We start from the raw sequence: 72,089 nt of genomic DNA on the forward strand, positions 1-72,089 counted from the left end.
TTTTAATCATGAAATAACTTATATCTCAATTGCATTCAAGTGTGTTATATAATTCTAAAAGTTAGAAATTATTAAGTCGGATATAAGAATATTTTTAACAGGAATTTATATATGTTTATCAGTAATAAAAAAATTAAATACCCAATTGATGATGTCAATAGTAACTGTTTTCTATTTAACAATTTTATTCCAGAAATAAGATTATTATAATCAGGATTTAGTTTGTTTTCATCATATATTAGATAATTTAATTAAGTTCTTGGTTTATTTTAACATTCTTAATTTCAGGAATTAGCCGGTTCAAGTCAGAAATAAGATTAGTATGATCAGGAATTATATATTATTAGTCAGGAATTAGGTAAAACATTATTTTTCATTAGAAATTATATTACTTTTAACAGGAATACCATTATTTTTGTCAGGAATGTGTTATTTTTTATCCGGAATTAATATTTTATAGTCAGGAAATTAGGTATTAGTTTCAGGAATAATGTTGTTTTATTCAGAAATTATTTAATTTTTATCAGGAATTAGAATATTGAGTGTCTTTTATGTTGGATATGTTATTATATTTAACTCATTCATTTTTTAAACTCAATTTTTTTTTATCAGCCTGTGAAAAAGAAAATGATGAAATTTGGTCGTGACTTGAAGATTGTATCAGAGAACCAAATTCATTTTGCTACTAACTTAAAGGATGAGGCAATAAAAAGTTCACAAGAATCTCAATCTCAAGGAGAAGATGATATATATATTCCAATCCACAGTTCTTAGCTAAAATTGATGAAATAGTGTTAGCTGCTATGAAGAGCAAAGAGTTAGCCACTGAATTGGATAATTTTGATCTTAAACTTAAGTCTGATGAAATTGTAAGTTTTATTACCTTTATCTTTAATTTTTATATGAAATTTAACTTAATTTTTATTTTTTATATTAATGTTTATTTCATACAGGTGAATAATGTTATTGCTGATCTTGATTTGTCAAAAGTCTTTAGTCAAGATATACCTACAAGTGATAAATTAGAAGATAGAAATGAAGAAAAATAATCTGAAGAAGAAGAAGAATTTGATGTACCTGAAACTGGTGTCCCTGAACATATACCAGAAAAAAATGAAGATGAAGCTGATGTTTCACTTGGTTCAGAAGCTGCTCCTGTTCACCAAGGACCTGTTGCTGATGTTTCACTTGGTGCAGAAGTTGCTGCCGTTGACAATGTAACTGATGTTCCAGTTTCAGATGTTGAAACTACTGCTGTAAATTTTGAACCTGTCACAACACCAGGTGAAAATATGGTTAGTTCAGTTAATAAGGAGGGTGTTTTTGGTTCTTCAACATCACCTCCTAGGACACCAAGGAAAGCTAGGGGACTCAATGAAGTTTATTCTGCGGGTTTGAATAATAATCAGGCTAGGATTGTGCAAGAAGGTAGGAGTTTTTCAATGGGAGATCTGTCTATGCCAAACTTTAATTTAATTACCCCTACTCCTCCTCCTCAACCATCAAAGGAGCAATTTGCAGAAGTTACCGAAAAAGAAGTTCCGGTAACTGTTGAAGAAGAAACAAAAAATGACAAAGATGATGACAGCACATCTAAGGTTTAATATTTGTATTTTATTTGAATAATTTATTAAAAATACTAGTAATTATTTTATTAAAATTGAATATTTTATATAAATAAATTTATTTATTTTTTATTTCTGTTATACATATGTTTTCAGGTTTTTACTAAATCTGATGATGTTGGTCAGAGCAAAGTTACAGAAGAACATCAATCACCTATTCATGTTGTGAATCAGGTAATTTTTTTTGTTATTTTTTCACGAGTTAAATTATTCTGGTAAGGAATTAGATTTATTTTGTCATATATTAAATAAGTTTTGTCAGTAATTAGAATATTTTTGTCATGATTTAAAATATTGTTGGGTATTTAATTAGATTTACTGTATCAGGAATAATTATATTTTATTCAGTTATTAGATGATTTGTGCAAGAAATGATAAAATTTTGTTCATATGTAAATTTTAACGCTAGTTGTTCATCAGGAATAAATTTGTCATTGTCAGTTATTAGAATATTTTAGTCAGGAATAATTAATTTTTGATCAGAAATTTACTTCTTTTTTTCAAAATAATACATTCTTAATCAGGAAAAAGATTTATTCAATCAGCTATTATATTAATTTTGTCAGTAATAAGAATATTCCTATCAGGAATTAGAAATTTTAGTTCAATAAAGTTGTCATTGTCAGTTATTAGAATATTTTAGTCAGGAATAATAATTTTTTAATCAGAAATTTACTTCTTTTTTCAAAATAATACATTCTTAATCAGGAAAAAGATTTATTTAATCAGCTATTAGATTAATTTTGTCAGTAATAAAAATATAGGTTATTTTTGTTTGTATTTAAGTTATTTGTTTTTGATTTTAATACATATTATTTTTTCTGTAGGAAGCTCAGCCTAGAGATACAACTGAAGTTTTAGATTTGTTGAGAAATAAATATGTTGAAACGGAAATGGTTGCTAATGAATCTGTTCCAACTGAAATTGTAAAATCTCCTAGTGCTCCTCTTTCTACCCTTATTGTAATAGACAAAACTCCGACTCCTACTGCTGCTGAATCATCTCAAGAAGAGTTTATGGAAATAGGACCTCAGCCTCGTAAAACTCAAATTCAGTTAATTGATGTGGACAAAGTTTCTACTGATAAAAATGTCCCTCCTGAAATTGAATTTATTGCTGCTGATGCATATGCTGAAAAAAAGGCTGAGAGATCACAATATCTAAGAGATAAACAGCTGTTGGAATTGCAGGCTAATTTGGAAGCATCTAGTTTGGATTCAGATTGGGTAGATCCCCCTATTGATAAGATTCCGATTCAAAATTGAGAAATGATTGTCTCTAGGAGTTTGCAGGAAAATAAGCCTTTGTATCTGAAAAATTTAACTGAGCATGAAAGATATATGTGTGACTTCCTCTTTTTTAGAAAATATGATGAGGAGCTTGAGTTAGATCCTACAGGAGAAGATGAGGGAGTTAAGGCGCGTAACAGGAGACTGTATGTGGAAGATACAGGTGATGTTATCTGTCAGTTTAAAACTGAAGATATTTCGGAAAGCGATATTATTTTGGTGAAAGAGGAGTTTTGTTCGGTGCGCCCCTCTGTGTGGATTAATAGTGCTACATGATACTTGGGCTTCTGCTTTGAATCTTGAAGAGAGCAAAATAACTGACAGAGGAATATTTCAGTACAAAAGAATTGTTTTTTTTACTGGAGTTGCTGTAAGTATTTTTTTTTATTTTTACTTATAATGTTTATAATTTATATGTATATAACATAATATATGTTTCAATTTTTTTGTTTTGTAGGATTCTGTACAGAGATATTTAATAAAGAGAGATAATTACAAAAACGATGTCAAGAAAATAAAAGAACAAGAAAAAAAATTTGAATTCTTTGGAAAATAATCCAGAAGAATATGCAACTTTTAAGGAGAAGTTGAAAAAATTTGAGCTCAATATGGAATTGAAAAAACATGATGCTAAAGATGTTAATGCTGCTATTCAAAAATGGGTTGATCGTTTTCCAAATTTAAACATAGCAGAGGCAGAGTTGGTAAGTTATTAAATTTATTTTGTTGCTTTTACTCGGGTAATATATTTTTAAATTCAAATACTAGCTTTTATAATCAGGTATTCATCTAATTTTTTCATGTATAAAGATATTTAATGTAGTAATTAGACAATCTTAGATTTTACACTGTTGGATTAACATTACAATATTTAATCATAAATTTGATTATTATAATCAAGAATAAGATTTTATTAGTCAGGAATTACTATGCTTAGTCAGATATATATTAGATGATTTATATTATGTATTGTTGTATTTTGTCTGATTTAACAATTTAAGTGTTTAATATTATTATTCTATTCAGGAATTAAGGTATATTGATTAGGAATTAAATTTTAATCTTATATTAATAATTTATACTGTAAGAGTTCAACTTTTGGATTTAACATTGTCAAGTTTAAGATAATATATTATTATTATATTTAGTCAAAAATTATATTATTATAATCAGTAATTAGATATTTTTAGTCAGGAATTATCAAAGATTTCAATATTTTGTCAGGAATTTTATTATTATAATCAGTAATTAGATATTATTTGTCAGGAATTATCAAGTATTAGATTATTTATGTCATTTCATTCAGTCAGACATTGTAATATAAAACTCTTTTTTTTTTTTTTTGTTTTATTGTTGCAGTTAATCTTTCCCATTTGGTACAAAAATCACTACACTCTGATGGTTTTCAATTTTATTCCTGATATAACTCCACGTATAGATTGGATAAATAATAGGACTGACATTGATCGATTTGACTTGGATTTAATTGATAAGTATTTGGTAAGTTTGTTGTCTAGTAACTATTTCATTTTGTTTCTTAAATATTACACTTTTAGATGTTTATATATAAAAATATATATATATATATATTTACATATCAGAGCTGTTCATCGTTTTTTGCAAAGTAAAGGACATCCTTTAGCAGATAAGGTTCCTACGTTGACATGGAATACTCCAGTTTTTAGTTGGAAGACTAGCACTGAAAATTATGATTGTGGGCTTTTTGCATTAATGTGTATGCAAAAATACAATGGATTTGATGGAGGACTAATTGATTTAAAAAGCGTAAGTGTTTTTCTGTCTTTATTTTTTATTTTATTTAAAATAATTTTTTTAGTGTTTTTATTTCTTTATTTTTGTATAAATTTGCAGAAACAAAATCGAAAGTTGTATAGATGCAGAATAGCATATAATTTGGTTAATAGAGAAGACAATTTTTTGCGCAAGCAATTATGGAATTCTTGCATTGAATTTTCTATTAACAAACACAAAATTTTAAAAGCTCAGCCTGCAAGGAAGAAGCTTGAGGCTCATTATAAAAAGGATGTAGAAGCTATACAAAAAGAAAAAGATAGGAGATACAAGTTGGAGCAGAAGAAACTACAGGAAATGGAAAAACAGAAGAATATAGACCAAAGTTAGATAATTTTATTTTGTATATATATTACCTTTTTGTAGTTAAATATTAGGTTTGTTTTGGTTGATAAACTTTGTTTATACAGTTATTTATATATGTATATATTTTGCTTTTCCTTAATATTTATCAAGTAGGTGTACATGCGTGTTTTTGAATAAGTTAGCTTATTTTTATCAAGAAAAACAAAACTCAGTTAGGAGATAATATTCAAGGAATGAGAGAATATTATCAGGGAATAAATCATATTAGTCAGTAATATCATTACTATGTTCAGAAATTATATTTAAGAAATGAGTGATGTTTATCAGGAAATAAAACATGTTAGTCCGGAATAGAATTTTTTTCTTCAGAAATTTGATTAATTCTGTCAGGGATAATAAAAATTATCAAAACTTAATTTTGATTATAAATCTAAAATCTCGTTTTAATAGTGATATATGACTTGATAGGTGTGCATATAATCTTCATCAAGAGAAACATCAAAGAATTTGACGTATATTCTCCTATGCTGGTCTCAAATTCCAACTTAAAATCCTTGAATAAGTTCAGAGTATAAATTGATATAGGCAGGAATAAGATTCTGTTAGTCAGGAATTAACTTTAGGTAATCAGGAATTAAATTGAGTTAGTCAGTAATTAACTTGAGTTAGTCAGTAATAAGATTTTTTAAGTCAGGAATGAAATTGTTTTAGTCAGGAATAAACATAGGTTAGTCAGGAATAAACTTGAGTACGTCAGCAATAAGATTTTTTATGTCAGAAATAAAATTATATTAGTCAGGAATAACATTGTCCTAATCAGAAAATAAAATAATTTTTTTCAGGAGTAAGAAAAAAATATCAAACCTTAAAATACCTAAATATAGTATTTTTTACAATTATTTTGAATAAAAAAAAATATTTGAAGATTGGCCTCATGATAGAAGAAGTCAGCAGTAGTGAAATATTAAATGAGTTGTGGATTTGGAGTTATTGTTCCATACTCATTTGGATCTCTTGTTGTTGTTCTTCTTCTTTCAAAATGTCCTCTAATTCTTTTGTTCTTCTTTGGCCTTCCTTTTGTTTTTGGTCGTTTAGGATCTTTTACTGTATTTCTTCTCTCTTCTTCTTCATCAAGTTCACGAATTTTTTCTTCATTTGTTTGGAACACTTTCCTTACAGATTTGTACATTTGTTCCAAAGCATCATCACATATTTTTGATGCTTCTTCATTCCCTTGACATATTGTCACAAGGTTGTAAAAATTCTTTGTTATTGATTGCCTCCAAGGAATGTTTATTAATGAATGATCTGTAGTTGAATCCTCTAACCAAAAAAAAAAAAAAAAATAGATTACTACATTTTTGTCAGTAATAAAATTTTTTTACTCAGGAATAAAACATGCAGCTCAGGAATAATGTTATAATTTTCTGCTAAAACAATATTATAATATCAGATATAAAATTATTTATGTCATGAAAAATGTAAGAAAAGTCAGCAATAAGCTATGCCATGATATTTTTTTTCTGTTTGAGCCATAAGTTTTCTGACAAAATTGATTTTATTCCTGACAGAAGAAATATCAAATTTTTCAAGAAGAAAAATTATTTTATCGAAAATTGATATAAATCTGAAAAAATAATTTATTGCATTTCTTAAAAAAGTCATACAAAAGTGAATAAAGTCATGAAAAAGTACTATAAATCTGAAAAGTAATTTATTGCATCATTGAAAAGTCATTCTAATCTAGAAAAAGTAATTTATTGCATCATTAAAAAGTCATTTAAATTTGACTGAGGTTATAATTTTTTCTGTTAAATTACAGATTAATTATTGTTGTTCATACATAACTCTTCTCTATTTAAAGCGTGTTCTAAATCAAGTTTTTTCTATTAAAAGAGTTATATTAATATATACATTGTTTCTATAAAAGGTGCAGTTTTGTAACAATTAGTTATATTTTTCTTCATCTAATCAAGAGTTATAAGATAGTCAGTTATTAGATATATAATCAATCAATCAATCAATCAATCAAAGCCTTAATCCCAAAAGTGGGGTCGGCTAACATGAACCAAATTTGATTATTCCGTGTAGTCATCCACATAAATCTTTCTCCTCCATCCCTTACGATCCAAAACTTCATCCTCACGTAAATCCATGCACTTCATATCCTTCCTCACTCCTTCCAACCAAGTCATCTTTGGTCTCCCTCTTCCTCGTTTAATCCCTCCATGGTCCCACTCTTCCACTCTTCGCACCGGTGCACCCTCGGGTCTCCGTCTTACATGTCCAAACCAACGCAGACGATTTTCCCTTAATTTATCTACAATGCCCGCCACACCTACTTTCTTGCGAATAACCTCATTTCTGATTATTAGATATATAATGGCAGTAATTAATAAATTTTTGTCAGGTATTAAAGAGTCAAAGTTAGATATTATATAACTCACGTCAGTTATTAATCTATTTTTGTCAGGCATAACAATTTATTAGTCAGGAATTAAAGTGGTTTAGTAAGATATTAGATAAAATAAATGAAGTATTGTAGTAGTTTCTTCAGGGAAAACATTTTTTAATACAGAAATTAGTACATTTTGTTCATATATTAGATAACTTATAAACAAATCATTTCAATTATATATTTATTTTCTTTAACAATTATAGCACAATTTGATTTATTTTTATCAGTTTTTAGAAAATATTTATCAGGAATTACATTATATTCATTAGGAATTAGCAAAGTTATAGTCATTACGTACTTAGACAACATAAATCAAATAATTTCATTATATAATCAGATATTAGATATATAATGGCAGTAATAAATAAATTTTTGTCAGGCATAACAATTTATTAGTCAAGAAATAGAGTTGTTTAATCAGATATTAGATAAACTAAATCAAGTATTGTAGAATTTTCTTCAGGGAAAACATTTTTAATACAGAACTTAGCACATTTTGTTCATATATTAGACAACTTATATCAAGCAAAAATTTACTAGTGTTTGACTTTACTTAAATTTGCTTTCAGTACTTTGTGGTTTGGATAAAGATATTTAAAATAAAGATATTTAACATGAAGATATTTACCAACTCTTTTGGATAAAGATGACAAAAATGTAAAAATAAGAATTATTCGTAGAAAATTATTCTAAAAGTAAAATATTTTTTTAATCTCTTATATTTGTCTATAAAACCAAGAATTGGTCATACATTTTGCATGTTTGTGTTCCTGTATATTCTCTCTCCTAAAACATACTCTTTTTCTTTTTTCCTCAATTATAGAAAACAATTCTCAGTCTTCTACTTCATCAAACGATCCAGAAGAAAATGTTTTTGATAACTTTGAAAATAGATTAAATGATCTACTTGAGAGAAGAGACAGAGTGAAGAATGGGTTGATGAAGATGTATGAAAAGTTTGAGAAGAACAAAATCGAAGAACTGAGTAAGAGAAAGAGGGTTGAAGAAAAATTCCAGGAAGAACAAAAAAAAAAGAAAGAAGACGATCAACAAAAGAAGAAACAAGAAGAAGAAAAAGAAGATCAAATGAAAAAACAAGTTTAAAATCTCAAGAAGATGATTAAGATTCTAGGGTTTTGGTTTTTTGTTTTTTTTTGTTTTTTGATATATTATATTTTTCGAAATAGTATATGAAATCAAGTATATTTCAGTAATGTACTTTGATTTTATTTTGGTTTCTTATGTATTGCCTTTATTTTTTTTCAGTAAAATACTTGTTGGACAAAAATTAGTATATTTAAATTTTCATATAATAGGTTATTTTTTTCAATAATTATAATATTATTACGTGGGCACATAAAAAGCCAGGAAATGATGTATTGATTGATTTAAAATTAAATTACTTTGGAAAATGCACTGTAAAAACTGATATAAATAAAGTATTTTAAAGTCATACTCCCAAAAAAACATCATATTCCCAAAAAAATCTATATACCCTTTCATATTTCTCTTCTGTTTGTTAAAAAAACCATTCATTTCTAGTTTTTCAACAAATGATGTTTAACAATTTTGTTCAATTTTATTCAGATATTAGATTTGTAACGTAGTATTTCAAATGGATCCAATAGACGACCCTCATTACATGGCTGCTCTAGAGGATGCTCCACATGCATTATCTGTTCCTGAAATCTTATGCATTTATATTTTTCCTAAATGCACCCCTCGTGCGCAAGCGATGTGTAATTGTGTTTGTAGGCATTGGAATGAATTATGGTACTTAAATGCTTGGTTTCCTCATGTAGTTAGATATAGGCAGGCCAGTGAAAGGTGGTGGCTTGCAACTGATATTATGAGGCATAATGGATATGGCTTTCATAATTCAATGGTTCAAGATTGGGCTGAATTTCTGGATGGATTGCGATGGCTATTTAGGGATGAGGAAGATATGTGGAGTAAGAAAATAAAGAGAGAGGAAGCTATTCAACCTGGAGGGCCGTAGAAGAAGATTAGGCTAGCCTAAATGTCCTGTAAATATGTTTTTCTTTAATTAAAAAGCAATGTTTTGTATAGAATTGTTATGATCATATATAGTTAAAGTGACGGTGTTTATTTGCTTTTGTAAGGCATTGTCATAAGTATGACAAAATATTGTGAAGAAATATATACTAATTTGGACTTATGTTTTAGTTTTTGTTAATTTTCTTTTATGTACATAATGTTTGTGAATGAAAAAATACTTCTGAATAATTGCACTATATTACCTCAATAAGGAATATAATTCTTTCGTTCAGAAATTAGATTAATTTCATCAGGAACAGTTTTATTTTTGTCTAGAATTATAATAATTTATGCAGGTATTAACATGCTTTTTTAATCATGAAAAATATTTTTTCTTTCAGGATTATTTATATTTTACTCAGTTATTATATTATTTATGGCAGGAATCAAATCATATTTCTTAGAAATTATTTTTGTTGTATTTGTTAAAGGAATTGTAAAATTTAATTCAGTTTTCATATTTTATAGTCAGATATTAGATAATTTTTGACATATAATTCTATAATTTAATCAATATTTCAATATATTCAGATTTTAATCAGTGTTTTGGAATTAATATTTTTAACTCAGAAATAAGCTTAACTTAGACATAAATTAGGTTTTATTAGTCAGTTGTTACATTTTTGGATTGGTTGATTTATGTCAGGCATAATAATATTTTACTCAAGAATAATAATATTTTAGTCAGGAATTAAAGAGTAACAGTCAGATATTATATATTAAACGTTAGTTATTCTTCTATTTTTGTCAGGCATAATAATATACTAGTCAGCATTTAAAGTATTATAGTCAGATAATAGATTAATAGTTTCATATAATAGGAATTAAGGTGATTTAAGTTATTCCATTGTATTAAAAATTAGAAATAATATTATTTCTTTCACGATTATTATATTTTTACTCAGGTATTATATTATTTAGGGCAGGAAATAAATCATATCTCTCAGAAAATTATTTTTGTTGTGTTTTTCTAAAGAATGATAAAATTTTATTCAGCTATTATTATATTAAAGTCAGATATATAAAATGATTCTAGACAGATATTACTATATTTTAGACAGGAATTAAATATTTTCAGACTTTAATTAGTGTTATTTGATTTATGTAAGTTATTAATCTCTTTTTGTGAGGAATAATAATATTTTAGTCAGTTTTTAGATTATTTTGATCAGAAATTACATGAAACTCATAAGGAATAACATGATATTCAAATACTTTCTTCTTATAGTCAGATATTAGATAAGTAATTGCAGTAATTAATATATTTTTGTCAGGTATTATAGAGTCAAAGTCAGGTATTATATATATCATGTCAGTTATTAATCAATTTTTGTCAGGCATAACAATTTGTTATTCAGGAATTAAAGTGTTTTAATTACATGTTAAATATATAATGTCAATTATAAAATTTATTTCCTTCATCAGTTTTAATATTATTTTCATCAGATATTACATGATATTTATTAGGTATTAGTAAAGTTATAGTCATTACTTAGACAGAAATCAAATAATTTCATTTTACAGTCAGATATTATATAAATCATGGCAGTAATTGACATATTTATGTCAGGTATTAAAGAGTTAAAGTCAGATATTAAATAACTCCATTAGTTTTTTATTTATTTTTGTGAGGCATAACAGTTTATTAGTCAGGTATTAAAATGTATAAATTAGATCTAAAGTTTTAGTTATCTATTCGTATATTATGGTCAGATATAAAATAATTCTTGTCAGATATAACAATATTTTAGTCAGGATTTAAATATTTCAGAGTTTAATTATTGTTTATTATTTGATATTTTTAACTCAGAAATACATATAACTTAGACAGGAATTAGAAAATATCAGTCAGATATAATGTGTTTTATCTTAGTCATTGATTGATTTAAGTCAGGCTTAATACTTTTTCTAGGTAAAACATTATATAGTTAGTTTATAATTATCAAGAATTAAATAAAAAATTGAAGATTATTTTATTTGATACAAAACATATCCCAATATAAAATACAAATACAAATATTAAGCTGAAATTGCTTACCTCTGGTATGGCGTTGCTCATTGCAAGATCTTGATAAGTGAAGATTGATTTTGGTTCAATTCCACACATTGACTTTTTGAAGATTGAAAGCAGCCAAACAAATGTATCAGTCTTTTCATCAGTTATGAATGCACATCCAAACATTGTTGTTTTCCAATGATTGTTTATACCAACAAATGGAGCACATATCAACCCATATTTGTTTGTTCTGTATGTTGTATCGAAGATTAAAACATCACCATAAGCTCTGAAATCTTCAAGCATTTGGGAGTCACTCCAAAAATAGCTCACAACATTATTTTCTTCTCCAAATTTCAATCTATAAAAGAATGAGGGATCTTGATCTGCTCTTTCTTGAAGGGTATCTAATACATTTTGCATGTCTCCACCTTCAACCATACTCATTTTCACCCTTGATACATAATTAAGGTGATCTCTCTTAGTATGACCTACACATTTTTCTCCTCCAGCTTCATTGCTTATATAATTATAAGCATCCATTGGTTTAATACCACTCTCAATCATGCTCTCAATTAGTTCACCCATTGGAGCTGATATTTGCCTTTCTGATCTTAGATGATGTCGTTGAACTGCTATAACCAATTCATGATTATGCTCCAACTCATGTGTAACAACTTCGAAATTTCCTTCTTTGTTTTTCTTGAAACGAATATGGGCTTTACATCCAGTTCTTGTCTCATTTACCTCCCTATCTTTTCTCTTTTTTGCATCAGTTTTACCCAATATGGGAATTTCCACAGAATTTTGTTCACCTGCTATCTTCATTTTACCCTTTGTATGTCCTTCCTTAGAACATCTAAAATAAAACTCATACATTTTATCATTGGAATTTCTTCTCTTTGTTGATTTTCTGACACTGAAACCAACAAATCTTGAATGAGCTTTGTATAACACATATCCCTCATTGTAGTTTGATACTGTATAACTTGCTAGACATTTACTTATGTTTTCATCCTTGTCATATTTGTAATAATTCTGCAACAAAAGTATACATATGAAACATATCATAATTTATTTTTGTCAGTAATTACAATATTATAGACAGTAAATAAATATTTTTTAAATTTATAATACTTATGAATTACCATGTCTTAGTCAGGAAATAGATTATTTAAATCAGGAATTACTAACTACTAGTTAGGAAATAAATCATCTCAGTCTTGTTTAGGATTATATTAATCAGGAAACAGGTAATATTGGTCAGTAATAAAGTTATATCATTCAGAAATAATAATATTTGTATCTGATTATATGTTGTTCATTATTCATTATCATTTCAGTCTTGTTTAGGATTATATTAATCAGGAAACATGAATTAGATTATTTTTGTCATTTATTAGATTTGTTTTGTCAGGAATTAAATTATGTATGTCAGGTATTAAAATGTTTTGATTAGGAATTAATTTGAGTATATCAGAAATTATATTGTATATTTCAGGAATAAAATTGTTTCAATCAGAAATTAAATTGAAACAATTTTATTAATTTAATTTCAGTGACAAAAAATAGTCAAAATATTACTCAAAAAATAGTCAAAATATTACTCAAAAAATAGTCAAAAAATTGTTTGAATTAGAAATTAGATTATAATAGTCAGGAATAAAATTATCTCAGTTAGGAAAATAGATAATAAATTACTCAGGACATAAATGATATAGTCAGGTTTAAGATAAAAATAGTCTGTTAGATTATTGCATACAAGAATTAAAATTTAAAAAGTCATGACCTTCCCTCTTTTAAAACATAAACACTCAAAAAACACGTAAAATCATTTACCAGACATAAAATTAATTGAATAAAATGAAATGAATTTACTAGAACAGAGGTTAATTATAAATGAAAAACACATATTTGAAAAGGCATGACCTTCCCTCTTCCAAAACACTGCACCAATTCACGTTCTAAACATTACATATAAGAAATTACAGTGTACAATAAACTATATTCAGAAAAAAAAAAAAAAAAAAAAATTATTGCATACAAGAATTAGAATTTGAAAAGTCATGACCTTCCCTCTTCCAAAACATAAACACTCAAAACACTCAAAAAACACGTAAAATCATTTACCAGACATAAAATTAATTGAATAAAATTAAATCTATTTATTAGAACAGAGGTTAATTATAAATGAAAAACACATATTTGAACAGGCATGACCATCCCTCTTCCAAAACACTGCACCAATTCACGTTCTAAACACTATATATAAGAAACCACAGTGTACAAGAAACTATATTCAGAAGAAAAAAAATTCATATAAAACTATAAATTGCTTCAGTTTGAATTTTAATTAATTTTATAAGAATATAACTACTGCTACTACAAAAGGTATATTTTTTTCATATTATGATTATACATTTGTTAGTATATTTTATTTTGTTTTGTTATGATTTATGTGTTTATTTTTTTTTTTGTTTAGATGGCTAATCATATTGCACACCCAATGATGCCTTAGAAGATGCACATCCAGCACTAGCTATTGAAGAAATATTATGCATGCATATTTTCCCTAAGTGCACCTTCAAAGCCCAGGCGATGATTTATTGTACATATAAATATTATAATGAATTATGGTATTACAAATTTTGGATTCCAGAAATAGTAAGAAGAAATCATAATTCAAATGAATGGTGGGTTGCATATGACATTATGAGGCATAATGGTTATGGTTTTCACAATGGGATGGTGCAAGACTGGCTGAATTTCTTGATGGATTACGTTTAATTTTTGCGGAAGAAGAAGCCAACAAGAGAAAGAGAAAAAGAGAAGAGGCAAGCCAACCAGATAGAGAGGAAAAAAGAATTAAAATAGAGGATGTTATTAGTAGCTTATGTTCAATGTTTTGCACTTTATTATATTTGAATTGAAAAACATAACATTTCAGTAATATGTAATTTTTTTTTAAATGTAAATGATTTTATTTTATTTTTTGTTTTGTATGACGTTATTAAATTATTAAATATTTTTTGAAATTTATAATACTCAGGAATTAGCATATCTTAGTCAGGAATTAGATATTTTAGATCAGGTATTACAATATATTAGTCAGGAATAAAATTAACTCATTCAGGTTTAAGATAATATTAGTCAGGAAAAAGATAATAATAGTCAGGAATTTTATTATAAATATTATATATAGTAATTAAATGTTTTTAACTTTATAATACTCAGAAATTAGCATATCTTAGTCAGGAATTAGATATTTTAGATCAGGTATTACAATATATTAGTCAGGAATAAAATTAACTCATTCAGGTTTAAGATAATATTAGTCAAGAAACAGATAAAAATAGTCAGGAATTTTATTATCAATATTATATACAGTAATTAAATGTTTTTAAATTTATAATACTCAGGAATTAGCATATGTTAGTCAGGAATCAGATAATGTTGGTCAGAAAAAAGATAATGATAGTCAGTTTTAAGATAATAATATTCAGATATATCATAGCATACAGAAATTTTTTTTTTTTTTTTATCAAATCAGAAAAAATTTTCTTGTCAGAAATTACAATATATTAGTCAGGAAATATATTATCTTAGTCAGAAAATAGATAATGATAATTAGAAATTATAGGAATTGGAAAGAAAAGAAATAATATTAAACAGGAAATAGAAAATGATAATCAGGTTTAAGTTAATAATAGTCAGTTTTAAAATAATTATAGTTAGGTTTACATTATTTTCACTAATTTCCATATAATTTTTTTTTAGGAAATAGGTCTCCATAGGAATAAAATTAATTCAGTCAGGTTTCATATAATATTAGTCAGGAATTATATTGTCTGCAATTACATCAATAAATTACAGAGCATTTAATAATTTTACTAAACATTTAATTATCAGTATACCTATTATACTTGCAGCATCTTCATCTCTTTCTTCATCATCTCTTTCTTCATTGATATTGTCTCCTAAAATTACATTATCTGCTTTATTCATCATTAATGTTAGTATATTTGGATTTCATTCTAAAATTATAAAAAAAAACTGGATTCAAATTAAAATTAATTTTCTGCGACATGTAATATATACAATTCGTTAAAATATAAATTAATCCTGCTTTCAAATTCGATTGGAATATAAATTAAGCCTGATTTCAAATTCGATTTGAATAAAAATTAAGCCTGATTTTCAAATAAGTCGAAATTAACTACGATCTGAAATTCGATTGGCGTTGATTGCATATAATAAGTCAAAATTAACTCGAATTTAAATACGATCTAATATTAAATCGAAATTTACTACGATCTGAAATTCAATTTGGCTTGCATGCGAATTATAAGTAGAAATTCATATTTCAAATTCACTATGTTATAATCTGAAATCATGAACTATGTAATTTGAAATTCTTAAATATGATTCGAAATTACATACAATTAAAATTATGAACTAAATTGTACCTTTTTCAGCAGTAATTGAGCTAGAAATTGATTCTATAGGTGAATCAGAATCTCCTTCAATCATCATTCTATTGTTTGATTTCTCCATTTTTTTATGAAATTTGAAGATTTGAATTCTCTGAAATTTGAGGAAATGAAGTGTTTGAAATTCGACGAAATGAAAGCGTTCGAAATTTTCAGTAAATGACGGCGCACGAAATTTTATGAAAATGATGAAAACGAAATATTCAGACACTTTATAAAATGGCGCGCGGGCTTTGGTCGGGTTGATCAGGCCCGCGCCTTTTTAAATAAGGAGCCCGGACTCACGTGAGTCCAGTCTCACGCAAAACGCTTTGTAAAACATTTTATAAGGCTAATAAGGGGCTAGTGGACTACTATTCCTATAGTCATATGGTTTTGGGATTACCTACCGTATTTTAACAGATGAACTATCAATCAGATCAAAATATCAACGGAAATCTTATTATTATATGGTTTTGGGATGGAATCTCCTTTTGACTTGTGAAGTGAACTCTCTTTCTTTTGTTTCGAGTGTGGCCCGGACTTGTATTTAAATCATGAACTCTCGATCGGATCAAAATATCTCAATCATTGGAACATAATTTATAACACATACACTTCATCAAATAATGTGTTGTTAGACCTTTTATTAGTATAGTAATGAACTATATTATTGATTTGATCAAAACTCTACAAGTTGCTTGAATTACTTATACTAAGTAGTACTTTATTTAACAATATATAGCTAATTTTTCGATGTTGTATATCAAACAATGCAACTTACTTTGACAACTAACTTAATTAACAGCTAACCATACTAATTGCGAGAATGCCGAGAATAATACTTTATAGTATACCTTTCAATCTTTCATTACTATAGTAATGAACACTATCGGTCGGATCAAAATACTTCAATCATTGAAGTTATAATTTATAACACCACTTCATCAAACAGTGTGTTGTTAGAAATTTTATTAGTATAGCATTGAACTATATATTGATCGGATCAAAATTCTACAAGTTACTTGAAAGTTGTTTTTGAAAATGTAACTTTCAAGTTAAATAATGTACTACCTCCGATATTTTTTAGTTGCAACTTTGAAATATTTTATTTCTCATAAATAAAACCCAAAAGTTGCAAGTAAAATAAATCGGAGGGAGTATATATTTTTCTCGGGACAATCTTTGTTATTTCACCGTATATATGATATTGTATGCAAAAACTACCAAGTATGTAGATTTTACAAAAGTATATTATGACATTCAATATATCTCGAAATAACTAAGCAAAATTTGGTAGAGTTAATGATGGGGATATGAAACTTACCTTGTGACTTTGAGGTCATGTATGAGTTCAAGCCCCACCAACTACTCTTGATTGGGAGTAGGGGAATTCTTTTACCTCCCCCTCTACTCTCAAGTATTGACCTGCAGAGCTGAGCCGGATTAACTTGTGAGAGTTGCTAGGTAAGTAGGATCCATTATCTTACTTTCAATAAAAAAGGGGGGGGGGGGGGGGGTTAAGTTATGCCCCCAAACTTCTTCAGTTTCCAAGCTGTGCCCATGCTTTTCAAACGTCTAAGTTGTGTCCTCAACCTCACTAATTTTTATTAACAATAACCTTTGACATTAATAATAACCTTTTTTTGTTATTTTATTTTCTGATTTTTAAAATTTTTTTAAAGTGTCAAACCAATTAGTTAGGGACAAGCTAAGTGTCAAATTAATTAATAACGCCACGAAACCATTGTTGATAAAATAACTGAAATTTCGTTAACGGATATGGTTGTCAAAAGGCATTGTTGATAAAATATCGTGAGGTGGAGGACATAACTTATAACTTTGAAAAAATATACTACCTCCGTTAACAGTTATTTGCAACATTTACTAAAAACGGGTGCTAACTATTATTTGCAACATTCCCAAATCTTTCCATTTTTAGAAACTTTTTTTAAATAAAATTACAAAAACACCCTTACTTAAAATTTTATAACATCAATTACATACTTAAACCTTAATTGATTAAAAACTAATCTAATCTAATTAAGCTTATTTTATCTTTCAATAATCATCAATCCATATTCATCTGTTCATCATCTTCCCCATTATCTTTCTCTCTCCTCCTCCATCATCTTCTTCCTCTTCCTCCTCTCCATAATCTAATATCTCCATCTTTATCCTCTTCAACATTAACGTTCTCTCTCCTCCTTCAACCACTTTTCATGAATGGAATAAGAAACACACTCAATTAAGATCTGGGATAATGGTCTTGGTTTTGCGAGTTCGATCGGGATCTGAATTTGTGGGTTGTGGGTTAGTTCTTCTAGGTCTTGGTCGAGGGTGTCGCTGATTTTGGTGGTTTGTGGGGGTGATTTTTTTGGTTGGTTCGCTGAGTTCGTGGGGTTGGTTTTGGTGGTAGTCGAAGAGTTTCGGTGGTTCTTCGTTTATTTTGGTGGTTCGTGGGGGTGGTTTTAATTTGGTGGTTTGTCAAAGGGAAGTAGTCAGGGTGGTTTTTGGTGAGTCGTTAAAGGGTTTCGGTGGGGGTATAGTAGTTTTGATGGGTCGTCGGTGGTTTTATTGGGTTTGTGGTCGGATTCCGGTGGTTTCGGTGGTGGTTTTGGGTTTCGGTGGCTTTGGTGGTTCAGGTGGTTGGTGGTTCTGGCTTTTTGGTTAATTGTGTTTTCTTTTCTCTTTTTTTTTTTTTTGGGTAGTAGTAGGATTAATACTTAAGGCCTTAAGCACATACCCTTGTTTTTCAATAATCATACTTATAAACTTTTGTCTAGGAGTCCGCGCATGTCCCTTTCGTTGCAAATAACTGTTAATGGAGGTAGTATATATAACTTAGAAATTCAATAACTTGGAGAGCATAGCTTAGAGCCTTAGAAAAAAGTGTCTCAAAATACTTTGACAACTAATTTTTAACTTGCGCGTTATACATTAATAGCGCAAAATCTAGAAATAACAAAAGTAAACATCAAATGGACTAGTATGATTAATAATAGAAAACAATACAACTTATACAAGTAAATGATAACTTCATGCAATGCAAGTTAAGTTTTTCTCCAGCTCGATCTGCTTAGCTGTTACTAATCCAACTTTATTGGTGACCTTAGCTTTTTTTTTTTAAATTTTTTTTAAAAAAAAATTTATTTATAGAAAAGGGCATTCTATTTATTTATTTTGTTGCCATCTTTTTTCTTTTACTAGTATTATTTCCTTTTCCTAATCTTTTTGTTTTTCTCCTTTTAATATTACTCCTATTATTTATTAGCTAGCTAAGTCGATTATAGCAAATAATATCCAACTGTAATCGTTATCCAACAACTTTGGATCTGTCTAGGGCAAAAAGTGTTCAACTTGAAGAGTTTTGTCTATAATATTATTGCAAGTAGTACTTATGATAGGGTTTTTTGTACTGGCAAAGGTATCTAATTATTTTTACAAATTAAAGTTATTATAGTTTGATGCTTTCTCAAGTAGCCGCATTTTTTTATTAGAAAGTTTATAGCCTCTTTATTTTTAGCTCACATGGAATAAACATAAAATTTTGATTGTTTGTAGATGCTTAAGATAATTTAATTTGATTTAATTATGCAACTAATTATGGAAATGGCAACGCAAAATGGTATGTTTAGCTGTTTTATGTGATAATTAATGCATACATTATGATCTTGGATTCCACTTTAAGCATTATTATGTTCTAACAAATCCAATCATATGGAGTTTTGGTTTATATTAGGCATGCAACCTCTATTTGGAATAACTTCCTTTTTATTTGGAATTCACAAATTATATACATACATGGATGTGATGAAAAGACACTTGTTCAAATTTATAAATAATGTATAGATAGAATAGTACTTTTGCTAAGTAATTATTGAGCCCACGAACAAACCCACATGTGACTGAAAGTGTTGTCTCACATTGAAAGAGTATAAAAATGAAGATGAATACTAGGATGTTTATCCCACATTGAAGAAAAGAGAAATTTATTTCCACTTTATAAGGCTAACGGGCCACTCCCTTCATTGTCATATGATTTTGAGGTAGAACCTCCTTTGACTTGTTTAATGGACACTTGTAATAGGTGTGGCCCAGGCCCATTTGAACGGAAACTTTAGCCATTTAAGCATTTATTTATTTTGGAATAATATTTTATTATATTTGGGCAACTTTACAATGGAGGTACACACGATTTTGTAACAACTTTGTTAATAAGAAAACCTTGGAAATTAAACTTTGTCAAGCTTATCCAGAAATTAAAGGTTGTTTCTACATCAAAAAAGTAAGGAATATCTACTTCGTAAAGGAAAAACAGTTTTTTTTTTTTTTTTAGAAAGTCTAATACAAAACAACCTTATAAAATTAAAGTTTTTCTCGATTAATTAGGATATTATTTATTTTAAAAGGCTTTATGCATAATTTAATCCAAAAATTGCTTAGGTCCAAGACCAATTTTTAAAACTTTTTGGTAACTGAAGACCGAAAACATATTTCTGTAGAGATCAAAATTATAATTCGTTCTGGTCCAATTCATTTTTTTCAATTTGGACCGGCTTTTGAACAAGAGTGCCCAAATTCTTTGCCTCTCAAAGTCTCAATAGAGAATCCACAAGACACACACAAAAAAAAAAAAAAAAAAAAAAAAAAAAAAAAAAAAAAAAAAAAAATTAAAATTGTATTTGAGGTAGTAAGCTTCTCGAAAAAAAATTAGTTCATGGTTAATGTGTCTCTTTTTTGTAAGTCATGATAATAGTGAAATGATGAATATGGCAACGATAATGAACTCAGATCAAATTAATTAAGTTAACCTACGTACAACCTTTCCTTTTCATTTTCTTCTCGCTTTTAGGATATGTATAACATTTTTTCCTATTAAAAAATGTTAAAGTTTCTTTTTAGTTACTTAAGGTAAATATTTAGTAAAGGGGATGGAGGTAATAACACTACCTCTTTTATGTATTAGTCGGAACTTTGAAATATTTTATATTTCACAAATAATACCCCAACAAAGTTGCAACTAATATAAAACGAATAGAAGGTAGTATTTAATTTGACACCCCTATTACATGTAAAAATGTCTCTTAACTATAATCTTTTTGTTTATTTAGAAAAAAAAAATTACACACATGGAATAGGCCAGGACTTCAACGATAAGAGAAGGTGATATATACAATTAGGAATATAAATCCTTCAAAATAGAACACAACAATACAAGAATATTTATATATTCTCTTAATTTCTTTTTTCAATATAATTTCATCTCTATAACTCCAAGAATCTAGTTGTAATATTTATATGTGAAATTCATCTACAAGAATTAAAATTGACTTGATAAGAGTACAAATAGTCTAAACTTCAAAGCACTACCAGGCCATAAGAATCCGTGTTTTTACGAACCTAAAAAGGAATAAATCGGTACATAGAGGAAATTGAATTTAATATGTCAATAAATACTTGGTTGTTAAATTTGAGAATTTGAATTAACTTTGTTTATAAAAATATTGCGAGATGGGACTCCTTAAAAATTAAGATTTATTCCTGCATTTTATATTGCAAATTGCTTTTACAATGTACATACTTTTAGTCTAAACTTCAAAGCACTACCAGGCCATAAGAATCCACGTTTTTACCAACCAAAAAAACAATAAATCGGTACATAGAGGAAATTGAAGTTAATATGTCAATAAATACTTGGTTATTAAATTTGAGAATTTGAATTAACTTTGTTGATAAAATATTGCCAGATGGGATTTCTTAAAAATTGAAATTTATTCCTGTATTTTATATTGCAAATTGCCTTTTACAATCTACATACTTTTAAAAAGCCAATCAAGAATATAACACTAAATATCTTTTCTTTAGTAAAATGAACTGAACACTTCCTTTTTTTTTTTTTTTTCATTGGCACAAGTGTGATACATATATACCATTTAAAAATAATAATAATAAAAAAAATACCTTATGCCAATCTTACTTATCTTATACCATAGTGCAAGTAAAAAAAAAAAGTTAGATTGCCTTTTCTTTTTTTATTAGATCAAAGATGCAAAGTTGCAAACATGGTATAATAGCTAAGTTGAGATCTACAACATATTTATTTTTTTCCCAAAAAAAAAAAAAAAAAAAAAGGGGTGGAACAATAACTCACATGCCACATGTACATGTGTTAGGGGCACGAGATTAATGCAAAGACATAAATTGCTTAGATGTTTGTTCCCTAAAATGAAAGACATCATCTCACTATTTATGTTGTCTTTTAGTCACACTACTCACTGCTCCATCATGTTTTCTGCTGCTACACCGTCACCTGATTACTGATAATTAGCAGATTAACAATGAACCTCAAACTAAAATACAATAAACTTTTTCTTTAATTAGTGATTAAATCACTAATCAACAGCCTAATTGATTTATATTCCCATCATATGTCTGACAACCTTAGTCTCTCATCGTTTTGCTAGAATCAACTTAATTCAGGCCACCACCTGATGACTACATTACGTTAGCATAACCAAAAATTCTACGTATGTATTATTGACATACATCATCTAGTATGCTTGCTGCCATTATTGCATGGTTTGTGCACCTCACAAGCATAAAGTTCAAGTTCAAATAGCATAAAGTCTTAAAATAAATGAAATGATGAACTCTAATTAAATATAAAATTTATATTAAAAATAACAAAATATGAGTCCGAAAAGATACAAAGAACATAATAATAAAATTTGAAAAATACGTTTAATTTCTATATTCAAATCCAAACAATACATACTACGTATTTAAAAATAACCTATTGAAGAAATTAAAATATAGTTTAATCCCAAAAAATATACTCTTACGTTGTTATTTTGGCCGGATACATGATGAGTTACTATTCCCCTACTAATTTGCATGCTTGGTGGCCATTGATCTTAGGGTATTAGATTTGTGAATATTATTGGGATCGGGATGAAAAGTTGACAATCAATAATATAGTTAGGGTCTAGGAAATCAATTTGTTATAGAACCATCTCAATTATAAGCTTAAGCTTGTGGTTTAACTTTATGATCGATTTATATAATCTATCACGCATCTTCACATGAGAGCCTTTTCGCTTAATGTGTGGATGCGGCATGAGCCCTATCATACCCAACGTTAAATATCAATCCACTTAAAGGTGGAAAGAATTGAACCCATGATGACCTTTGTGTCATGTAGACTCTTGATACTATGTCATAGGGCCAATTCAAACAAAAGATTAAGGTTATAGTTGAAACCGACGCAAGCAAGATTGATAGGGTCAAATTAAATTTCTAATAAAAATATCATGAATACTACGTTACTTATTCTTATCGTATGTCAAACGAGTGAAGACATTAGTTGAATGAATCTCACGTACCTTTTCCTCATTGCATCCGGCCTTTTAATCTAGCTAGCTTCATGATCACAATGCAATCCCTAAAAAATAATTAGGGGTCGTTTGGTTGGGGGTAATAATCAAAGGGAAAGGGAATGAACATGCCCCATTCCCTTTGTTGTTGTTTGTTTGTTACTATCAATCATTCCCTTTACCCTCTTTCATTATTGACTTTACCCATTTTTCCTCTAAAGTGATTCCCCACTCCCCCCTAGACTTTTCCATTCCCTTTCCCTAGCCACCATACCCACCCTAGCTAGCAACCTTCTACAGCAGAACCACCACCCAGCCACCACGCCGCCCCTCCGTCGGCAAGCGCTGCACCTCCCACACCCTTCGCCGGAACACGGCGCACCTCCCCCACCCACCCCTTCCCCCCGGAAACATCTCCCCTCCTCGAAAAAACGTCCCCCCACCCTCAAATAACCCTAACAAACCCTCCCCCTCCCCTTAAAACCGTCGGCCGCCCCTCCCCCCACCCTCGAAACCCTAGCCGCTAGGGTTTCGAGGGTGGGGGGAGGGGCGACCGACGGTTTTAAGGGGAGGGGAAGGTTTTTAAGGGTTATACGTTGGTGGGGGGGTAAGTTTTCCGGGTAAATGAAGGTTAGAGAACGGAGGGTGAGGGGCAGCGAGGTCGGAGGAAGGAGGGTGAGGGGCGGCGAGGTCGGAGGAAGGAGGTTGAGGGGCGGCAAGGTGGTGGTTGAACTGTAGGGTGGCTGGGAATTGAAGAAAAAGAGTGTTGCTATGGTGGATGTGGTGGTGCTATGGTGGAGGTGATTCCCTTGTATTTTTTATAAAACAAACAATATGCTAAATGAAAAGGGATTCATTCCATTCCGATTCCACTGTGCGAACCAAACGGCCCCTTAATGTCTTGTATCAAGGCTTGGAAAAGAATTGATTAAGCTTGGAATTTCTTGCTAACATAAAGACAATTTTAACCTTAATAATGGAAGAAGAAGAGGCCGGAGAGATGGCATCTAAGTAAAATTTAAATTTATTCACAAATGTTTCCCATTATAAGCCAAACAATGGTATGATAATAATTCAGTGAATTTTCCAATCATCAATTCATATCTTATCACTTTTCACTTTTTTCAGTCCCATCGTGTCACTTAACTATTGTTTCATACGATTATAGCCGCATTGCAGTACGTCACTACATTTATAAAGGTGGTAATTGGACACGGATGCCATATTAGGGTAGTGATTCATGATTCAACTTTGACCATCCCTTACTATTATTAGTCATGGCCATTTTAAGAAGAGGAGGACGGTGATGGTTTTAGCAAAGTAACAAAATGACAAATTTTTATATACATACCAGTGCAATTAATATATCTTTGGGTGTATATATTTAGAGTGGATCTAGGTGCACCTAGCCACCTAGGTGTATAATAAAGACCTTAAATAATAACGCGATGGTGCAATGGTGGTATTGGATAGTCGGAGATAGTGAAATTTCGCTTGATTGGGCACATAATTAATCAGCACGCCTTAATAATGATGAAATTAAAAAGGAAAGAAAGAGAGAGAGAGTGAAAGGATAATTGACCAAAGTTTACATGTTTCACTTTAAATATTACATTTGTTAACATATACTTTGATGACTTACTGAGATCAAGTGTGATTAATTGATATTGTCATAAGTCAAATAGAGTAGAACAACTTAAGGGTCTGTTTTATTCAGCTTAATTTCAGTTTAGTTTAGTTTAGTTTCTAATTTCCTTCTCTCATAATGAACAATTCATTTCAGCTCTATTCAGTTCAGTTGTTTACCGTAAATCAAAACATGCCCAAAAATAAGAATCAAAGCAACTACAAGTCATTTAATTAATACGTGCATAAATCCTTAAAAACTTTCCATTTTGCATGTATGCATATCAAAAAGAAAATCCTTAAGATCTTGTGAAGCATATCTTACTTTTATATCAAGAAACCAAAGATAGTGAGCTAGTACAAACATGTGGAATCTCCTACATTAATTAACAGCCATTCGTTAGTAGATAATCAGCAAATACAAGATCATATCTTCTGTTGTAACAGACTAACAGAAGCTCAAGTTTCAAGTTCATGTAACCAAGGAGGATTCGTATCAATCACAATTAATGTGACTTTCCCAAATTGAATTAGTTGGTTTTATTTTAATTAATTAAATTCTTAAGAAGTGCATTTAAATGAATGATTAGGATAATTAGGTGTATATTGATAATTGAATGCCATTATCAAAGTATTAGACGCGTTCTTAGTAAAGTTCTCCGATTAGATAGCCGCAATGCTAGGGATTCCATATCATTTAAAGAGTATTAACAAATATCTATCCACTAACATTTGCTTCTTTGAAACCTTAATTTTTGTTTGGTCTACAAATACTTTTCTTATGATATTTTAAGGTGTATTTAGAAATAGGTACACCCACAAGGTCACACTTGTCATGGCTTATGCACAAGTTCAAAATCTAAATGGACCAAACTGAAAGACCGAAAGTTTTTATTTTTGTAGATAGCGGATCAATCCGATCGAAAATTATAATTTGTACTGGTCTGATTTGGTTTGGATCGGACTTCTTGTTTCAATTTTTTTATGTGATTATACTTCCTTCAATGGTATATTATTTAGTTGCGTATCCTGTTTATCATATATATTCATCTATTATTTTGACCACACTTTTTTTTCTTACTAGTGAGTAAACAATACAAGTAATTGTTATTATGAAAATACTATTGAATTATTCTTAACTGTTAATTGTTAAATATCAATATCTGTGATGATTTCTAGTAATACTAATGATCAAAATGATATGTTGGTAAACTTGATCGATCATAATGGGTAAGGTAATATGGGGCAAATTAATGAAATATTATGGATAAGAGAAATACCATACTAATTAAATAGCTTTTAATCTTCCATCGAGTCATCAACATTTCCAATTATAGTAGTATAATGTTACATTGACATTGTAATTTAAGATTGCAATATATATATGTAAACCAAGAAATTTGATTGAATTTAATTACTACTTCAAATAAAAGGTAAGGTCTACATGATCAAGCCACCAATATATAAATTGAGAAATTGATTTTCCAATTATTTTTCTGATAACACAAAATGCAAAAACAAGAAATTGAATCATATAAGCAACAAAAAATGGAAAATGTTAGACAACAATTAAACATTAGACAAATTCATTAAATTGTGCAATCCCACTAGACAAAGTAAGGCCTTGATAAACCACATGCCAACCATACCATAATAAAAGGAGTGGGACTTAAAACATTAAAGTTGACCTAATATTAATTGCTCTTACACTATAAAGTACACAATCGTGTGATTAAGGCCAAACTAATTTACGCGGCATAAAACCACAAAAAGAAAATTGTAACCAACAAATTACCTGTAATTTGAAAACCTGGCTAGGCGGAGTACCCAACGCGGCAATCATGCCACGTGGACGTGGTATCTAGAACTTTAAAAGCAGGACCACTTCCCAACCAATGGATTCGATGCTTTTTGCCAGCGTGTCACTTCTCACGTGCTTTACTCCTTAATACCCGAATAATTACAACCCTATTCCGTTTTCCCGTTTACTTAATTTAATTAATCATCAAATTGTACACTGGCTTAGATTTCTCATGTTTAGTTATACATGTTAATTACATCAATTTTTATTCTCATGGTAATGCTATTTTACTCTAAATTATTACGGAGTACTTTTATTTGAATGATTATTGGATTGTCCTATGACTCAACTATGAGAATAAAGACAAACATGGAACTGGTAACCATTCTCACCGAATTAAGGGCTATTTACTTCAGCTTAATTTCAGTTCAACTCTAATTAGTTTAATTCAGTTTATGCTCCTAATTTCCTACTCTTATAAAATATTCATTTCAACTCAGTTCAGATCAGTTCAACTTTATTCAATAAATATGAACAGACCCTAAGACACATGTAATCAGTTGTAATTTTTTTTTTATATAACCTATAATGTCATTGTTTCCACCTGAAAAACTTTAACATGCTAAATATAATGTCTAAAGGTTCATAATATTATTCACAATTTTATTTTATTTTATTTTTACTTAACATGATTTAAATTCGCTTGAATTTTAATGAGCTCGCATTGTTTTAATTAAAAATTAAACTTACATAAACATTATTTACAGAATATTATTCAGTCAAATTTAATTAATTTATCATAATTAATTAGCATAGCATATTTTTTTTGTATATTACTTCAAGGTACAACGATTGAATTTACAAAAAGTAAAAACTATGCTATACTCATGGGGCAATCCAATAAATTTTGGTGGTGAATCTGGTGTCTGGCCACTCTCTGGCCGGTGAGTTTATACTATCTAGTGGATTGAGTAAGTTTATTTACACCATGTTGTTCACTAATTTACATGGACCATAATCATCATAATATATGGTTTACTGAAATTAGTTAGCAATTATTACACTCTAAAACACGGTTTTACCAAGTTGCCATTTTTTGTCAAACTCCACCATAAACTAATAAATTACCAAGCAAACACAACACCAAACAAAATAAATTTACTTCAATGCAGTTCGACCATAACTCTTGACTTTATATGATATATCAACTGATAAATTATATGAATTGACATTAATTGGGTCTAGAATTTATTCGATTTTGCTTGATTATTTGTGGAAAAAAATGCAGTAATATATACTTTGCAGTACTTGTAATTTACAATTCAATAGAGTCAATACTAAATTTGATTTTACCAAGCAAGGCTAAGCTAGCTTAGCTTAACTCCCTTGGTAATAAGACCATATATATATATATGAGTTTTAAGGTTGTTTAGGATTACTCATTACCATTATAAAAAAAAATGATAAACATAGCCTTTCAGGGTTATGTATTAATGTATAAGAAACTAAAAAATGAAATACGAGTATTAAAGATAAATTAACATTAATTATATTAATTTACGTGTGATTTGTCATGAATTATCAACTTAATTCCATTTTAAGAAGTATATTTGATACTTATATATAGCTCTTAAAGGCTATATATACCATTACCTTTAAAAAAAATACAAGGATACCAAATTTAGTTTAACATATAAGCTAGATCAGTTTGAAAGAGTCTATTTTAGAGATTTACAACCCTTATTAAATGAATTGAAATATACTTTGTATATACTTTATACAAAGTATGATAAAGTCTCCGTATTACATTTTAAGATTTGACAAGATTCAATTTTATTTTATTTTCTAAATGCTCAAATAAAAATAGAAAATCACAACTTAATTATTTTAAAAAAAATTATAATAATATAAAGTTACAATCACAAAATTCATCAAATCAAAAAAGAATGATTTTTGAGCTAATTGTAAGTTAAATTTTCTCTCTCCACATTAAACTTGGAGTACCCACATGCCTTTCACAGGCTGTACTAGTTCCTTCTCTCTCTACCCGTTCGTGCGCGCCTACTTTTCTTATAATTAAATTCTCCCTCTCTTTCTTAACCACCCTTTATAATCCCTTCATTTTTCCAACTCTATTCCATAAACTTTTCCACTTCATTTTTTCTACAAATACTTCTCCATTTTCTCTACACTACTCTATCAATAACAACAACACAAATCTAAACTTAAAACCACCTCTCTTGCAAATTTAAAAGACAATGGGGAGATACAGGCGTACAGTTTCGTTCCCGAACCCGCCCACACCACACGTCCGGCCGTGTGCTAATAAGGGCCTCCACGTCCGCTCAGCCTCCTTGCCTTGTGTCCGATCCCATCCTTTGATCCCGCAGCTCCAGGACGAGGTTACCGAGCTGCGGGCTTGGGAACGGGCCCGATCCGGGCCTGGATCGGGCTCGGTTGTTAACGGGCTGGCGCGTTTAAAGGGTGTCCTAGACTCCCTTGACGATGTGCTTCAGCTGCCCTTGACGCAGGACTCCTTATCTACAAAGACTGACGTTGTTGAGAGGCTTCTAGAAGACTTTCTCCGTTTCGTCGACGTTTACGGAAGGTTTCGGGCCTCCATGTTGGGCCTCAAGCAGGAGGTTTCCGCTGCCCAAGTAGCTCTTCGTAGGAAGGATGACTCCAAGCTTGGGCAATACATCAAGGCTCAAAAGAAAATCGCTGGCGAAGTCAGCAAGCTCATCACTACCATCGGATCAGTTCCGGTGCAGCAACCGACACCTGTAAACCCCGCCGTCATTGCGGTGGTGTCGGACTACGACGACGAGCTTAGGCACGTGATCAGGGACGTGCATCGGTTAACGGCCTCCGTTACCGAGGCAGTTTTCGGGTCGGTGTCGGGCTTGCCGGGCCGAAGGCCCGTGTGGGCGAGTTTCGGGCTCGGCCGGAAGGCAAGGAAGGATGAGCAAGGGATGATTGAGGAGTTTCAAAAGGTGACAGGAGGAGTGGAGGATTTGTTAGAGTTGAGAAAAAACATAAAGAAAAAAAATAGTAATAACAATAATGAAGAAGAAGTAATGAGAATGGGAGTTTTGAAGGGAATGCAAGAATTGGAGGATTGTATTGGAGAAATGGAAAGAGAAAGTGAAAGAGTGTTTAGGAGTTTGATTAGTACAAGAGTATCTCTCCTAAACATTCTAACTCATGCATAGAAGAAGAAAAAGATGATATATCTTTTACTACATTTCCTTGGAATTGATATTTGACAAAAAATATTTACTAATTTCTTTGATTTCCCCCTTATTTTTGGTGATTGTAAGAAAGTAAAAAAATAAAAAAAGGATGGAAAAAAAAAAAAAAAAAATCAAAGAGTTAGAAAAGAATTGATGAGGCCATACTTTAATTTATTTTTTTTAACTATTTTTTTTTTCACTTGTAAATCAAAGTCATTCTTTATATACACACTAGATTTACTATACACTTGGTATATTATTTGATTATCTTTTATGTTTTTCGTTAATTATAAAGCATTATCAACAATTTTGTAGCATTGTCGGCAATTGGTAATGGATAATTGTAGAGTTGATAAATAAGATATCCCATTAACAAATTGATGGCCTTTTATTCCATTTATGATCTTTGTAAAAAAAATTTGAACTCAATAATTTGTGTCAAAATGCCAAGTAAAAATGAAGAGCAACTTCTAATGGTAGTCTTCAATTTATGCGTTCAAATTTGTGTTAAACGCAAACTTGTCCTTATCTAGTACTAGATCTAAGATCAAACAGTCTTCCAAAAAATTACAAATCAAGGGCTACAGATTACGAAGTACGGAGTATTAAACTGTCATTAACTAAGCTAGTTTTTAGATTTGTTCGTTTTGAGAAGGAATTGCATGTCATTCTAAATCATACTTCTTCCTCTAACATTGTTAATCTGGCTTAACTTTAAACAAATATTACGTATAAATTATCAAGATAAGAGCTAGTTCAACAACGTATTACAATGTGAAAAATACAACGTATTTATCCTTGTGGGTTGGAGGTGGTGATAGATTTTCGTGGGTAGCTTAGGGTTAGGTTTTCGAGTAAGGGAGGTTACTTTTGGTGGGTGATGAAGAGTTTTCTAGCAAGGTTTGAGTTTTGGTTTGGTGGTTGTTGATTTGTGGTGGGATGGGGTGGGGTTGGGTTATTACTTATTAGGTGGGTAAAGAGGGTTTTCGGGGTTCCGGTTGGGTTGGGTTGGGTTGGGTTTTGGGTGGGTAGGGTGAATTTTAGGGTGGTTTGTTGGTAAAAGGTGGTAGTTATGTGGGTGGGTTGGTGCAAGTAGTTCAGGTGGAGAGGTTGGACGGTGGGTAGTTTTATTGGCTAGGGTTGTTTTGCCCGATGGTCAAGGTGGTGCTTGTGATGGTCAAAGTGGCTATGGGATAGAGTAGAGCTGAGAAAGGGAATAATGTGAAACCTAGGGGGGGTGAGGAATGAGTGTAGAGGACTTTGGGTATGAAGGGGGTAAAGAAAATGATTGAATAGTGTGTTTGGATAGAGAAAGTAGTGGAAGGAAATGAAGGGGAGGGAGAGGAAAGGGTGGGAAGAATGATGGATTTTCCTTCTATATCTCTCTCTGTTGTTGTAGAGATCAATTTCTTACAATTTAAATATTTAATCCCTCCATTTCCCTTCTTCCCTATTTGTGATCCAAATGAAAGATACTTCATTCCTTCATTTTCCTTTCCTTCCTTCCTTCCTCCCCCTTCATTTTCTATCTTCATTCCAAACAAAATGTTAGTAAGTCTGCTCAATTGATTCCCTTACCCTTTCTTAAAGACCCTGAAACAAACACCCCTCCTTATTGAAACAAACCCCAAAAAAAAAAAAAGGGGGGGGGGGGGAATACATCAAATCTCTTTTAGACTAATGAGTATATGCTTATATTTTAATATAGGAGAAAACAACTAAAGTACTACATTGAGTTGTACTTGCTCTTACACGTAGATCCAATAGAAAGAAAGCAATTAATAATAGCTTGAAATTTGCACTCTTGGTGGCCTTAATTTTATTTTATTATTGTTTTATGTATCAAAATGATCAAATAATGTAAGTTATATATATCTAGTCCTAATTATTTAAGCTATGTACATTTTTTTAAGTATTTCGAATTCTAATTTAGAATTTAATCAAATAATTTTGCCAAAGGTCTAATATTAATTGATTTTTTTTGAGAAAATTAATTAACTTTCATTAGGTCAAACTTCAATAACTCTTTTATTTTTCCTACTCAACTTCAATAATTCTAATAAAGACACCAAATTAACCTTTAATATATAATTTCTCCAAATTAAAGTGTATAGCATATACGCCAATATTAAAATGATAGTGGTGAACGACATGAAAAGATAAAGCAAGGATGGCAAATAATGTTTTTGTCTACAATTGGGAAAAATAATGAGGGTTTCAGTTACAAAATTAATCAATAATTCAAAGATATTGTTGTCTCCTAGTGATCCTAATAGCCTGTACAATAAACCGTATTCAGAGGTTGCCTCTAATAATACATCTTCATCATTTGATTATCATCCCAACATGTATTAGGTAGTTTTTTTTCTTCCAACATGCATCATGCATGCCTTATTACTATACATAATATTAGAATTATTGTGCTTAATTACACATGAAATTAAGAACTTGAATGTTTGGTCTCATTTTTGTACACGGATGGGAGTAACCAAGCTAAGTGGTGTTCCTATGGGGCTTGCTCAAATAAATAAATGGTTAATATACACTTGCTCTTTATCGGTTCAATCGGATATGGTTAATATATACTTCCTCCATTTTCCTAAGTGCTATTTACTTTCTGTTTTCATCTATTTTTCTAAGTTATACCCACTTTTACTTTATTTCTATTATGATAATTCTTAAACTCCGAATTCTTTTTTTATTTTTTTTATACCATATACAACTTCACTTTATGAGCCCTAATTATATTTATGAGCCCTAATCTATCTTTCTCTTATTTAAATAAATTGGGTAAGGGCATGTTCTCATACGTTTATTTTCAATTCAGTTCAGTTTAATTCAGTCCGTTTTAGTTCAGTTCATCTCAGCTCGGTTCAGCTCAGTTCAGTTCAGTTCAGCTCAGCTCCTAATTTCCTTCTCTTATAAAATGTTCATTTCAGTTCAGTTCAGTTCAGTTCAGCTCAGTTCAGTTCAGCTGATTTCAGTCTATTAGAACAGGTTAGGCTTAAGAAAATAGATCGAGAGGGTACTAGATTGTGATGGTGTTAATGCACGGGATTTGTAATCTTTAAATTTATGCAAAAGAGGGCCAAGCCCGGACACACGAAGAAAACACTTGATTGATTGACATTATATATTAATAATTGTTGATAGAGTATAAAATATATTTTTGGGACTCAACCATCAGATTAAGTTTTTAGTTGAGTTGATCGTCTAACATGGTATCAGAGCCAGCGTGACACAAAAGGGTCATGGGTTCAAATCTCATCCACCCCCTGAAATTAATTCGCACTGGGTATGGAAGGGCCCGAGCTAAAAGATTAAGAGAAGGGAGAAAATAAAATCAAATGTAACATGCATATAGGTCGTGAATAATATTGTGTTATCAGAATTAAGAAGCAAAGGCTATGGCTAGTGGTTTGAATATCGCAATCCAATAATGTGATGCAAGGAACGTCATTGTTGAGAGTCTTAACTTGGTGAGTGGTATGAATAGAAAAGGGTCATTCTTGGATTGATATATAGCTAGGGAGATTAACTCCATTTCTATTATCTTTTTTTATAAGATTGAGTTTGCTCATATTTTCAGAATAGCTATTAGTGTATCGTAGAGGAATTAACAAACCGAGCGTGCTCGTGAACTGCTCTAGACTTGTCTCGGTCAAAGCTTCGTATAAAGCTCGGCTCGAGTGGGCTTAACTGATGACTCAAGCTTGTGTTCAGCTCGATATCTTAACGAGCCAAGCTCGAGCTATCATTGGCTTGGCTTGATAGCCCGTGAATATGTTGCAAGTTTTTTTTTTTTTCTTTTATTATATATATATATATATATATATATATATATATATATATATATATATATATATATATATATATAAAACTTAAATTAATTGGGTTTCTTAAAGGAACTTAAATTAATGATCAAAACTCTAGCTTGCTTCTTGCTGAGTCACTAGGTGTTGGAGCTTTCGTTCATGGTTTTCATTTTCGTTTATGTAGAGAAAAAACCAACAAAATTAAAGAAATAGAAAGAAAATAGTCTCACATCACAAGATAGTAGCAATTGCTAGTATATAAGAGCTATCCCTATTCTTTTCAAAAGTATCACTCAACTCTTATGAATAGTATTGTGGCTAATATATCCCTCATAAAGTTCATTTACATATTTATCCTTATATTATTGCTTTTACATTTTTAATAAGCATGATGTAGTAGTTAAGGAAGGACAAAAGACTTGGTTTAATTGCTCGATAAAATTAACATTTAAGTTGCTTGTGTTAATTTGTTTGCTTTTTTTTTTTTTTTTTTTAAAAAAAAAAAATGTAATTTCAATGTTTAATTATGTCGGCTGGGGTGACAAACCCTTTTGTATACCAAGAGGTAATTTGGACGTTTTTCATATACTACATTTACAACCTTTAAATTGTGATAATTTCTTGCAGAAAGTTTTTGTATATCCTTCCATTTGATTCACATGATTGCATACATAATTTTTTTTTTTTTTTAAAAAAAAAACAATTGTATTCTATACTTAAATATTTAGCCATAATTATTCTTTGTTCTAGCCTAATCCAATTAATTTGTATCGTTAGATCTCTTAGTCAACCTCGACCATACATATGATAAATTGAATAATCCCTATCCCTACTTATAAAAAGTAGAATCTTGCTTTTATGAATAGTGTTGTGACAATTATAACCCCAAAAATGTGTATTTATGCATTTGCCTCTATTTAATATTACAAGATTTTTTTTAATATTGTATATCTTCTCTATGTTATTATGTACTTTTTCATCTTCACATTCAATCGGTTGAATTATTGGTTTCAAGTTTCAACCACAAAGTCACTGACAATCTTCAAAGGTATTTTCAATTTTAATTTCAATTGTTTTATAAGGTTTTGATTGATTTTAGATTTTAAGGTATTATCCTTTTTAAATTTTAGGGTCTGGGTATTCATCTATTTTTCCTAAATTTGATTGGATTTTGAAAGAAAAAAATATAGTAGAGATAATTGAAGTCAATGGAGAACCACAAACACTATAAAGCGAGGGAAATATACCAACTTCCGAGCACTACCCCATGGAAGCCCCTCATGTCTCTTTCTATTCTTTCAATTTGATCATTTCATGAATATTTGTCAATGACTTTGTGGTTTGTCCAGTTAAGCGCTACCACAAATCCAATCAAAAGGTACTTTAATTTTTTCCCTATAAGATTTTTTTAGGATTTTTATTTATGATCTTTAGATTGTACTTTGGTTTTGATTTTGGGGATTGTAGAATTTTACAAAGGTGGCTTTCAACATTGCTATTAGATTCGTTGTTATGAGATGCAAATGACATCTAAATTTCGATTATAATTTTGGGATTAAGAGCATAAAATGAGAGTCCACAACTTTAAAAGATGCAATTTTTCAAGGTACATGTTTTTTAAAGGGAGTAGAAGCCTTTGTGCTTAGGTTCTGGATGTATATTCTATATTTGAAGGAAAGGAGGTGTGAGTAGTTCTCTTATCAATCATAACCTACTTTAAAGGTTTATCGTTACTTGTTAGAAGAGAAGATACCACTTTTCTGGTGAGATTCTGATATGATGCATCCTAATAATGCTATATGCTCTGCATCTAATGAGTATCAGTTTAATGATTTACTGTATTTCTTTGTATTGTTGAGTTGAATTAAGCTGAGTTCAAGCTTGCCTGCATTGGATAACTCAGCTCTTCTTACATTGGGTTTAATTACAGAGTATTAAACAATAAAAAATAAAGCCCCTGGACCAATATACAAAGAGAGGGGAAAAAAAAAAGCTACTCCGTATTTTATTATTTTGGATTTTTACATTGGGTTCAAGCTACCAAACTTTATATTAGATGATCGTATTAGACTTAACAGCAATACTAAGTATAAATGTACGTTGCATTGGACTTGATCAAAATCCAAACTCAAAACTAAAATTTAACACCTGAGAGTCCTAACTACTCATAGGGTACCTAAGAACAAATTGATGCAAAATTTCATTATTCCTTTGTTTGTTTCTCTTTGTTTTTCAGCTTGTAATATGTATCAAAATTTTATTCTAAAGAATCATCTAGACTCTATAAGAAAAGCATGTAAATGTTATTTTTTACTCTTTAAAATACATAAGAAAAGGTTAAGGATATATGATTTTGAACTTAATAGTCGATTATTACTCTTTCTAAAGGTTCATTGTATTAATTCTTACCAATTTCAGGGTATTTAAAGATTGCATAAGACATTTTACATGCAAAATGCTTACTAATCATAACTATGTACAAGCTAAAATCTTTAGTATAAAGACAAGCCTTGATAACCTCTCCGCATTGGCTAGCCATGTTGCGCGCATCGCGCGCGTTGGCCACCCTAGTATTAGTAAAAGTAATTATACAAATTTTGTTTTATATTAGTAAAAGACAATGGTGTCATGGTGAATAATTTCTTTTTTTATTATTGGTGGGATAAAAATATGATCATCAAAATGCTAATGAGCAATTGAGCAAGAAGAGTGAGAAAGTGAGTAGAGAGAGAATAAGAAAGTGTTTTTTTTAATCATTATTGTTGGCATGGCCCTCTGGTATGTGTTTAAAAGTCTACCTAACAAGCTTTTAGTATAAGGGCTGATAGAGAATATTCATAGAATATTCTCATCATAGGTTCTCATCATATGTTTAAGATATATTTTGTATAAGATTATCTTTGATATCTGTACATATCTTATGTTACCTAATATGATTAGGTTTCTCATTATAACCCTATAAATATTGATATTAGGTAACATAAGATATGTACAGGTATCAAAGATAATCTTATACAAATTATATCCTAAACCGACCTAAGATGAGAATATTCTATGAATATTCTCTATTAAGGGCAAACTTTTACAATTTGACCATAACAACTAAAATTTTGCGCGCAACGCACGTGTAGGCTCTCTAAGTAAAATCAGAATTTGATTGTCTTTGGAAGAATACCTATAAGCAACATTTGGGGCTTGCTGGTTTTAGGTTTGACAAACCTTGATAATTGATTAAGATCGATTCGAGCCAAACAGAGCTTTCCTTTTAAAATATATTATAATTTATTAATTTCCTTATAAACATAGTAACGAGATGGGAAATCGGTGGTAAGGCCCCGTTCACTTCACCTTATTTTTGTTGAAGTGAAATTATTTTTACCGAAATAAAATTATATTTACTGAAATAAAATTATTTTTTTACTGAACTTTAATTATTTTTTACTGAACTTAAATTAATTTTACTAAACTTAAATTATTTTTGCTAAACTGAAATTATTTTTACTAATATTCTATTATAATTCTTCTTTAAGATAACTGAATTTTACTGAACTCAAATTACTTTTAATGAACTGAAATTATTTTTACCGAACTAAATTTATTTATACTGAATTGAAATTATTTTAAATCAATATTATTTTTTTAAGGTGAAGTGAACAGGGTCTAACTCTAAACTTGTTCGATTTTCTCCTTTACATCAAAGCAATATTTAATTTCTTTGGCGGAATTGGATCTTAATCGTGTTAAGTAATACAAAATGGCTATCTTTCTTTGAAAAAAAGAATTAAAATCCAATAAAAAAAAGTTTAATTATGTAAAAGTATTCATCAATTTTAAATGTGGGAGCCTAGTTTAATCTCTGAGATTAACATTTTATTATATCTTCTCTCACAACTTTATGCTTGATTTCTGTGTCAATTTATAATTTCACCTTTATTATTTTAAAAATAAAAGAAGAACAATTTATTGCGAGTGGGGATATTTTTACAGATTTATCTCATAGGTCAACTTAAATTTTCCCATTTTAAATACTTCCTTCATTACTATTTAGATGCATCACTTTTGTAATTGTGGACTCCTAGACCATTTTTTTGGAGTAGAAAGAGATAGAGAAAAAATAAAGAGAACCCCATGTGATAGGGGAGAGATAAATAATAATCTATAATATTATTAAATCTCATAGTAAAAGCATGCAAACGCTATGCTTCATCCTTCATTCAATTTGATTTGGTACCACATGTGCGCCACGTGTCATCACCCTTCTCTTACCATATTGAATTGTAGTACGAGTAATGTTTAGTCTCTTTGAAGAATTCTTTATTGGCGTAACTTTAACTTTTCATAAAAATGTTTAAATTCCTTGTAAAACTCTTCAAATGTAACCTCTATTCAAATGTTTTTTTTTTTTTTTTTTTTTTTTTTTTGAGGGAATACGTTAGCAGGATTTTATTATAAATCAAAAGCCGCAAGGGTCAAGAGACTTTGCGGTATGTTATCAATACAAATAAGTTCATCACTACTTCGAGTATCCCATCTGAAAACTCTTCAAATGTATAACCTCTATTCAAATGTGATATATCTTAGATATATTCATAAAAGATGATATAACACCAACCCTTTTTAATTAATTTTAATCAAACATATAAATTTATGATGAGACGAGACATTGCCCGGGCCAATAGCTAGTTTATTAACTAAAATGGAGAGTGAAGCATTTAAATTAAAACTTTTGTAATTCGAATGTAATGCATCTAATAAAAATGGAGGAATTAAAAAATTATTCTATAACATAAGATAAGCTATAGTATATCTATCGTTTAAGGATTGGATTGGATTGGATTGGGTTGGGTTTGGGTTTAGGTTTAGGTTTAGGTTGGTAAGTGAGTTTTGTTGGCCAATTTTTTTTAACCAAGAGGTCCAAGACCCAACCCAACCACCTCAAAAGTTGAGTTGTGTTTAGGCTATTGTTGGGTTTTGATTAGATTGGATTTGGATAACTTGTTAATGAGGATTATCCAAGTGGGTCGTCTTAACTTAACTCATTGGCATTCTAAGTTAAGGCAAGTCCATAGACTTGGTATATCTATTGGGCTCAAGTAGCTTGAACTTTCAACCATTATCCAACCAAAGTAGACCCAAAAAAACATAAGAATATCACTTGTAGAATTCAACCAAAGTAGACCCAAAAAAAATGAAGTGAAACTACCATAAAATTTCATCATACTTTCTTGACTATTGCTAAACTTTAAGCTTTAACGACCAAACCATAAAATACACAATTAAAAAAACGAGTTTGATTGTCAACGGAAGAATGAAGAATCATCAAAACCAAAACCAGCTTACAAGTTGCAATGTGTAAGCTGTACCTCTCATAATCATCATCATTCTCTCTCTAAATTACTCTTTCAGATCTCTTTCTTTCTCTCTCTTCTTTCAATTGACTCTCAAACAAATTCATTTCATTCCAAACTTTTTACAAATACAAAGAGTTTTTTGTCAACCCCTTTTTCCCACCAACCTAAGTACCCAACTACAGAACACAACTACAACTACAACCCTTTAACTAGTTTAAGCTTTGGTTTGGTGCTGTTTTTAAGTTTTTTTTAAATGGGTTGTTTTCAGTCAAAACTGGGTCCACTTAAACAACCCCTTAATCACGCTACAATCAATGGTGGTGGTTCCGCCGTTGTCGGTGATGGTGCTTCGGCGGGTTTCTCGGAGTTTACTTTGTCGGAGTTGAAGACGGCCACCGACAACTTCAGCTCGAAATCGATTGTTTCAGAAGGTGGTGAAAAGGCTCCTAATGTTGTTTATCGTGGCCGTCTTCAAAACCGTCGATTGATCGCTGTTAAGAAGTTTTCTAAGCTTGCTTGGCCTGACCCTAAACAATTTGCTGTAATTTTCACTGGTTTCTAATTTTGGGTTTTTCAATTGATTGTTTTTTTGTTATTGGGTTGTTGTTGAATTTGATCTTTATTTTGTTTTTTTGGCAGGAAGAAGCAAAAGGAGTTGGGAAATTGAGGCACAAGAAATTGGCGAATTTGATTGGGTATTGTTGTGATGGAGATGAGAGGTTATTGGTTGCGGAGTTTATGCCTAATGATACTCTTGCTAAACATCTCTTCCATTGTAAGGGTGTTGCTTGATTATTTATTTCTATTTTTGGTAATTTAGGTTGAGTTTAATTATGGTAAATGTAGTTTTCCTTTGGTTTGTTTATTATATGATTGATTGTTTAGGAAAAAATCTTGAAGGAAATGCTGAATATGGAAATGGGTATTTAGTAGTATTGAATTGGATTTATATTTAATTGGGACTATATTAGGGTTTCTAAGTTGGGGATTGTTCCAAGGTTAGCTTACATAGGTTTAGTTGCATGTGTGAAGAGATGTGATAGTTACTTGCATTTTGTTGCGTTTTGATTGTAGGATGGGATTGGATTAAATTGTAGGTTTAGTAAAGAGCAATGAGCTTTGTTTACTTTGCTAATCAAGATTTTGTCTTTATCATCGCATTTTTGCTCATGTTAAGTATTACATTGATGATTGTTAATTAGGGTTAGAAGTTTAACAATTTTTAATGACAAAAATCCCTGTATTGATATAATTGAAGTATGTCCATTTTTTTTTTTTTTTTTATGTCACATTTTTAGGGCTAGTGAAGGCCTGCGTGTTTGCCTTAATAACTCAAACTTTGAAACTAAAATAATATATCGTTTAGTGTTAACTGTGTTTTCATTGGGATAATAATTTATGCCTTTTGCTGTTGTGGTGAAAAATTCATGACTATAGACCTTAATGATCTTGGTCTCATAGTACTGCTATTCTTGATAGGGGAAAACCAAACTCTTGAGTGGGCAATGCGATTGAGAGTTGCTTTATATATTGCTGAAGCACTGGAGTATTGCAGCACCGAAGGTCGCCCACTTTATCATGACTTAAATGCATACAGGGTTCTCTTTGATGAGGTATTGCATTATTCCCATAATACCCCCGTTAGACTAAAATAATATACCACATTTGACTTTTGTGGGATTTAACTTTGATATATCATCGATCACTGCTTGAAAAAAAAACATCCAACAAGTGTTGCCCACTAGGCCATTACAGTATTTATTAAAGAGAATTATTAGTATGCTTGTATTATTAATGGTCTAAATCTTGTTATTTCATAATCAGTTCCAAACGGCAAATGTAGCTTATATATATCTTTTATTTTATTTTATTTTTTTTGTATTGATGGGATATGATTCTAGGTCTTCACCTAATACTTTAGCTAATAAAGCTAGTTGGCATTCACCTTTTTTATTGTTCACATCCAATTATTAGTGAATCCAATTTCTATCATCAATTTTTCATAATTCCTATGGAAAATGGATACTTTTGAATGGAGAGCATTTACATTCTGTTTATGCACTCAATATGATTGACTGTTGATTTTTAGTCTATGATATGTAATATATACACTACTGTGATTGAAAATTAATCTGTTATAACCTGAAAGTTGGTGAAAAGCAATTATATAACCTTTAGATGTTAACCACTTATGCTTTTGGCAGAATGGTGATCCACGACTTTCTTGTTTTGGCCTGATGAAAAACAGCAGAGACGGAAAAAGTTACAGCACAAATCTTGCCTACACACCACCAGAGTATCTAAGAAATGGTATCAACTACTACTTATGCTATTAGAGTCCAATATCATCTTGTTGGTTCAATTATAGTAGGTCTTGGCAAGACTATATATTCAGATATGAGTTATTGAAAATTTGTGCTATTTTTAATTTCTCTTGTGATACTTGAATCTGGTTTCATGTTTGTGATGTTCTTGGGGAGAATTCTAATATTATTGGAAATGCAAAAATTTCCACGTAGATATGAACCTTACTCTGACTTTCTGAGTATTGTGCCAATATGAATAGCATGCCCTAGTAATGTTAGCACTTGAAAAGTAATTTTTTTTTTCACTCTTTTCAAAACCATACTTATAGAATCACGAAATAAATGGTTTTGAAAAGAGCGAAAAATATTAACATGCTTGCTTCTTGAATGAACCTTGGTAAAAATATTTTTTCCTCGTGAAACTCTCCAATAAGTTTTGTCATCCTTCAATCTTGATCTTGTCATATTAACTGGAATGGAACATGCTATTATAGTTTTAGAATTGTTGTGGATTACCTGCATCGGCTGTATGGTACCTTATGCTGCAATAGTGCCATTTTTCTGTTGTGACCTGCAATGACAAAGTTCACTTACTTTCATACAGGAAGAGTTACCCCAGAAAGTGTAGTCTTCAGTTTCGGAACAGTCCTTTTGGACCTCCTTAGTGGCAAGCATATTCCTCCGAGTCATGTGAGTTCAAATATGTAGTTTTACTCTTATAACTCTTGCATGAAGGATTAATGTTGTTTAGTTTGTAGTCATTCAGACTTGGGCTCTTTAGCAGGTGTTCTTGCTTCCCTCCTTATTAACCTGTGAACTGCCTGACTCAACCCAATACACGACTTGCAGGAATACAAAATGTTGTTTGGTGAAAGAGGGGAAGTGATGATAATAAGATGTTTTGACTATAGAAAATCTGGTATAAGTGCTACAGTTCCAGGAATACAAAATCTTGTTTGTTGAAAGGATTGATATCATCAAGGCTGAGATAGATTTTGTTAATGAACCTGTAGATGGAATTACTTTCAAGCAGAGATTGAATGGGCTCTTATTGATTGTCACTTGTTCTTTAACTGCATTTTTCTGCATGTGTAATGCAATGCTTTTTAAGTTGCTAAGATGTTTGTGCTCTGCAGGCTCTTGACATGATACGAGGCAAAAACATACTTGTTCTAATGGACTCGCATTTGGAAGGGAACTTCTCAAGCGAAGAGGCAATAGTTGTATTTAATCTTGCCTCGCAGTGCTTGCAGTATGAACCTAGAGAGCGACCAAATGTCAAAGACCTATTTACAACACTTGCTCCGCTGCAGAATAAAGCTGATGTAAGTCGTTAACTACCATTGTTCACAATTTATGTGAGTTGTACTTGGCTTTTTCGTTCAGATTTGGATTTGAATGCTGTTATACTTGATATGTGGGATGTTCAACTATTATTATAAACTTTGCTTGGATGATTGTCTTCTTAAGACTCTAAATTTAGCCCGATCTCATCCGAGTTCTGATTTGACTAATCTTTGACCTTATTTGTATACTAATACTAATCCTTGGGGTGGGGAGGGGATGGGTGGGATTATTTAATGAGGTATTGTTACATTTATAGATATCGTTACATTTATATTCCTGTATTGTATACAATCAAATGTGGAATTTTCATAATTTTTTTTTACTATGGAATTAAAGATATTTAACAATTAAACACACACAAAAAAATATTGTCTGATTTGGTTTGATCATTTCTAAAATAAGATTAACATGAATAGTGTAAAGCCATGCTATGGGTAGAAAGTCTTTTCTTGAATTTAATTTATTTGTATTATACTTTTCAGTTTGAGGAATTGTGGGTATAAATCATGAAAAAATTCACCTCATCTTCAATATATGTATAAAAAGCCTGAACAATAAGATGAAGCAGCTCTTGCTTTACTATATCTTGAATCACTTCTACTACTTTCAAAAGATAGATCCTCCTTTTCCTTTCAACTTTTTATTAATTTCTGATCAGCTAGTGACAAAAGACTTATTGGTTTAGGGATGTATTGAACACTATGACACCTTCCTTTATTAGGCTTGCTTATCAATGAACAATCCTTACCAATTTGTAGCCTCCCAACTTCCAATGAACAGTTATGAGCATTGATTGATTAAACATGATTTTAACTCCCAATTGTGTATCAAGAGTTACCCTCTCCACCCCTATCTAAATTTAATGGCCTCTCAAAATTCTGATTTCAGATATCTTCTGCCATTACTTATGTCTATCAGATATCAGGTATGATTATGGTATGAAGTATGCACTATGGAGTTCCTTATTCACTAGTGTCACAGTTAAACTTCATTTGTATTTGGACTGCAGAGTAATCTGTCTACCATATCTTTCATAATATCTGCTGGGACTTTGTAGTTTCTACATACCGATGGATAATTTTCAACGGCCCTGGGAAAAAAGGGGTGGGAATGAGGGGAAGTGGAAAATTAGGGTGAAGAAAACATCTGTTTCCTAGAGGTAATTTGTAGGTTGATTTTGCCATTTCAGGTTCCATCTTATCTGATGCTGGGAATACCAAAGCCTGAAGATGTACCCCCTACACCTCCGCAACCACTTTCTGCCATGGGAGATGCCTGTTCTCGTTTGGATCTCACTGCAATCCATCAAATACTGGTTTCAACACACTACAAAGATGATGAAGGGACCAATGAGGTAATTAGTACATAATAATGCAGTTTACTTGTGCGAATCATCCCTCGTCTAAAATTGATGAGTTTTGTACTGTGGCTCAGTTATCTTTTCAAGAGTGGACACAGCAGATGAGAGACATCTTGGAGGCAAGAAAGCGTGGTGATTTGGCATTTCGTGATAAAGATTTTAAGACTGCAATAGATTGCTATTCGCAGGTATGCAACCCTTCTCTGCGCTCTTCTTTTCAGTAATGGACAAGAAGGCTGAAATTATCCTTTAAGTGGAAATTCATATTGTAGGGTCTCAGTGGTCGATTCTTACTCCAGTATTCATGCAACATTTTTTGAGTTTTGCACTTTATATATACTTTGAGTAGTCTCAAGATCATTTTTTGAACTAAAAATTTCTGTGGGCAGTTCATAGATGTTGGAACTATGATCTCTCCAACTGTTTATGCTCGCCGAAGTCTTTGCTATCTGTTCACAGACCAGCCTGATGCAGCTCTAAGAGATGCAATGCAAGCACAATGTGTATACCCAGACTGGGCAACAGCTTTCTACATGCAATCAGTCGCCCTATCGAAGCTAGACATGCACAAAGATGCAGCTGACATGTTGAATGAGGCTGCTCAATTAGAAGATAAACGACAGCGTAGTTTGAAAGGAAACTGAGGACCAAACTCTTGTATAATTCTTTCTTAATTGGTTCTCAGTTGTTTGTTTTAGTCTTCATAGTACAGAGGGTGTGTTGGGTGTATGTATTACTCTTGCATTTTGATGCTGTACCATAGAGGGAGAGGAGTGTTTATTTTCTTGTGAATGTCAGTGGTGCCATCTATTAGTATCAAAATTCTTTGAAATAATTTTATATATGTATTTTGTACATTTTCAAACCTATAATACAACACAATTTTGGGAAGCATATGGCCGCAAATTGGTAAAAAGTGTTATCAATGTTTAGGTTGCAGACTGAGAATCTGAGATCAAGTTCCTATTCAGTCGAAAACTAAACTAGTTATATTTAGCATGAGACTTGTTTGATATGTAAGGTTGACTCAGAGCCAAGTATTTAAAGAACCAGCTTCACATGAATATGAAAACAAAAGGGGGAATTTTCTAATTACTTCATCTTCCAATTTGTTCTTTTTTTTTTTTCTGGGAGCATATAAAATGTAAACATACTAAGGACTACAATGAATCTGAAAAAATCGACATATTTAACTTAATGGATATGAACCATGTTTGCTTTCTTGATGATCCAGATAAGTGGTTCCATTTCAAACTAAAGAAGAGCCTTTCAAGTCTATAGGTCAAAGGGAGCTATGTTTACACTTTAAAGCAAGGACAAAACTAAGACATAGTAAAGAAGCCAGTTCATTCATCGAATTTTGTACACGGAAAGTTGTCTCATTTTTTTAAAATATGCAGTATGTATTAATGTATTATCTAACAAGTTTTGTACAAGCATGGAAACTGATGCACTTGAATCATATACTACAAGAAATCAGGAATTAATGACCGGACTTTAAGAAACATATAATTCAGCTTTGCCATCAATGAACAAGCTCATGAACTCTTCCCCATCAACAGTCTCCTTCTCAATGAGTAGCTGAGCAAGTTTGTGGAGGATGTCAATGTGGGTGTTGATGATGTCCTTTGCCCTTTTGTATGCAACCTCAACCAACTCTCTCACTTCACCATCAACCACATCGGCAGTTGCCATAGAGTAATCTTTCTGACTTGACATCTGTAAAATATATTCATATACAAATATGTAAATAACATTTGCATGGTTGCTTTGAGGAGCGGGGAGCAGTTCTTAACACAGCTTATGACAGACACAGAGATGAGTACTAATTTCTTCACCTGTTGTTATTGTATCGAAATGTTTTGTACCGATTAGAGTTGATTATTTTGACTATTATTTTTACTACATCAATTCCACATTTTATATTGCTACATGCAGTTACTAATTATTTGTTCTTCCGTAAATTTTAAGTTCAAGAGAATCCATTGACAAAAATCTAGGTCTATGACAGATTGTAAGGTTGACAATTAAATAATGTGCCTACCTGCTGGCCCAAGAATGGATTTCCACCAGCTCCACCAACAGCAAGTTGTCCAATTTTCTTGCTGAACCCAAATCTTTCAACCATCTGCCTGGCAACCCTTGATACTTGCATGAAGTCATTAGATGCACCTGTTGTAACATTGTCTTCACCGAATATAACCTCTTCAGCTACCCTGCAAAATATAGGGAAATTTAGAGTTAACACCAACATACTGTGTTAGATGTTGATAACTGTTGAATACACTACTGACCTGCCACCAAGAGCAACGGCCATCTGGTTTTCGAGATAGCTTCTGCTGTAAAGGCCTGATTCCAGCCTTTCTTCACTTGGGGCAAAAAATGTGAGACCACCTGCTTGACCACGAGGAATGATTGAAATTTTGGCTACAGGATCATATTCAGGCATAAGAGCACCCACTAAGGCATGACCGGCCTCTGCACAAAAAGGAAATATTTATAGCAGTTACATCCTAAAGACTAGCATTATAAGGCAAGAAGTTAACAAGAAATGATCATTTGAAGTTTTGAACCCACCGTGATAAGCTACTAATCGCTTCTTCTCCTCTGATACAACTGCATTTTTCTTTTCTGGACCAGCAATAATTCTCTCTAGAGCATCTGATATTTCATCTTTGCTTATTTCCTTAAGATCTCTTCTAGCTGCAAGGATTGCTGCTTCATTCATCAGATTCTGCAAGTCTGCTCCAGTAAAACCAGGGGTTCTCCTTGCAATCTTTTCAAAGTCCACATCCTTCGCTAGTGCCTTTCCACGAGAGTGTACCTTTAAAACCAACAATGGCAACAAATCAGCAGTTGACATCCATGTGAAACATGCAAGAAATGAAACAAGTTGATGAAAATTCAAAAATACCCTGATATTCTCTTTTCATATGCATAACTTTAGTTGGATACATTTCATTTTTGTATCGATCCTTCAACCTATTACCATATTAAATCTTAGACATGCTGATTTACTAGGCAAGCAAACTTTCTATACTACACCTGAAAAAAGTACATAATCTCGCAGTAAAAGTCCTTTCAGTTCAAGGACTGATTTTAATTAACCTTAAGACTTATTTCTAAGATAATTGCACAAGTTGTATTCATAATTTATCATACAACAATCAAAGCCAGAACACTATGCATTTACTCTCAGTCTAACCGTCCTATGTTCACATCAATACACTCACAAATAAAGTATTATCAGAACACTAATATTCTTCATTTCATAACCATCAAAGCAACTTCAGTCTTAACTAGAAACATCTTTTCAGGTAGCACAGGACATAATACAATGTTCTTACACAAACAGCAATAAACTAGACTTGCGAGTGTTGCAACATCCTTACATATTATAAACAATCAACTATTCCAAGCCATGTAAAATAGAATAGCAAAATCAAAAGCATGCTGATAAATAAGTCTAATAAGTTGACAAATTATACCTGAAGGATCTTAACTCTCCCTGCAACATCAGGCCGATCAACAGTCACTTGACGATCAAACCTCCCTGGCCTCAGCAAAGCAGAATCAAGAACATCAGGCCTATTAGTGGCAGCCAAAACAATCACTCCTGAATTCCCTGAAAACCCATCCATCTCAGTCAACAACTGATTGATAGTCTGCTCCCTCTCATCATTTCCACCTCCCATTCCTGCTCCTCTTTGCCTCCCAACAGCATCAATTTCATCAATAAACACAATGCAAGGCGCTTTACTCTTCGCCTTCTCAAACAAATCCCTCACCCTGGAAGCTCCCACACCAACAAACAGCTCCACAAACTCCGAAGCTGCACACGAAAAGAACGGCACACCGGCCTCACCAGCGACCGCCCTCGCCAACAATGTCTTTCCGGTTCCAGGGGGCCCCACAAGGAGACACCCTTTTGGGATTTTAGCCCCCAATGCAGTGTACTTATCAGGGTTCTTCAAAAAGTCCACAACTTCCTGCAATTCTAGCTTAGCCTGATCAGCACCGGCAACATCGGCGAATGTTACACCGGTTTCCGGCACTTCCTGGAACTTAGACTTCGACCGGCCGAAATCCATCGGCCCGCCAAGTCCACCGGGCCCGCCGGGCCCACCTTGGGCCCGACGGAACAAGAAAAACAACCCTGCAAAAGCAATAATAGGAAACAACAAATTCCCAATAAAACTAAACAACCCATTTCCACCCTCCCCTTCAGAAACAGAGATATCTACACCATTCATTGCCAAAATATCAATAAGATCAGGATCATTAGGAACAACTACAGAAGCTCTTTTACCATCAATTGCAGTCAACTGTAAAACGGAACCATCTTTACTGAATCGCACCCTTTCAACCTTACCCTTCTTCACTGCATTCAAAAACTCACTGTACCTCCATTGAGAACCTTCTGGAAGATCCGAATTCGAAGGTTTCGGAGCATTCAAGACTAAATTTTGCGAAAAGGGGGTTGAATTTGGTAGACCAGGATTGTTGGGTTGAGCTTCAATTACCTGGGGTGGTTGCGGTGGAGGAGAGATATTATCCGCAGCAAAAGCTTGCTGTGAAGCAAGAGTTGAAGATAAAATCAAAGCTGTTAAAGCTGATTTTGATGGAAAATTAGGGTTTTGAGAATTGGGGGTTAAGGATTGAGTGATGAATTGTTTTCTTCTTGGAGAAGCTAAAGAGGGTTTTGTGGTTTTGGGTGTTGGCGGGTAGATTAGGACGCCATTTCCAAGGAAGCTTGAAGATAGTAAATGGTTAGTCGCCATTGTTGATTGGTTTGAAGCTTTTAAAAAATGGAAATTGGGTTTTGATTTTCAGTGTTTTGGGTTTTAAGAGAGGAAAGAGGAGAGTGAATCTATGGCTAAAATCTGTTGCTGCTGGAGCTTGGTGGTACACAAATGAAAAATGCAATCTATATTCTATAGTATAGATATTTTATTTTATACTTATTTTTATGAAATGTGGGAATTAAATTGAATTAAGTAATTAAGTTTATAAGGATGTGGATTAATGTGTACAACAATAATAGTGTGGGATTGAGAGAGTTTGGAAAGTAAAAGATGAAATTTGGGTTCAATACAAGCCAAGAGATGAGGGACTTGCTTTGTTTGTGTTTACGTGTGCTTTCTCTTATCCATTCATTTTTGTAGCTTGTAAAAATTTGACATTTTGATGATTTTATACTTTGAATATTGGGGTTAAACGGTATGGAAAAAAAATAATAAAATCCAAATTGCTCTATTGAATTTTGTTTATCAAAGGATATTTATGTCCTCTGACATATTACTTTTTTTTATTTTTTTTATTTTTTTTATTTTTTTATTTTTTATAAATTGACATTAGTTTGTTGATAACTTTTACGGTCTCCCCTCCCTTTAGTGGGAGATTGTTGGATTATCGAGAGTAAAAGCCATATTTTTGAAAGTTAATTACTTTAACTCTATAAGGAGGTTATGACCTACAACGTTTGCCCATAAGTGGGTTATGGAGTAATTTTTTATGATTATTCTATAAGAAAATAAGTCTACTCTACAAATAGGTTATGGCCTACAATGATTGCTCACAAAGTAGGTTGTGGAGTAGAATTTTTCATGTCTACTTTTATACTTTTGGCTTTCTTTCACTATTCTTGTATTCTCTTGTAAACCCCTCCCCCATTAAAGTGAATAATAATGGTGATTTAGGGTATGTTCTCTTACGTTGAAATTCAGTTCAGTTCAGTTCAGCTCAGCTCAGTTCAATTCAGTTCAGTTCAGTTCAGCTCAGTTCAGTTCAGTTCAGCTCAGCTCCTAATTTCCTTCTCTTATAAAATATTCATTTCAGTTCAGTTCAGTTAAGTTCAACTCAGTTCAGCTCAGTTCAGTTCAGTCAATGAGAACAGGCCCTTAATCAAGTTTATTATTCTGATTTAATCACACCTATGGTGTCTAGATTCATCCTCTAGAAACTACATCATTGCTTATAATTGGCTTGGTTTTCTTCATCTTTGATGGACATTATACACAAAATACAAAGAGCTAACCAAATTTCTTCTTCTTTTGGGCATAAGTTTATATGACTTCACCTCTCACTCAAAAGTGCATTTGACTGAGAGTGGTGTGTAACCTTAGGGAATGTACCGACGATACAATGAGCACCCCTGTTATGTCGGAATTCGTTTTCAAAACCAGTGACGAATGTCACGCCACACAATTTTCCTTTGATCAAACAAACACATTAATACATTATATAATCATTATATTTGTAGCCTTTGAAACACTTATTTTACAACAATCAATGCTCGACTCTAGAGGGTAAGGAGTAGATGGCCAACTACTTCGAATATGAGAAGTAGTATTTCAATTAGTCATTATATTGTTAGATGAAAGGGGTGTTCAAGCTCTAAGAAGATTGAAAGAAAATGATGAATGATCTATTCAAACAATAGGTTTCATGTGTATATATAATTTATATATCAATATATGGACCAAAATGGACTAGAGTTTAGGCAAATTTATAAAAAAAAAAAAAAAAAAAAAAAAAACCTTTTAAATGCCTCATTTTGCAAGAAGAAACCTTTCAAATGATTCTTTGTTACAAAAAACCACCACGATCAACTTTTTGTCTAAAGAAACCCCCCCTCTTTTCCGGAATTGACTACAACTTTCCGGGTTGACCTATTACTTTCCCTATTTGCACCCTATTGTTTGGTGATTTTCCCTCCTTTTTTTTGGTAGCCTAATTTTCCCTCTATCTATAATCTAGGGCAAGACTCCCCAAATCAATTAACAGAATTGAAAGGTAATTTAGGGTTCTTCATGTATTTCTTCCATAATTGAAGTGGTGATTTCACCATTCAATTCTAGGGTTTACTCTACCATTCTTCTCTCCTTTGTAATTTTTCTCTTACTATGAGTTCTTTTTTCTACCATTAAACCTGACAAACAAAGCAACCAAAACAAAATCGAAGACATTCAACATATTAGGGCAACATTTGAACAACTTTAGCCAACAAATTTAACAATCCATCAGAGTTTGTGGGTTTAGCTCAACATCATAGTACAAATACTCCAACAAACAAGCAACAACAATCAGGTAAATTAGGTTTTTTTTCTTCTCTTATTTATCAGTTAAACCCTATATTTTATGCATTTCATGGATGCAATTAAGTGCAAAATTGAAGAACATACCTTGGTTTGTACTTAACAAAGTAATTAGGAAACTTTGATTTGCGTCCAAACAACCTCTTTATTCCTCCTTTATCAATTGAAAACAGGAAATACGTGAGTTCCAAGCTTGAGTAAAAAAAGCCCCAATTTTTGCTCTATTTCAAGTAATTAGATGTTGAATTTAATCTTACCTTAGGTTATTGTTCACGAATTAATGGCGAGTAGCAGAGGAGACAGAGAGAGAAACCCAAACCGAGTTGGTGGAATCACTAGTAGAATAACCTTAAAAGGCACAGGTTCAAACCCGGTTTAAGCCACCAGTTCGAATCGGTCACAATGTGGGGGGTGCCAAAACCTCCCCACTTTGCCACCGGTTCAAAACCGGTGGTATAATTGCAGAGCATTCATGGAAGAAAAAAGAGAAAGAATACAGGGGAATTATTGGAGGGAAAATAAGAGGGGGAAATAAAAAGGGGAGTGCAAATATAAAAATGCTTGGGCGCAACTGGGGAAAATAAAAGGCCAATGTCGAAAAGTTGTAGGCAATGCCGGAAAAGGGGGGGGGGGGAGGTTTCTTTAGACAAAAAAAATTGATCGTGGCGGGTTTTTTTTTAACAAAGAATCATTTTAAAGGTTTTTTCTTACAAAATGAGGCATTTAAAAGGTTTTTTTTAACAAAATTGCCTAGATTTTATTGAACTTAATTTTTTATTTCATTTGGATGATTTTGAGTTTATTAAGCTTTGATAGTTTGAGTACATCAAGATATCCAAGGATGCATGTATACCATACAACCTAATTATAAATTTATAATTTTCAGAAAATAAAAGATGTACGAATGTAGTAATATTTAATTCCTTCAAAAAATAAAAAAAATAAAATTGTAGTAATATTTAATTTTATATTAGAAAAAATTGACAGGAATATTCCCAACTTTGCTCGATTCGCTCAAAATAATCCCAACTTTCGATTATTTTTTAATAATATGAACTTTAATATGAATTTGCTTCCAATGGTCCCAGATGACCGGTAACCTTTTGAATAGGTAATTTTCTTAAAAAATAAGTTTAATGTACACGTGTCCTTATGTGATTGGTTACAAATAAGTTTTATTTAATTTATATTTATATTATTGGTTTAATTAATTAATTAACTTTAAAAATATTATTTTAAAAAAAATAACAACCAACCCAACCAGGAAACTACTGCCACCGCCAGCCAGCCTAAACCCCTAGATCGCCTAGCTGGCCCACTCCTTGGCTGGCAGGCGCCCATCCCGCTGGCTCAATTCCCCCCTTCCCCGCCGGCAAATCCGACCCTACCCCTCTTCTCTTCCCGACTTTCCGTTTAGTTTTCTGGGTTTAATTTATCCCTTTTGTTAACATTTACGAATTAGCTCATACCTTGCTTGTATATGTAGAAAATGGTGGCGCATCGGGATGAGGTAATTTGGAGAAGATGGTGGCGCATCAGGGTGGGGGAATTTGGGAGGATTGTGGATCAGGGTGGAGGAAATCAGATGATGGTGGCGCGTTGGGGTAGGGGAATTTGGGGTCCGGAGAGGGGTGGTGAAGTTGTCTTTGCCGGCGGGGGAAGGGGGAAACGCGTCGTTGGGATCTGCCAGCCGGGGAGTGACCAGCTAGGCGCCGACAGCCGAGCTGACGCCTAGCTGGGGGTCAGGCGCGAGAGGCGGTGGTGCTAAGCTGGTGGAGGTTTTTATTATTTAAATTTAATTTTTTTTAATTATTTATTTTTTTAATTGATTTTTGTTTTTGTTTTTTACTTTTTAGTTGATTTTTTAAATTTTTTTTCTTACTAATCACGTTCTAACACGTGTCAGGTGACTTGTTATAACAAGTTTTATAACCGGTTGGCACCATTATAAGCAAATTCATATTAAAGTTCGGATTATTAAAAAATAATTGAAAGTTGAGATTATTTTGGGTGAATCAAGCAAAGTTGGGATGTCAAATTAGGCACAAATTCTCAAACTTCTCATTCAACGTGTAACAAATATTTATACAAGTGTATGCCTTGGGGAATAATCTTCCTCACAAGATAATATTAACAAGATCTATCACAGTATATATCTACTTTCCTATCATATATTAAGATATATTCTATCTTAACTATACTTATCATATATTAAGATATATTCTATCTTAACATCCCCCCTCAAGTTGGAGCATGGAGATCTCGAATGCCTAACTTGCCAAGTAGAAACTCGAACTGAGCTTTTCCCAATGCCTTCGTAAATATGTCTGCCAATTGCACCTTAGTAGGTACATACGAAGGAGAAATCATGCCATCTTTTATCGCATCTCTCACAATATGCATATCAACTTCAATATGTTTTGTTCTCTCATGGAATACGGGATTTTGAGCAATGTACAAAGCTGACTGACTATCACAAAATAAATCCATACCTTGCGAATGTTGCACACCCAAATCCTGTAAAATTTGTTTCAACCATTTTAATTCACAAGTCACAGCAGCCATTGCCCTATACTCTGCTTCCGAAGATGATTTTGACACCGTTGGTTGCTTTTTAGTTTTCCAGGACACCGGAGAAAATCCAAGTAACACAAACCACCCTGTCAACGAACTTCTAGTCAAAGGACAACTCGCCCAATCAGAGTCACACCACCCTTCCAGCTTCAATGCACTATCAGAACGAAGAAGTATCCCTTGGCCCGGATTCTTCTTCAAATATCGAACTACACGAAGGGCAGCTTCCCAGTGTTCTTCTCTCGGTCTCTGCATAAACTGAGACAAAATATGAACAGAATACACAAGATCCGGCCGAGTCACTGATAGATAAATTAGGCGACCAACTAGCCTCCTATACTTCTCGACATCTTCTAACAACTTCCCTTCTGCGAGGGCCAACTTGTGATTTTGTTCCATCGGAAAGTCAGCAGGTTTAGCACCCAATAATCCAGTTTCTGAAATAATGTCAAGGGAGTATTTCCGCTGACAAATATAAAATCCCTGTTTGCTTCGGGCTACCTCAAGACCTAGGAAGTACTTCAACACTCCCAAATCTTTCATTTTAAAACAATTCCCCAAATATGCCTTGAATTTTGACAAAGCATTTGTATCATTTCCTGCAACAATCAAATCATCAACATAGATCAATACATTCAACTGTAAATTATCTTTGTGCAAAGTGAACAAAGAATAATCTCCATAGGATTGTTTAAATCCATATTTCTTCAAAGCTGCAGTCAATTTAGCAAACCAACAGCGAGGTGCCTGCCTCAGACCATACAACGATTTCTTCATTCTGCACACATAATCAGAATTGGTTTTATTGAAACCAGGAGGAATTTTCATGTAAATTTCTTCATCTAGATCTCCATGTAAGAATGCATTGTGTACATCCATTTGATGCACCTCCCAATTTTTCACAGCTGCAACTGCCAGAAAAGTTCTAACCGTTGCCATCTTTGCTACGGGAGCAAAAGTTTCATTATAATCTATACCTTCAACTTGATGATTTCCCAGAATCACCAATCTTGCCTTCAAACGCTGCAGATTGCCATGTTCATCTCTCTTCTCTGTATACACCCACTTGCTCCCTAGAGCTTTCTTCCCGGGAGGAAGCTTTTCAAGGACCCACGTGCCTTGCTCTTCTAGAGCTTTAATCTCAGCAGCCATGGCATCTCTCCACCCTGCATGCTTCATAGCCTCTTTAAAATTTTTAGGCTCATGTCCTGCTGTAATAGCTGCAATGTACTTTTTATGTTTTTCAGAAAATCGTGAGCAATCAACAAAATATGTGAAGGGATAAGGAGTACCTAAGGAAGATGATGTAGATGGAGCCGTGTTAGATGGACTGTTTTTCCGTATTGTGTGAGTAACATAATCACGCAATTTTATCGATGGTATTTTCGGTCTCTTTCCTTTTCCCAACTCGTCACCCTCACTGCCTTTCTCACGACCCCTAGCATCATCATGGGTTTGCTGTGGCTGCTGCCCACACGTAGCCTCCATACCCGCACCAAGCTGGTGCGCCTCACCCAGGTGTTGCTGGCTGCCCAAACCAGCCCCCTGCTGTTCCTGCTCTTCTGTGTGGTGCTGGACAGCAGGTGCAGGGGTGGCAGCAGACCCCTCCATAGGCGGGCTGCGGTCTCCCACATCAAGCCGCGGCCTAGCTGCGGAATTCTCCGTATGTGGCTCCTCTTTACCACTCACATCTCTCTCCCTATACAACCATTCATCATCACTGCCATAACCATCCACCAAATGATTTTCCCGAGTCGTACACTCACCCATTGAAGTAATAAAAGGGAAAATATTCTAAAAAAACCTCACATCTCTAGAAACAAAAATTTCGTCGGTTTCTAAATCAAACACCCTCCAACCTTTCTTTCCAAATGGATACCCCAAAAACACACATTTTCGACTACGACTCGCAAACTTATCGCCCTTACTCTTTTGATTATGCGCATAACACAAACAACCAAAAACACGGAGATAATCATATGATGGTGGTTTATTAAACAAAACCTCAAACGGAGTTTTATTTCCAAGCAAAGGTGTTGGAGTTCTATTAATCAAATGACAAGCCGATAAAACACACTATCCCCAAAATTTTATAGGAAAATTACCTTGAAATCTCAGAGCTCTAGCCATATTTAAAATATGTTGATGTTTTCTCTCAACTCTCCCATTTTCTTGTGGTGTTCCCACACACGATGTCTCAAATATTATGCCACTTGTACAAAAATAATCACGCAAGGAGTTAAACTCCGTTCCATTATCACTCCTAACAATTTTAACCTCTTGATTAAATTGTCGTTTAATCATAGCCATAAAATTCAAGAACATTTTTTCAACATCGGTTTTATTTTTCAATAAATAAATCCAAAGTCCTCTAGAGAAATCATCAACTATGGTTAAAAAATAATGTGCACCACAAGTAGAAGGTGTTTTATATGAACCCCACAAATCAATATGAATAAGTTCAAAAATACGACTTGCATTATTCTCACTAACGGGAAAACTACATCTAGATTGTTTAGCACGAGGACAAACATCACATGCTTTATTATGATTTCTCCTAGAAGAACTACTCACAATTGGAATCATCTTCAACACTGTCTCTGAAGGTGACCCATCCGTTGATTCCATAAATCAAACGAAGACTCTCCATCCACTGCTAGCACCTTCACTTGAGGAACACCACGGAAAAGGTACATTCCATCTTCACGTTCAGCCACACCAATCACCCTCCTCGTCTGTTGGTCCTGTATCACACAAATTTTGTTAGTAAATTGCATCACACATTTAGACTCATCACTCAATTGAGTTACAGATATTAAATTGCAAGTTAATTGAGGCACGTATAAAACATTATCAAGGCGTAATCCTCCCGGCAATATCACTGTTCCCAATTGATCCGCATTTGTCAACTTTCCATCCGGCAAGCCTACGGGACAATTTTGAACTCGCTTCACATCTCTAAGCATCGAAAACTCACATGTCACGTGATTTGATGCCCCTGTGTCTACATTCCAGGGTATAGTATTGGTCTTACCATGCAATTGTCTATTTTTTGGATTTAATATATCCAAAATTTGTTGAATTTGTGCTGCATTCACGCCCACCAAACTTGCTGCATCATCACCCGAAGCATTCTTCGATTGTTGTCCACCATTAGATCCTCCAACAACTTTATTTGCACGAACAGAGGACTACGAAGTAGCATTTGCCGAGCCACTGTTGTTTCTGCGTGACCCACGATCGCCACTGCCACGTCCCCCACCACGGCCACCACCACGCCCAGGGCCACGTCCACCACGACCCCTATCACCCCACCATTCGGGGTAGTCATGAATCTGAAAACACCCCTCCTCGTCATGTCCTTCTCTATTGCAGTGAGTACAAAATTTATCACTTTTATCAACATATTTTTGCTTCGACTTTGCATCCAACCTAAATGCACTCACAGTGTCCTTATTGTCTTTGGACGCACCATCACAGAGTCGTTCAATCATCACAACATTTTGATAAGCCATGTCCACTGAAGGAAGAGGTGTTTGCGTAAGAAGATGAGCCCGAATTGATGCATAATGATCATCTAACCCGATTAGAAAATAGTGAAGATAGTCTTCGTCTCTAATCTCCTCGACCTGTGCCACAATATTACAGGAGCACTTCCCACACGCACACTTAGGTACACGCATAAAAGTGAGAAGCTCCTTCCACACCTTTGAGAGTCTGCCAAAATAATCGGCCACCGACTCGGTCGAACTCTGCTTGCATTCACCAAGAGATGTCTTCAATTGGCACACACGAGTACCATTGACTACACACACTACAAGAAATAGGTCATTTTGCGACGGAAACCTTGCAACGGACTACAATTCCGTCGCAAAAAGGGTTAATTTGCGAGGGAATAAATTCCGTCGCAACTTTGCGACGGAAACAAACTTTTGCGACGGAAATTCCGTCGCAAAGTTTGCGACGGAATTTATTCCCTCGCAAAAGTTTGTTTGCGACGGAAATAATCGTCGCAAAAAAATATTAAAAAAAAAAATTAAAAAAAACATTTTGCGACGGATTCTGCGACGGAAATTCCGTCGCAAAAAGTTTTTAAATTTTTTTAAAAAAAACTGAAGTTTCGCTGAAGGAGAGAGAAAAAGAAAACGAAGAACAGAAAGAGGAAAGCGTAGAGAGAGATAGAGGAAAGCGTAGAGAGAGAAAGAAAATCCGGCCACTTCACCGCCGCTGTCGCCACCGGAACGACCGGAATCCGGCCACTCACACCTACTAACGCCCACCCCCTCCGTTCACTCCCACTCACGCGCACTCACGCCCACCCACGCCACCCCCTCCGTTCAAGCCCACTCACGCCCCTCCGTTCGCCGGCGGTGTGCAGCCACCACACCACCCTCCTTCCGGCAGCCGGATTTCCGCCACAACACCCTCAAATCCCGGTGAGTATTCCACTATCCCCCTTTGTTTTTGTTTTCAATTTAATTTTAATGTAAACCCTAACTTTTTCTAATTATGTTTTTTAATTTAATTTGTAACTAAATTTTATTATTTAATTACTTGTGTTTAGTGTAGTGTAGTTTAATTTATATTGCAATGTTAGAATTAGTTTAATTTTTAAGATATATTGCAATGTTAGAATTAGTTTAATGTATGTTAGTTTAGTTTAAAATATATGTTAGATTAGTTTATAATGTATGTTATTTTAGTTTAAAATATATGTTAGTTAGTTTATAATGTATGTTAGTTTAGTTTAAAATATATGTTAGATTAGTTTAAAATATATGTTAGATTAGTTTAAAATATATGTTAATTTAAAAATACATGTTAGTGTATGTATGTTTATTTGAATGTGGGTAATTGTGTGTTAATTATATGTGTTTCATCACTTGCTTTAAACTTGTTTAAATTAAACAATTATGGTATGTATGTTAATTATATATGTTCACTAAGATTTGAAAGCATTTGCATCTTCTTATTCCTAGATAACAAATGTGAGAAATAGGCAAGTTAGAACCAAAAACGCCCCATTTTCACCCAATTTTCCTAGTTTTAGGACCTAGTGAACCTATATTGCCACTTATGAACTATTTCAAGCCTCGAACTCAAGTAACTATGTTATTTAGGTGTATTATATGGTCAAAAATAAGCTCATTTGATAACAAATGTGAGAAATAGACAAGTTAGAACCAAAAACGCCCCATTTTCGCCCATTTTTTCTAGTTTTAGGACCTAGTGAACCTATATTGCCACTTATAAACAATTTCAAGCCTCAAACTCAAGTAACTATGTTAGTTAGGTGTATTAAGGTCAAAAATAGGTTCATTAGATAACAAATGTAAGAAATAGACAAGTTAGAACCAAAAACGCCCCATTTTCACCCAATTTTCCTAGTTTTAGGACCTAGTGAACCTATATTGCCACTTATGAACTATATCAAGCCTCAAACTATTGGTTCTCATTCTTTATTTTTATTTCTGCATTGTATATCCTTTGTTTGTTACAGGAGGCGTACCAACACAGACAGGAGGAATCAAGAACCCAGGGTTCCCAACTGTCTGAAAATGAAATTTTCTTTGAGGCGGCTGGTGGTCGTAATAAGAAGGGTCGTGTTAGAGGTCTTGGTGTTGGTGCTGACTTGTACTACGGCACATCTAGGGGACGAGGATCGGGTTCTTCCAGCCAATACGTACCGTCGGTCATAACTCAAATGCAGGAAAACTTCCACAAGGAGTTGAATGAGAGGGTGGAAGCAATTGAGAGCCAGATCGATAGCCGTGTGGCGGAACAGCTCGATGCTCGAGTGGAGGCTCGAGTGGCAGAACGGATGGCTGAAATCGAGAGGAAGAACAAGGAGTTCTTAGAGGAGTTAGCCAGTAGATTTACAGGATTGACCACTCCTTTCACTTGTTCTACGATTCAGCCTCAGATTCGAGACCTTAGGAACGACCCGGGTGGTGGTGGTGGTGGTGGTGCAGGCCAAGGACAGCCAGCTTGTGTTTAGTTAGGTGTCATTTTTCGATTTTTGTATATGGATGACATTGTAGTTTAAAAAATTATATCATGTACCGTACTTGGTAGTTACGGCTACGTGTTGTATATATTTGAATTATGTTAGGGCGTGGACTTTTTGACTGAAATTATTTTAAATGCACGTATTTTATTAAACAGGATTGCATGAATACAGGTTCCAGGAAAACAAAACAAAATACAAAAAAATTAAACAGGATTGCAGGAATACAGGTTCCAGGAAAAAAAACAAAATACAAAAAAAAAAAAATTAAAATTAAAATGGAGTATTTTGCGACGGAAAAACTTCATTTTGCGACGGAATTACATTCCGTCGCAAAATTTGTGACGGACTATTCCGTCGCAAAAGAATCCATTTTGCGACGGAAATACATTCCGTCGCAAACTTTGTGACGGAATATTCCGTCGCAAAATGATTCCTCTTGCTACGGAATTTTCGTCGCAAATGTTGTTTTCAGCTACAACTACCTTTCCGTCGCAAAATCCGTCGCAATTCGTTTTGCGACGGATATTCCGTCACAAAAGGACTGTTTGCTACGAAAGTTTGAGCGACGCCATGCCTGTGACGGAAATCCGTCGCAAAGTCACTTTGCGACGGAATTTTGCCAGTTTGCGACGAATTATTTCCGTCGCAAAACGGCCCTTTTCTTGTTGTGACAGAACCTGTTCTTTAAATTCATCCAAAGAACACTCGCATCATCATAATCACCAATTGTCGATCGCACCTTCGGATCAAGGGTATTAGTGATCCATGAGACCAACATAGATTGCATAACAATCCAATCTTCCACCTTTGAATTCGGCTCAGCCGGTTTGGTAATGGTTCCATCTACGAAACCAAATTTCCGCTTGGCCATCAAAGCTCTTCAATTCGAATAGCTTGTGACCATTCTTCATAATTCTCACCACGCAATTGAATTGGCGTGATCACATTACCGGGACTATCACTCGACCCTAGGTAATACAGTAAGTCAATCGGAGGTTTTTCACTCATATTTCACAATTTGATCTCAAAAAAAAAATTTATTTAGGGTTTTTTAGAATTGGCTCTTGATACCATGTCAAATTAGACACAAATTCTCAAACTTCTCATTCAACGTGTAACAAATATTTATATAAGTGTATGCCTTGGGAAATAATCTTCCTCACAAGATAATATTAACAAGATCACAATATATATCTACTTTCCTATCATATATTAAGATATATTCTATCTTAACTATACTTATCATATATTAAGATATATTCTATCTTAACATGGGATTATTCCTGTCAATTTTTCCTTTATATTATTGACCATATATTCAATTTATAGAAACTGCATGTAACTAATTTAAAATTGGATCAACCTTAAGAGTAGCACAAGTGGAATTTAAAAAGGTATTATGTATGTGCATGAATGGCATAGACAGGAGACTTCTAACATAATAATTTAAGGGCATTAAGGCCACAACTTGAGCAACATTATCTTTGATCTTTACAAGTGATTTGGATTTTGGAAGATCATTTCATCATATGGCTGCTGGTGGTGCAAGAATAATAAGATAACTGAATATTGACAGCTTTATATTTCTGGTGTTTTAAATAATGTTATTCCCTTCGTGTAAATTATGTGATACTTGTTTATCACTATTGTTTAATTACATTACATTTTTTTTTCTCGATGTGTAGTGCAATGATATTTATTTATTTTAATTTTTTATTTTTGGTGCGAACAAAGGGCAATGGTAGATGTGAATTGAATGTTCTAGGTCTTGAGTACCACTTGTAATGCTGAAACAATTAAACTAGTTGGCAACTACTATTCAAATTATAAATATTTTCTCCTTTCAAGTTAAATTCTCACAACTAAGTTGGCAACCACTGTTCAAATTATAATTATTTTCTCCTTTCAAGTTAAATTCTCACAACTAATTATTATACATATTTCTTTCACTATAGATAGGCGATGCTTAACTCAGAGGTAGAAATTAGGTGAAAAATAGTAATTTAGTTTGGACATTGGCGTATTTGGGTAACACAATTTTGTGTTATCATAAGAGCAAGCGAGCACTTAAAATTTGATAGATATAACTCCTTAGCATGGTCATTCGGATAAGTTAGGGCCTGTTTACATTTACTGAACTGAGTTGAACTGAACTGAACTGATTGGAGTTGAACTGAACTGAACTGAATTGATTGGAGCTGAATTGAACTGAACTGAGCTGAAATGAATATTTTATGAGAGAGGAAAATTATGAGCTGAACTGAACTGAACTGAACTGAACTGAACTGATTGGAGCTGAACTGAACTGATTGGAGCTGAACTGACCTGAAATTAAGTAAATGTGAACAGACACTTAGTGTATAGTCTTGAGACAAACATATCTTAAGGTACTGATTGTATACCTGTCCTTTAAAAAAAAAGGTTAGAGGATTGGATTGGAAAAAATGTAAAATGATACGAAGAGTTGACATATTTTACTTATAATTTGTCAACTGTTAAGAATCCAAATGGCAAATAAAATAGAAGTTTTGAATTAACTTGATTTTTTTAAAGCTTCCCAACTTGGCAACTTTTGTAAGTGGACACTAATTTATTTGAATGTAGTTGTATTAATCAAATTAATTAAGCCATAACGATTAATGAGAGTATGAAAACAACCATACTTCAATCACAAGGAAAAAAAGTCAATGAAATTGGCATAGTTTTAATAAGAAAAATAAAGATAGATAATGTAGTTCTCTATTATTGCATTATACGGAGTAATATTTTAATTTGTGTACAAAAGAATGAATTAATTTTTTTTCCTTTACAAAATTTGTTTCCAAATATAGTGGAAACTAATGGCTAATTACATTAAGAAGGGATACCCTTGTTCTTAATAAGCATCTAGATATTGCCTCCAAGGACCCTTCAATCTCTTGAACACTCACTTCAAGTACTCCTAATTGTTTCAACAAATCTTGACTCATTTTAACATCTACGTTTGTCTTCTTTGCTCCATTAGCCAAAATCGCGTTATCAATCTTCATTATTTCATTGGAATCCACTTGTGTATCGTATGATATGCTCTTTGATTGCATCAATTTAGTCATTAATGACCAACTCTTTCCTTTGTTGGTTGGTTCGGAAAAATAAGCCAAGACATATTTCAAAGCCGAAAAACTAATAATCTCAGCTTCGTTTAGCATTTTCAAAGTAGGGATGTTGTATTTTCCATCTTTCTCAAAGTTTAGCTTGTGCAACTTTTTTAAGCATTTGTTTGCCATTTTTTAAATTTTCTTCCTTGAAATCAAATAAGCATTGATATCCTTCTCTTGTTCACTGCTTTTTCTTCGAAGACATGATTGAAGCTCGACGATGGATTCTTTCATCATGGACAAAACATCATTAGTGGTTGAACAAGCTTCTAATAAGCCAAGAGAACCTTCTAGAACCTCTTCAACAACACTTTGGTGTTCTCCTAGGGAAAGCACTTTTTGGTTCATGGAACACTTAATTAAATTGTTGATGCCTTCATACAAATTCTTGATATCACACAAGTTGTTACATATGGATGCCACCGAAGAAGACGGTGATGAGCTCGAGCTAGTGATCTTGAGCAAGAGATCCTCGATGCTCGACTCTAGAGGGTACGGAGTACATGGCCAACTGCTTGAACGAACGTGAGAAGTAGTTCTTCGGATTGAATTAGCCATTTTATTGTTGGATAAAAGCTAGCTAGGAGCTTTTGTTCAAACTATAATAAGAAGTTTGGAAGAAAAATTAAGATGAATGATTTACTCAAACATTAGGTTTCATGTATATATATATGGACCAACACAAACTTTTCGAGTAGTACATACGAATATACGATACGTACATTATTCGTGTGCATGGATGGCATGCCTTTGTAACACCAGACACACATAATTTTTAAATTTCATTTGGATGATTTTGAGATCATTTATTTTTTATAGTTAGGAAACATCAACATAATTAAAGACGTGGACATCATATATCTCAAACATATAACGTATAAATAATACTACAAAAAATGTATTATTAATTAAATTATTGTTCATGTTCATATGCACGTCAACCAATTTAAAATGTAACTTGTAACACATGAATGAAATAAACATAAAATAATAATAAATTAAAAGAGTGTAGCATGACTATTACATAAGAGGCTAAGGCCAGGCCACAACACTAGAGCAACTTGATTAATGTTTACAATAATTAGCAAGATCGTATGTGATATCCTAGTTGGTGGTGCAAGACTAATTATATAAACTAATCATAATTTGGTTGGGGAGCATGAAGAATCTTTACAGCCGTATATACATTGTAAGTAAATCGATTTTATTTACCTTCGTGTAAACTATTTGATACTCAAACTATTATTTCTGTGTTAATTAGCTTAAATTATGGGTTTTTAAAATTATTTTTTTTTGGGTGCGTGAGTGATTTTTGATTGAGATAATTTACCAATAGTCCAATATCATTGGATAATATCATAATATAGATTGTACTATATTGTACTTGTACTAAACCGTTAGTTATTTCGTTATACTTTTATTATACGTAAAAAAAAAAGTACTCCTATATTAAATTTTCTTTTGTTGATCCTATATTAAATTTTTGTAGTCTAACTTTGACAAAAAAAATACTTTAGTAATAATTACTAATACAATAATCCTATATATAAAATGAAAGGGGGTTTTCGGTGATAAATTTCATTTTCGCAAAATATCCCTCTCATTTTTGTCTTTCTCTTTTTTTAGAGTGCAACATACCCTATGCAAAAGTATACGGAGTTTTCATTTTATTAATGTAGTAAAATTTATTCATATAACACTTAAATAATCATAAGACCTTATCCTGTTTTTAAGATATACGTAGGGATGTCAGTGGGGCGGGTCAAGTAGGAGACCCGCCCCATCCCATTATCTGCTAATTTTTTCATGAGTTTAGGGGCAGCGACCTCACTAGGATTACTCAAAATGTCAAACTCAACCATTCCATTATATAGAAGCAACGCATCTGCAAAGGCTCGACCAAGGCCAACAACGCCAGCATGCCGTAGAAGCTTTGTCTGCAATCCAGCAGACTGAAACCGAGAGGCAAGAAAGGCATAATGACGAACATCACCTGCGGAATAAACACCAAGTCCGCCAAACGCAAATGGTAAGGTGGCAAGCCGCCACTGCCAATCGCCAAACCTAGGCCCTGAAGTAGTAACGATACGCTCCACGGAAGATCAAAGAGCCTCGTCGAAAGTGCACTGAGCCACCTCAAAAGTACTAGGAGGACAAGTACGCAAAGCAAAGTAGAGTTTAGAAACTCCAGTACATGCCCTAAGCAACAACAATTCACACTGGGGATCATCAAGCTTAGCAACCCTATCCATTAGAGCAATGGTCTTAGTCGCCCTCTGCGTCGTAAGGTCACCTCCAAAATCGGGATCGCAACTAGCAGGACCACCAAGCAACTTAACACCATGAGAAGGTCAAGCAATATTAGGCGGAAAAACACCCACAAGCATGCTTCGAGGGTCCTCTGAAGGCCAAAAAACTTCGGTTTTTTCCACATTGAGATGTAACCCAAAATGAGGTCCTATATTAGAAATCCATTTAGTGGATTACTAGCATGATGTGCTCCATTTAGTATACTTGATTAATTATAACTTGGGTCAAAATGTCAAATATAAAAGTCACACTACGTGGTCTTTTCCCAAACTCAACAAAAAGGGGATCCAAAGTCAACAAAGGTATTTTTTTGGTGTGTCCCAGATCACGTTTGAAGGCAAATACTTGAACTTTTAAGCTCGTGCTTTTGTGTAAGGGCTTATAAAGCTCACTTTAATGTATGATTATTTATTAGTTATCGATAAAATGCATTTTGCTGTTGCGAAAAAAAAAAAAAATCAACTACTATAAGTAATAGTAAGAAATTGCATTTTCCTAACTATTAGGTCAGTTTTCCTCTAGCAGTCCCAAATCGGTCAATAAAAGTCCACTACCTATTATTGTAGGTTGTTTGACACGTGTCAGCGTGTGAGTGGTTCTAAAAAAAATTAAATAAAAAAAAAAAAAAAAAGAAAACCAAAAAAAAAAAAAATCCGGCAGCCACCATTCCAGCCCTTAACCACCACCTCCACCTCCGGCCGCAACCCAAAAACACCACCTTCTCCAGCCACCCACGCCGAAAACGACTCCCAAGATCAGCCGTACTCGCGCAACTGGCCAAAACACCTAACCCTTGCCCGTGAAACCACCAGCAGCGGCCCCAAATCGCACCAAAATACCCTTGTGCCACCGCAAAACACTAGGGCCAACCCCCAGCCCCTCGGAAAATGGCCGGCCGTCTCCCCTAACCCTCAAAAAATGGCCGACCGGCCCTTCCCAACCATAAAATCCACCTTCACCAGCCCATAACCACCCCTATACCACCGAATTCGACCTTTAAAAACTTCCACTCCCAAACCACTGAAACCCTCGAAAACAACCTTCCCACCATAAAAAACGACCCTCCTTCTTTCCCCAACCCTCTTATTCGCCCCCATGGGAAGTTTGAGGGTGTAGGAAAGGAGGAGGATTGGAGTGGTTGTTTTTTTTTTTTTTTGTTTGAATCGATTTTCCGGCGAAGGGGTTGGAAGAGAGGAGAGTGGTTTTGGGGGGTTGGGGTCGATCAAGGGTGTGTGTTTCGAGGGTAGGGAGGGCTGACCGACCATTTTCGGGAGGATAGGGAGGTGTTCGGCTGGTTTCGATTGGCTGGGAACGGTGGCGGTTGGCTGATTCGATTTTTGCTTTTTTTTTTTTTCTTTTGTTTTTTTGGTTTTTTATATATTTTTTTAAATAAGCCAATCATGTGATGACATGAGGCATTTAAATAACAAAAAAAAAAGTTTACCCTCTTAGCAGGTAACCGGTTTTTGGGACTGCTGGAGGAAAACTAACCTAATAGTTAGGATTATTGTAGAATAATCGATAGTTGGGATTATTGTAGGTAAATCGCCCATAGTTGGGATTATTAAAGTGTAATTTTCCTTAAATTTATCTACATTTAGACAAAGGGAATTGTTGCAATTTAGAGTATACAGTTAAATATAGTAGTACCTGAATAGAATTGCCATTACAAATGTAATGGCGGGTGTTATTTCGGATATCATACTACAAGAGGGGGGGTGAATTGTAGTAAGTTCCTATACTAGTAGAAAAAATCAAAAAGGCACCCCCTAATTGGCACCGGTTCAGTCCAAACCCGTGCCAAAAATGGCCTTAAAATTTGGTGGGAAGTTGAACCAGGATATATGGCACCGGTTCACTTCAAACCGGTGGCAAAAACATAAAAGGGCACCGGTTTGAAGTGAACCGGTGCCATTAAATATTAAAAATAAAAAAAACCGGCCCATATAAAAGCCCCCTAACCCTAACACATTAACTCAATCAGCCGTTTCTCTTTCTCTCTCCTCCTCTCTTCCTCTCTTCCTCTTTCTCTCTCCTCTTTCTCGATCTCCTTCTCCGTCCTCCTTCTATTTCTCTTCCCTCATCTCCTTCTCCCTCATCTCCTTCCAACATGCAACACCGTCCTCACTTCTTTCAATCGATTTCTTGGTATTTTTTTTTTAATTTTATTTTGATTATTATTTTTGATTTCTGTTCATTTTTATTCGATTTTAATAGGTTTTTTTTTCGATTTTGATTTATTTTTCTTCGAATTATGGGTATTTGTTTTCGATTTCATTTTTGGGTATTTGTTTTTCGATTTCATTTCTGGGTAATTGTTTTTCGATTTCATTTTTGGGTTTTGTTTTTCGATTTCATTTCTGGGTATTATTAATGTTTTTCGATTTTGATTCATTTTTTGATTATTATTTGTTTTTCGATTTTAATTTTTTTTGATTTTTTTTTTAATTTTCTAGGTTTTAATTTTTTTCGATTTTCTGGGTTTTAATTTAATTTTTTCTTCATTTTCTGGATTTTCTCAATTTTATGGGTTATAACTAATATTCGATTTTAATTTTTTCGATTTTCTGGGTTTTAATTTTTTTTTCGATTTTAATTTTTTCGATTTTTTTTAATTTTCTGGGTTTTTAACTAATTTTCGATTTTAATTTTTTTTGGATTTTTTTTTTAATTTTCTGGGTTTTAATTTTTTTCGATTTTCTGGGTTTTAATTTAATTTTTTCTTCATTTTCTGTATTTTCTAGGTTTTAACTAATTTTCGATTTTAATTTTTTCGATTTTCTAGGTTTTAATTTTTTTTCGATTTTAATTTTTTCGATTTTTTTAATTTCTGGGTTTTTAACTAATTTCGCAAATAATACATTTTAATTGATTTTGTTGGATGAACTAATTGGCGCAGGTATACTATTTGCTTTGTAGGCCCAAAATATTGCACATAATTGAAGAATCAAGAATCAAGAATATTGATTTAGATGTTTGGGTTTTTTTTTTTTTTTTTTTTTTTTTTTTTTTTTATTGTGATGTTGTAATATTTTTTTTTGATTTATATTGTAGTTCTTTTTTATTTATTTATATGTTGTAATTGTTTAATTTTATAATTTGTATATTGTAATTTTTTCTTGATTATATACTGTAAATTTCGGTTATATTCAATGATATTCGATTAATATGTTGTTGTTCTTATTTATTTTAGTCAATTTGATTTTTAAGTGAAAAATGACGACAACAAAAAAAAAAAAAATGATTTTTGGGGGTTTTTTGGCACCAATTAACCGGTGCCAAAAACTTTGAAATAATTTTCTATGGGCCTTTTTGGCACCGGTTAACCGGTGCCAATTTTGATTTTTGGCACCGGTTTGAACCGGTGCCTTTTTAAACCCCTTTTTGGCACCCCCCACATAGGCACCGGTTCAAACCGGTGCCTTAGGCCGGGTTTGAACCGGTGCCAAATTCATTTTTTCACGTAGTGCTAGTGCCTAATTTTCGCGGAATAAAACAGTTATAGTTAGGAACTTAAAGAGTGCAAAGAAAATTTTACGAGGAAACCTTCCAGGGCCTAACTGGAAGTAAAACCTCGACCCTATTGGGACTTATAAACAAATTTTACTTTAATAGGCAACTCTCCTAGTACAACCTATTACACAGACCTTTGCTTTGCAAGATCCACCACGGACACTTGCCACTTGATAGGAACCTATCCTACCAGACCTAAGATACACTCACGTACCTTTTTCCCTTAACCCAGGACACTTCCTAGGTGACCCAAGACACACTAAAGTTCCTTTCTCTTGATCCAAGACACACTCAGGTTCCTTTCACTTGCTGCGCACTCACAGCTACATGAATTTTAGAGATTTCAAACTCAAACGTGAATTTATAGAGAATTCACAATCTCACCCTAAAACCTAAAACACTCAAACCCTTTTTCCTATTACAAGATCTCATTGAATATCTCTAAATACATATCTATGAATAAAGAGATAAAACTAATATGTTGAACACTCAAGATCTATCTGGAACACACTGGACGTACTGTAACCAAAACCTAATTGGAACTTTGACCAGGAGGACTGACTTAGCTTCTTGGTGAAGGATAAAACCATTAAGCACGACCACTCCACTTTGTCTGCCTCAACTTTGAATGAATACATATGAGCATATTTATAGTACACTTGAATTATTCATTTCATCTTGAAAAAGATAGGTTTTATGAAAAGATAAGTTTAAAAGACATTTTCTAAAAATCAGTTTTCCGAAAATCTATCTCTTTGTTAAGAATAAAGTCTAGTATGAATAATAAAGATATAATTAACATAAAATCAGATTTTATTCAAAACTTATCTTTTTGAAACAAACTTATCTTTTTCCAAAAGGGATTTATTAGAAGATAAATATCTTTATTCAGTAAAACCAAATCCTTAAAAGATATGCACGTATTAGGTAAATATATATATCATTAACACCGAATTTAAAAGACGTGCATACCTAAGTTCCTATTAGGTTCCCGAACTCTGACAGTCTCTGAGTTTCTGACAAGTCAGTTACTCTAATTTCATTGATTGTCTGGAGTTCACCTTGGTTCTATATAGACTTGTTCCAGACCAACTTTTATATCCAACATACTTACATGAATCCTAGAGCAATATACTTATATTTCTCTATCTTCACGTTGCTTCTCTGAAACTCTTGTTCTGGAATCCTGTAGTCTTGATACATTCTGGTTCTTAGGGTTTTCCCAGCATTACACCGGAACCAGGTCGTTATAACCCGTTTCGAAGTTCTTGTTAAGAAAATTCTGGAAGTTCCATTTCTGGAACTCTTCTTCTAACTTTTCTTGTATCCTCATGGATCTTCTAAAGATCCTCTGTTTCAGTTCCTTCTCAACTCCCAGAGTTTACTAAACCTGCAAACATCACAACACTAGAAAATCCTTATTAGATGGAAGTTTGCTCAATAATAACTATCATCATCAAAACCTCATAAGGGTCAACAAGTTGCCCCTTTTTTATGATGACAAACTGAGCAAACTTCTGAGAATAACAAAGTAAAACAGAAGGTTAGTTTTTTCATTTATAAAAACAATAAAGAAAACTAAACTAAAGTAAAAGACTCCTACTGTAGACACCCATTTGTGTCTCCCCAAAACCAAACCCGGTGATGAGTACCTTTCACGCCGAATCATAATCGAATGAAGTGAAAGTGTGGAAAGTTTAGTGTTGCGGATAATTTTAATTTCTTTTCTCTTCTCTCTGTTTTTGAAAACCTATTTTAAGAAAATAGCCAATCCAGTTTGGTTGGTCCATGATAATAGTAGTGTAGTTGGATGAGGCTTGAAAAGAGCTTTCCAACGATGTATTATAAGCCCAATTCCGATGAATATTGAGGAAGTTATGGCGAAATTACTAAACTGGGCCCGGTTTGAGCCTTATATGCGGCCCAATGATCTAGAGGAGGGCCTAATATGGATTTATCATTCCTAATGCAATTAGGAATAGTTTTAGTCTTCTAGATTCTTCTAGAAGGTTCTTTTCGTTTCTAATTCAATTAGCATTGATAAATTGACTTTTGTTGACTTTTTAGAGTTTTAATCAGAATAAAAGAATGTTTTTGAGGAAAATACGATTTTATCCTCATGTACGGTAAATTTCTATCTGATTTTAGAAAACGCGTCAGAAATTTAATTAGCGCCAAACGCCAACCATTAGCGCCTGGCGCTAAGCTTGCGTTAGCGCTAATGTCAGTGTCTGGCGCTAACCTTATTTTTGCGCGTCAGAACTCTGGTTCGATTTTCTATCTTTTTGGCTGATTTTCTCTATAAATAGCCTCCTAAAAACTTCGTTTTAATTCATCTACAATCTACAATCATCAACTCTCTCTAAGCTAAAGCTTCTCTCTCTCTCTTCTAAACCTACCTTCTTTCTTACAAAATTCCGCATTCACAAGACCTAGATACACCTAGCCAAATTCGAAGTTGCCTTCGCCCTAGACGTGATAGGTTTTAAATTCTGAGGGTTTGGTCCCAAAGCTCTCTTTCAATTATTTAATTTAATTGTTTGTTTTATTATTTTCCTTGAAGTTACTAATGTGTGTATTTTGTTATTAGAAAGAGGTACGAGGCAACCAAGTAAGTATTTTAATTGTTTACATTGTTATTATGATGTAGAAATCATGCTTAGGTTGTTATTATGATTCCTAGTGTTATGTTAGGGCGTTTTGATCTTCCTAGTATCATGTCTAGGGTAACTTTAATATCAAGTATGATTAAAAGTATGGTGCTTCCTATGTTCTTTCCTAATATTCATATTAGTATCATGTTAGGGTTAAAGCTTTGATTTTTATTGCTTAGTGACATGCTAGGGTTTGTTATTAATCTTGTTAGTGTCATGCCTAGGATCTTGCTATTATTATGCTTTAACATGGTTAATTTAATTATTATGATTGTTATTTCAATTATTATTAATTTTATTATGATTATGTTGCTTGATATTTTATTGTTATTGCTTGATCACGCCTTTTATGCATGTTTAAAGGGAATTGGTACTTGTAATCACGCTTAATAAGATAATTAATAATCTTGTTTAGGGTTAATATGATTATAATTCAAGTGATCGCCAATAATAGTTTTATTTGTGCATTAATATTCAACCAACATAGATAAATAGGTTTAGGGTTAAACCTATTGATTGCATGTTAGTCAGAAAGCGCACATGAATACGATCAGAATAAAGTAGAG

The 72,089-nt window shown here is 32.7% G+C and overlaps 3 protein-coding genes across 3 annotated transcripts; 2 read left to right on the forward strand and 1 right to left on the reverse strand.

Annotated features, from left to right (window-relative positions):
- The first annotated feature begins 29,074 nt into the window (after positions 1 to 29,074).
- LOC145639870 (uncharacterized) lies at positions 29,075 to 30,028 on the forward strand. The gene has a single exon (XM_081691195.1). The coding sequence runs from the start codon at positions 29,075 to 29,077 to the stop codon at positions 30,026 to 30,028; it is 954 nt and encodes a 317-aa protein (XP_081547321.1).
- Positions 30,029 to 39,130: 9,102 nt separating this feature from the next.
- Positions 39,131 to 45,371, forward strand: LOC145638810 (serine/threonine-protein kinase BSK1-like). The gene is made up of 9 exons (XM_081689850.1): positions 39,131 to 39,756; positions 39,855 to 39,990; positions 40,695 to 40,828; positions 41,420 to 41,525; positions 42,126 to 42,211; positions 42,658 to 42,846; positions 44,058 to 44,222; positions 44,303 to 44,416; positions 44,618 to 45,371. The coding sequence occupies exons 1-9, from the start codon at positions 39,469 to 39,471 to the stop codon at positions 44,870 to 44,872; spliced, it is 1,473 nt and encodes a 490-aa protein (XP_081545976.1). The 5' UTR covers positions 39,131 to 39,468; the 3' UTR covers positions 44,873 to 45,371.
- A 187-nt stretch (positions 45,372 to 45,558) lies between these two features.
- On the reverse strand, positions 45,559 to 49,243 carry LOC145638809 (ATP-dependent zinc metalloprotease FTSH, chloroplastic-like). The gene is made up of 5 exons (XM_081689849.1): positions 47,717 to 49,243; positions 46,806 to 47,052; positions 46,523 to 46,706; positions 46,273 to 46,444; positions 45,559 to 45,947 (listed from the first exon to the last, which is right to left on the reverse strand). Exons 1-5 carry the CDS (start codon positions 49,007 to 49,009, stop codon positions 45,726 to 45,728), a joined length of 2,118 nt encoding a protein of 705 aa, XP_081545975.1. The 5' UTR covers positions 49,010 to 49,243; the 3' UTR covers positions 45,559 to 45,725.
- Between the last annotated feature and the right edge of the window lie 22,846 nt (positions 49,244 to 72,089).

The sequence above is a fragment of the Chenopodium album genome, chromosome 7, assembly GCF_948465745.1.
Source record: "Chenopodium album chromosome 7, dcCheAlbu1.1, whole genome shotgun sequence".
NCBI classification, from domain to species: Eukaryota; Viridiplantae; Streptophyta; class Magnoliopsida; order Caryophyllales; family Amaranthaceae; genus Chenopodium; species Chenopodium album.

Bases quoted from the DNA above. Each gene is read 5' to 3' on its own strand.
- LOC145638809 (XM_081689849.1), bottom strand. From the start codon at position 49,009: ATGGCGACTAACCATTTACTATCTTCAAGCTTCCTTGGAAATGGCGTC. The intron at 46,445-46,522 runs GTCAGTAGTGTA...TATATTTTGCAG, and splicing joins GCCGTTGCTCTTGGTGGCAG to GGTAGCTGAAGAGGTTATAT. The intron at 45,948-46,272 runs GTAGGCACATTA...TATATTTTACAG, and splicing joins ATCCATTCTTGGGCCAGCAG to ATGTCAAGTCAGAAAGATTA.
- LOC145639870 (XM_081691195.1), top strand. From the start codon at position 29,075: ATGGGGAGATACAGGCGTACAGTTTCGTTCCCGAACCCGCCCACACCA.
- LOC145638810 (XM_081689850.1), top strand. From the start codon at position 39,469: ATGGGTTGTTTTCAGTCAAAACTGGGTCCACTTAAACAACCCCTTAAT. The intron at 39,991-40,694 runs GTAAGGGTGTTG...TATTCTTGATAG, and splicing joins TGCTAAACATCTCTTCCATT to GGGAAAACCAAACTCTTGAG. The intron at 42,212-42,657 runs GTGAGTTCAAAT...TGTGCTCTGCAG, and splicing joins AGCATATTCCTCCGAGTCAT to GCTCTTGACATGATACGAGG.